Source organism: Quercus robur, chromosome 3 (genome assembly GCF_932294415.1).
Source record: "Quercus robur chromosome 3, dhQueRobu3.1, whole genome shotgun sequence".
In the NCBI taxonomy this organism is placed as follows: Eukaryota; Viridiplantae; Streptophyta; class Magnoliopsida; order Fagales; family Fagaceae; genus Quercus; species Quercus robur.
In genome coordinates this window covers 62378001-62433131 of record NC_065536.1, presented here as the reverse complement: position 1 = coordinate 62433131, position 55131 = coordinate 62378001, and the positions used below count along the sequence as shown (strand labels likewise).

At 36.3% G+C, this 55131-nt stretch overlaps 2 protein-coding genes and 2 pseudogenes across 2 annotated transcripts; all 4 read right to left on the bottom strand.

The window, feature by feature from the left end:
- Positions 1 to 1700: 1700 nt before the first annotated feature.
- Positions 1701 to 3982, bottom strand: LOC126719910 (protein FEZ-like; annotated as a pseudogene).
- Positions 3983 to 11558: 7576 nt separating this feature from the next.
- Positions 11559 to 14035, bottom strand: LOC126718778 (protein FEZ-like). Its single transcript, XM_050421127.1, has 3 exons — positions 13344 to 14035; positions 12765 to 13069; positions 11559 to 12453 (listed from the first exon to the last, which is right to left on the bottom strand). The coding sequence occupies exons 1-3, from the start codon at positions 13525 to 13527 to the stop codon at positions 11728 to 11730; spliced, it is 1215 nt and encodes a 404-aa protein (XP_050277084.1). The 5' UTR covers positions 13528 to 14035; the 3' UTR covers positions 11559 to 11727.
- Positions 14036 to 21371: 7336 nt separating this feature from the next.
- LOC126718777 (uncharacterized) lies at positions 21372 to 36704 on the bottom strand (annotated as a pseudogene).
- A 1986-nt stretch (positions 36705 to 38690) lies between these two features.
- LOC126718776 (uncharacterized) lies at positions 38691 to 44510 on the bottom strand. The gene is made up of 10 exons (XM_050421126.1): positions 44210 to 44510; positions 43253 to 43344; positions 42578 to 42685; positions 41937 to 42019; positions 41491 to 41621; positions 41029 to 41078; positions 40826 to 40918; positions 39515 to 39606; positions 39219 to 39325; positions 38691 to 38990 (listed from the first exon to the last, which is right to left on the bottom strand). Exons 1-10 carry the CDS (start codon positions 44411 to 44413, stop codon positions 38949 to 38951), a joined length of 1002 nt encoding a protein of 333 aa, XP_050277083.1. The 5' UTR covers positions 44414 to 44510; the 3' UTR covers positions 38691 to 38948.
- Between the last annotated feature and the right edge of the window lie 10621 nt (positions 44511 to 55131).

The window sequence follows — 55131 nt, the reverse complement described above, 5'->3', positions numbered from 1 at the left end:
AATTTTTGACCATCAAAATTATTAATATTTGTCCAACCTTAACTTTAATGTTAATGGAATTATAACTCACCTTTAAATTGATCCTAAATATTACCAATTAGAATTAATTGTTCATAATCATGTGTGATTAGCCTCTATAATGTGGTGCACCTCTACCTTTGAAATTAGATTCTTCGATATCTTTCAATTTGATTGTATGATTGTGGCCTATGATCTATTGTTTCGATCATTGTTGCTTTAGGATTTATTTTACATTATGTAATTTGAAATCAAATGGTCCAAATCACAGTCTCACTCACGATGTGTGGAATGACTATTTTGCTTCTAGTTAAGATTAAATGTAGGTTGCAAAATGAGGTGTGTGCAAGACATTATATCACCTAGATAATTATTAAACAACCATACAATATCATGAATGTATTTTTTTTTCCCTCTATTATGCACATTTGGTGTGATGGTCACTCCACAAGTACAAATTCTTGTGGGGTGGAGGGGTTAAGGATCAGAGATCAAGTCTCTAGGAGATAGTTTCACACATATATACTTTTAAATTCTACAAGAGTAGCCAAGAGCCTTGCAGATGAATTAGCACATCCTCATGCACAAAGTGCTTAGAGGTTAGCAACTTATTGTAATTATCTGTTAAAAAAATTTGACAAAAATAAGATTTTTATCTTAGATAATAAAAAAATGTATGTATGTTGTAATTATCTCCACACAAAAAATATTAGATAAAAAAAAATGTATGTATGTTGTAATTATCTCCCAAAAAAATCAATTGGATAAGAGTAGGATTTTATGTAAGATAAAAAAAATGTATGTATGTTTTTATAATGCATTTTCATATATAGGTGTTTTAGTTATACTAGTAGGCTTAAATACTGAATGGTCATTGCTTAGCAATATTGGTCAAACACGTTAATTCAAGTGGGTTTTCCGTCAAACCCTAAGTTTCTATCGTTAAATAAGAAATTTTGAATCGAATCTTGTCTAGACATGAAGAAAAAAAAAAAAAAAAAAAAAAAAAAAACCACACTTGACAATAAGTAACCATTTTAAATTCGAATTCAATTGGATCTATAAATAAATAAATAAAGTATAGATGTTTCTAGTCCCCCAACAAAGAGGGAAAAAGAAATTAAAATAGGTTTATAATGTTATATATACGGATATACGAGAAAAAGGGTTTCCTGGTTGTCTTGTTACACGGTTCGCCGGCCATCATTGTATGTTTTTGTTCTCTAATTTGGACTTTACATATGGCTGTCAAATTTTCAATTCCATAATTAATCAACGTGGTATTACATTCTATTCATTCGTTAAACATTACAAAAGCCTACAAAAAGATTCTACAAAATGAACTTCAACTAGCTGAATTAGTCTAAAAGCTAGAAAACAATGCCTTTGACTGTTAATCTCTACTTTTTGATTAAATATAGCTCTGTTAAATTACAGATTGTCTCAAAAGCTTAAACTTTTAGGAAATGATGAGTTTTAATCACTTAACTATAATTCTAACACTCCCCCTCACTTGTGGGCCTAAACTTCCCCTTAATAAGTGGGGGTCCAACAAGTGAGAATTTAACATTTTAAATGGGAGGTAGAGTGAAGATAGGGATTGAACTTAGGATCTCCTGCTTTGATACCATGTTAAATTACCGATTGTCCCAAAAGTTTAAACTTTTAGAAAATGGTGAGTTTTAATCACTTAACCATAATTCTAACAAGCTCTTGGTTGTAGAAAAATTTGTGGACATTTCACTTGGACATGGTGAAGAATCCCACACTAAGTTTGTCTTCCAAGCATCATTATTCGAAGGCAAACTGAATGGAAATCCAATGGATCGGACAGTCTCCCAATGATCATCAGCATGTGTCAGATTAGGATTCTTCATCAAGGCATTGGCTTGCTCACCTCCACTACCAATGTTCCCTTGCATGTCTTGAAGTAAACTGAATGAGAAGCCATTGCAAAGTTCTTGTGGCCCACTATAGTCTATACTCTCGCTGACCTTAGTACCAAAATCTCCAAGCATTGAAGAGTGCATGTTTAACAGCATGGAAGAAATATCAACTGTGCATGTTGTTGATGTTGAAATTTCTAGAGGAGAAAACAAGATGCTAGAGGGAAGGTCTCCAGTCAGTTGAGAAGGTTTATCTGCTAATTGATTTAAGGATTCGTAGCACACAAAATCTAAGGGAGAAAACGTAGTGGAAGATAATTGTTGTATGTCATTGTTAATAGAGAAATGAGTGGCTGCTGAACAGTTGGTTTTTGACGTCAATGACATGTTCTCCTGAGAAAACTGAGTGCAGTGTGGACCTTTGACTAGCATATCAAGTGTGTTAGTTTCAGTTGGTGATGGAGAAACCCAAGAGTGACAGAGAGCTATTTTGGGTTGTGGAATTAGTTTTCTTGAATATCCTGCATATATTAGTGGCGGCTCTAGGAATTTTGTTTAGGAGGGTCATTAAGAAACTTAAATTAAATTTTCTTATTAATTAGAGAACTTGAATATATCAAGTTATCAACCAAAAAAAAAAAATGAAGTTTTACAATTTCCTTCTACAAGTTTTCAAATTTTGAATTGTTACATGATAATTCATTATGAGTATTTATTGCCAATGTGAATAGTTATGACCATTTAATTTTGTTAAGTTTGTCTAACATTTTTATTTTTATGCAGTTGTTATTATCTATTAATCTGTCATTGTTTTTATAAAAAATATTTTAAACTAAATGAATAAACTTAACTCATTGGCTTTGTATTAATTATTGATGCACACAACCACATTCATTCAAATATAAAATAATACACTACGTGTCTACTTAACCAATTAAATGCTTGAATAATCATTAACTTTACAATTTTTTTCTTGAATTTTTCTGACTTTATAACAAAAAATTATTATAACATGATAACAATACATACACATGTAATAAACCCTCTCAATTTCCTAATTATTAAATTATATAAAGTTATATTATATTTAAACTATACACACAAATATCCACAAGCATCATAATTCACACAAATAACATTATAACAAAAAGTAATGCACACAATTAATATTAAACATATTCGCACACATATAATTTAACTTTATAATAAAGAGTGAAACCTACAGTTTACAAACACTTACTTGTATTCTTAAAGTTGGAAATACTTATAGTAAGAATGTATAAGATTTAAGTTATGGTGTGCAATAATATTTTTAAGAATAAATTAAAGTATTAAACTAACAAAAAAAAATATTTTATATATATATATATATATTGTGAAGTCAGGGGGTTCATTTGAACCCCCTGAACAAAGGGTAGAGCCGCCCCTGATATTGCCCACGAGTCCCGCAAGTTTTTTTTTTTTTTTAATCTTAGTACAAGAATACCAGTGAAACGGCAATAAATTTATGGACACAACTTTTAAATCAATAAGTTAGAAACAATAAATAATAAAGTAATGATAATAGAGTCAATAACTTTTAGATCAACTGACACTTTTTGGTATTTTTAAAGTATATGTCAAGTATTCAAATTATATTAATGATGGGTTTATATGAAAATTAAAAACTTCTTGTCACCTTTTCGATTGGTAAAAAAAATAAAATGTCGTCTATAATATTATCATTAAAATATAGGCAAAGATCTAAATGAATAGTACAGTTTTTTGAGGCACTTTAATTGGCAGGAATGCTTTTGTCCACAAATCTCTTTGGTGGTGCTACTGGGTCAGAAAGTGAAGGTAACCTAAACTCATGCATCATTCAGTCAGTTTTGACACCTTTGGCAGCTCTACCTTCGTAGAAAAGATTTCTTCGGGCCAATTCACTTGGAACCTTCAGAGGAGAAAATAGGCCTGTCAGTTCTTGTAGCTTTCCAAAACCCAGCTCCAGTTACCCGGTTAGGATGTGCATTATTTCTGTATTTCCTGTCCCTACGGCAGTAGAAAAACCACTCTCTTTTACCAGTTGTGGCAAACATATATATAGGATTGGAAAAGTGCCATAGCAAGCTTGGCCTTATTGGGTGACAAGAAATTAAGAAAAAGCAATAGCACTATTTTACGCATTGTTTATTTTACACAGTACACCGTTTTTGTAAACAGAAAACGTGATTTTGAGTCACATTTTCATTTTTAAAAACATAAGTGCATGTAACACATTACATATAAAAAATTATAAAAATAAAAATAAAAATAAAAAATTACCCAACTATTTTACATGCATAAAGATTTACATGTTTAGTAACAAACATTTATGGGCCTGCATCCTTAGAGGATTGATCAAAAATGGTTTTTAGGTCTACATAGCCCATGAGATCTTAGTTTTTGGTCTATTATTTAATGGAAAAAACTTGACTCTAGTATCTAATTACACTAAACCAGTTAAGAGGATACATGTTCATTTTAAGCCTAATGTTATCATCCCAACAAATACAATACACTTGATGGGCTGGACTTAAGCCAAGTACTTATTTAAGAACTCGCCCATGATATCTCCCTATAATTACTAATTTGTATAGGACGAGAATCAAGGGGGTTACACTTGCTCAATAAAATCCAAAAAGAACTACAGGGCCTGCACTTTAACCGGGCTAGCAATTTGGACATTATGCATGATTAACTCAAACTGCAGTGTCTCGGAGTGGGCTTGACTAAAATAAAGGCCCCCAGTACTTTTGATAATATACATGGGCTTCCTTGAACCCTTACACTGTTCCACGTCTCATCTTTCAACTAGTTAACTTTCCTTATTAAAAGTATCACCTACCATGATGGTCACGTAGGATGTTTTATTCCAGTTAAACTTTCCAGTAGTTAACTTTCCTTATTTGATATCACCTACCATAATGGTTGAGTAGGTTTTCTCTTCCAGTTAAACATACATTAAGGTATGTGGATTTAGAAGCAACCACAAACTTTGAGTGTAAAACGCATGGTTGGGTATTTCAAGGGAGGCAAAGGCCATAAACAAGGGAAGCCACTTCCCCGTCTCTTTTTCTCATTGTCCTGGAGGTGTTCACTAGAAGAAGAACAACGAAAATAGGAGGTTCAGGAGCCTAGCCAATTCAAGTTTTACCCTTATTGCAAGGATTTGAAGATAACTTACCTAAGCTTTTAATTAAATTAGTGATAGGAAGCCTTGAAGAGTTCAAGTACGTGTCTGGTTTGTCTATAAATTCCAACAAAAGTGAAGTTTCTTCTCTTTTGTGCTGTGCCTCTAGTAATTAGAAGCAAATCCTAGAAGCTTTGTAATTTAAAGAAGGGTCTTTGCCTTTTAGATATTGATGTTGCGAAAGTTTAAAAAAAGTACACAAGATACTATTTTTGATAGTAGAGAAACTAAGCTTTTAATTTCTAATAATAAACCTCGAATCTATGATGGATTCCTTAAATCCACAATGTAATAGGTTTGAAATCCACCAGAGAAAGCAATAGAAAAAAATTTGAATTTTTATTAATAATAATCTTTGAAAAATGTTAACAGACTTAAAGGCTTATTTAAAGGCTCTATAAAACTTGACAGAAAAGAAAATATATTCTAAAAAAATCCTAATTGATACCTAACCATAAAATGAACTAAATTTGGCCTAAGAAATATTAAAAGCACCTAAAAACAAGGAAATAAATAACCTAAAGCTTAAATAATAAAAATTACACAAAATATCTAAATTAAATAGTAGATTTTGTCCTACATCTTACACCTTCACTTGAAACAAACTCGTCCTCGAGTTGATGGTTGAAATCTTAAATCTTTCGTGCCAAAAGAAGAAATACTTTGAATACTTCATCTTCTTTGCCTTCCTGCCTAACTTGAAAGTCATCAATTGGGCAATTTGAACTTCTTGTCCCTCGATCTTCATGTTATTAACAATTTTTACCAAATAAGAGTCAATGGTTAAATCAAATCTTTCGACCCCAATAAAATCAATAAACTTTGTTTCAATGTTTCCCATCAAAATAATAAGAGCTTAAACATTGTAATCATCTAACTTGACTTCATCAAGATCGTTGACAACTTCCTCTATAATTTCTTCTTTAATGGTCTCTACCATCTCAACTTGAAGATCTTTATGTATACTAGGTGTAGACACCAAAATTTTATGATGCATCCATAGACATCCAATTGATCATGATCGAGTATTTTTTATCAAATTAATTTATAATTGATGATGTGGATAGTCAACAAATGAAATCAAGCCACGTGGCACAATCAAATGAAGAAGGCCATGTGGCAACTTCAAAAAAAAAGACTCATATGAAAGGTTCTTATTAAATGGAGGACTAAATTAAATTCGTAATTGAGCATTAACTCTCAATAAATGCTGAGAGAAAATTCCAAATCAAAGACCATTGAGTTGCCTGTAAATAAAAGCTTCTCATATAAAAAAGGGACACAGAGACACTTAAAGAGAAAACTCTACTAACACTCTGTCAAAATATAGAATCATCTCGAAGTTCAAGAGAATTTCATTGTTCATCAAGACTTATTCCTACTTCTTCAAATCAAATTAGGGATTCTCCTTTAATCCAGTTCGAGATTAAGCCAACGACCCTCGCATCAAATCAAGTACATTCAACCACTCATTCAACTTGGAGACATTAAGGCACGATTCAAGATCAAGCTTCACAGCCCTACGAATCGTAAAGTTTCTTGGAAATCGAATCAGAGATGTTTATTGTATTATTTTATTGTAAAGAGTCATATAGAGGATTGTACTCATATATATATAAATCAATATAAATTGATAATTTGTTACACTATTTCGTGATCGTGTGATTTATCACTACGGTAGCGCCTCCAATAGAACGATTAGTGCTTAAATACATAAGAAGAAGAGCTGAACACCACAACTTGCTTTGGGCCTTAGCGCCGACTCATGAAGGTAGTTAGAGATGAAGCGAAGCGAGACAATGAAGGTAGTACCAAGAAATGACAATCGATGAATGGGCCTACACCGTCGAAACTTCTGTGTCTTGCACAGAAAATACAAAGAGAAGCACACAAAGAAGAGGTGTTGCCGAGAAACCCTTGCATCCTAAAGGCTGCGGCTGCAACATTGTAAGAAAAAGAAATGCGTGCAAGGGAAGACAGCTTCAACACCGACTCTACTAAGAAGACTAACGTGGGCTTGTGGTCCAAAACAATGTCTTTTGTGCAATCAAGCTGACAATGTGTCTAGTGTCTAAAAAAATCAAATGATAAGTGGGCCGTATGCCTAGCTAAAACCATGGAACAATACTCTCCAGCCCAATGCTAAAACTGTAATGTATAGCATTGAGATTGAGGAAGCTAAAATCTTCTTTCACGTGGATAAAGGTCTTGCTTTCCCGTGAACTAAGTCCGAAATTGAAATTAATAAAATATATGTGAGTATAGCCCTTTGTGTGACTCTTTACAATGAAAGAATACAATAAACTTCTCTAATTAGATCTCCAAGAAACTTTACGATCCAAAAGGTTGTGAAGCTTGATCTTGAATCGTGCCTTAATGTCTCCAAGTTGAATGAGCAATTGAACGTATTTGATTTGATGCAAGGGTCGTTGGCTTAATCTCGAACTGGATTGAAGGAGAATCCCTACTTTGATTTGAAGTAGGAATAAGTCTTGATGAACAATGGAATTCTCTTGGACTTAGAGATGAATCTTTATTTTGGCAAATTGTCAGTAAAGTTTTCTCTCGAAGTGTCTTTGTTCCTTTTTTCATACGAGAAGCCCCTATTTATACACAACTCAATGGTCTTTAATTTGGAATTTTCTCTCAGCATTTATTGAGATTTAATTATCAATTATAAAGTTAATTTAGTCTTCCATTTAATAAGAACTTTCCATACGAGACTTTTCTTCTAAAGTTGCCACATGGCCTTCTTCATTTGATGTTGCCATGTGGCTTGATTTCATTTGCTAATTGTTCACATCATCAATTGGAAATTAATTTGATCAAAAATACTTGATCATGATCAATTAGACAGTTGCAGATACATCATAAAAATTTTGATGTCTACACTAGGATCTTTATTAATCTCCTCCACATTAATCTTGATTTTAGAATCTTCTTCTATCATAAGGTCTTCATGAAATTCCTCATAAATCTCTATATTTTCTTCTTTGACTTTTACATATTCTTTAACATGCAATTCCTCCTTTAATGGTGGAATATATGGTTCTTCAAAATAATTTAAGTATGAATTTCTTGGCCAATAATAATCTTGAATTCTATATGGCAAAAATTCATCACAATCCGAAGGATAATATTTGTTAGCAAGTATTATTTTCATCCTTGGCCATGAACAAATTTTGTCTTTACCTTGTCGAATTCTATCAAATTGTACTTGTTCCCACCAACGTAAGGCATACTCTCTAAGTTTATACAGAGAAAGTATAACTTTTCTCTCATCATTAATATTCTCAAAGTCAAATAAATCATCTTGATCAAGTAACCAATCAAGAATATCTTCTTTATAAAAATAACCATTAAAACAACATGCAATTCTTTTATAAGACCTATATGAAATTTGCTTACCAATAGGTTGCTCATGAGTTACGTCTCCGTTGTAGTTATCCCATTGTTTCCATGCTTTAACAATGCCATCCTAACAAAGATATTTGTGAGTGTTTGTTGTACGTCACATAATACTTGCTAAGTTATTCGTTGTTGTCGTTGTGGTGGTTATGATCTTGCCGGATAGCCTTCAGCCCAGGGTAAGTCAAAACTCTGATACCAACTAATCGCAAAAACTTGAGGAAAGTACACATGATACGCTCTTTGATGGAAGAAACTGTTAGTTTCTAGTAATAAACCTCGAGTCCACGATGGGTTCCTAGAATCCACAATGTGATAGGTTTGGAATCTACCAAAGAAAATAATAGACAAAATTCTGAATTTTTATTAATAATAATCTCTTATAAACATTTACAGACTTAGCGGCTTATTTAAAGGCTCTGTAAAACTTGACAAATAAGAAAATATATTCTAAAAAAGATTCAAATTAGTACCTAACTATAATAGGAACCAAATTTGACCTAAAAGCATTAAAAGCACTGAAAAACAAGCAAATAAAAAACCTAAACCCAAAATAACGAAAATTGCATAAAAATACCAAAAAATAAATAGTAGATTCCGTCTTACATCTAATATTTGGGACTTCCTCTTATATTTGCCAAATCAATATTTAAGAACTACCAACCATTGTTGGTCAAAGTCCAAGGTAGAATCAACTCGTTTATTGTTGTTAGGTCTCATGTTTGAGTTATTCCACTTTGTGTTCTCTCCTATTTTTGGTATAGGGGTTTTGAGTTGTCTCTGTTTCTAGATCTTTCACTTGTGAGCCTTTGAAACTGTGTAAAGAATTTATTCTCTAATAAATCTATCTGATTTACCCCCACACAAAATTAAAATTAAAAAAAATAATTAAAAAAAAAAAAAAAAAAAAAGAGAGAGAGAGAGAGTATATCATGGTGAACTCATTGGGCAATGGCATGGCCACAATACCAATCATACCTTGGGTTAAATGCTCTCAATTTACGTACAAGGGATAGTCATATCATTGACATCCAAGAGTTTGGACTCGATGATTAGAGTTATTATTCACCATTTTTTTTAGAAAGAACTTCTTAATTTTTATTCACGAATATTGCTTTCTCTCTCCTCTTGCAAAAACTTGTACCCCCTTCATCAAGTAATCAAAGCTTAGTGGCATTTGTTTGACCGTTGTAGCTGCAAAATGTAGGAAGGTGGCATCAATTTTTCCAAACAACCAGCACCTAGAAAGTAAATCAATCAAACAACTGATCTTAGCTTCCCTTTGACGGTGTAAGACTGGGAAGTGACATGTGGATGAGATATCAAAGGGAGCCAACAATTTAATAATACGCGGATTAATAATAGGTCTGCCTCTTAGAATGCTCCTCCAAGCATAGAATTCTTTTGAGGCGAAAACTATATTTTCATCCCTACATTTTTACGTGATTCTCACTTTGGTCCCTATTTTTTATTTTCATCGATTTTAGTCCCTATTTAGCAAAACGCCTTTCATTTTAGTCATTTCCGTTAGTGCCCTAATGGCAAAGTCCTACATGGCAGACGAACTATTAAAATAATAATAATAATAAATTTATTTTGACATTAAAAATGCCACATCAGCATCTAAATTAAAAAAATTAATTTATTAATTTTAACTAAATAAAAAAATTAAAAACAGAAATAAAAACAAAAAATCACTTTAATTGAGTCTAAGTGTGTCTTAAACAAGAACAACATGAATATAAACCCAGATCTAATAACACAAAATTAAAATCCAAAAATCACAAACCCAAAAAACAAGAATAGAAAATTAAACTATAGATCCACATAAGAACACATGCCCAGATTTTCTAGCATTTTCTTGCCCGTTCTTGTCAACCAAACACAAAAACACAAACACAAACTGATTTCTAGCAAGAACAAAAACACAAACCCAGCAACAGATCTTACTTATCAACCCGCTTTGATGTATGTTTGCTTTTTGTACCACTATGCACATTTGGTGTGATGGTTACTCTATAAGTACAGGTTCTTATGAGATAGAGGAGATAAGGGTCTAGGTTCAAATATTTAGGAAACAATTTTACACATATATACACTTAGATTTGATAAGAGTAGCCAAAAGCCTTGTACTTGAATTGGCACATCTTCACGCACAAAGTGTTTAGGAGTTAGCAGCTTATTGTAATTATTTCCAAATATATATATATTGATAAGAGTAGGATTTCTATCTCAAAAAAAAATGTTTGTATATTGTAATTATCTCCCAAAAAAAAAATATATATATATATATATATATATTAGATAAAAAACATGCATGTATGTTGTAATTATCACACAAAATAAAAAGATTTGATAAAAGTAGAATTTCTATCTCAAATTAAATATATATATATATATATATGTATGTATGTATGTATGTATGTCTTTTTAACGTATTTACATGGGTGTTTTAGTTATATATACTAATAGGATTAAATATTGAATGGTCATTTCTTAGCAATATTGGTCAAACACGTTAATTTAATTAGGTTTTCAGTCAAACCTTAAGTTTCTACTGTTAAATAAGAAATTTTAGATCAAATCTTGTTTAGACATAAAATAAAAAACCACACTTGACAATAAATAACCATTTTAGATTCAAATTCAATTCGATCTATAAATAAATGAAAAGTATATATGTTTCTATTCCATCAACAAAAAGGGAAAAAGAAATTAAAATAGGTTTATAATGTTTTTTTTTAAGAGATAGTTTTAACCTATGGCGTCCGCTCCTGATGATAATTCTTTATCATCAGACCAAGACACTAATCAATTTTTTGATATAGGCGAGAATTGAACCCCAGATCTCTTATTCAACTATCAGAAACTTTACCAGTTAAACTAACTGGAACCCACAAATAAGTTTATAATGTTATATGTACAGATATACGAGAAAAAGGGTTTCCTAGTTTTCTTGTTACACGGCTCGCCGGCCATTGTTTGGCGTCTGTGTTTGTCTGGATGTTTTTGTTCTTTAATTTGGACTTTACATATGGCTGTCAAATTTTCAATTCCATAATTAATCAACGTCGTATTACATTCTATTCATTCGTTAAACATTACAAAAGCCTACAAAAAGATTCTACAAAATGAACTTCAACTAGCTGAATTAGTCTAAAAGCTAGAAAACAATGCCTTTGACTATTAATCTCTACTTTTTCATTAAGTATAGCTCTTGGTTGTAGAAAAACTTGTGGACATTTCACTTGGACATGGTGAAGAATCCCACGCTAAGTTTGTCTTCCAAGCATCATTATTCGAAGGCAAACTGAATGGAAATCCAATGGATCGGACGGTCTCCCAATGATCATCAGCATGTGTCATATTAGGATTCTTCATCAAGGCATTGGCTTGCTCACCTCCACTAGCAATGTTCCCTTGCATGTCTTGAAGTAAACTGAATGAGAAGCCATTGCAATGTTCTTGTGGCCCACTATAGTCTATACTCTCACTGACCTTAGTACCAAAATCTCCAAGCATTGAAGAGGGCATGTTTAACAGCATGGAAGAAATATCAACTGTGCATTTTGTTGGTGTTGAAGTTTCTAGAGGTGAAAACAAGAAGCTAGAGGGAAGGTCTCCAGTGAGTTGAGAAGGTTTATCTGCTAATTGATTTAAGGATTTGTAGCACACAAAATCTAAGGGAGAAAACGTAGTGGAAGATAATTGTTGTATGTCATTGTTAATAGAGAAATGAGTGGCTGCTGAACAGTTGGTTTTTGATGTCAATGACATGTTCTCCTGAGAAAACTGAGTGCAGTGCTGACCTTTGACTAGCATATCAAGTGTGTTAGTTTCAGTTGGTGATGGAGAAACCCAAGAGTGAGAGAGAGCTCTTTGGGTTGTGGAATTAGTTTTCTTGAATATCCTGCATATTGCCCATGAGTCCTGCAAGTTATAAAAAAGAGAGAATATCTTAGTACAAGAATACCAATGAAATGTCAATAAGTTTATGGACATAACTTTTTTCACAACCTTTAATGATAATGGAACCAATAATTTTTAAGTCAACTAATACTTTTTGATATTTTTAACATAGATATTTAGGACTCAAATTATGTTTATAGTTGATTTATATAAAAATCCGTAATAACTTGTCACTTTAGCAAACTGGAAAAGAAAAAATTATGTCTATAATATTATCATTAAAACATAGGCAAAGATCTAAATGAATAGTATAGTTTTATGAGACACTTTACATTGGCAGGAATGCTTTTGTCCACAAATCTCTTTGGTGGTGCTGTTGGGTCAGTAAGTGAAGGTAACCTAAACTCATGCATCATCCAGTCAGTTTTGATACCTTTGGCAGCTCTACCTTTGTAGAAAACAAGGGATTTCTTCAAGCCAATGCACTTGGAACCTTCAGAGGAGTAAATAGGCCTGTCAGTTCCTGTGGCTTTCCAAAACCCAGCTCCAGTTACCCGATTAGGCCTTGCACTGTTTCTGTATTTCCTATCCCTAGGGCAGTAGAAATACCACTCTTTTTCTCCAGTTGTGGCAAACTCTACATGAACAAAGTTTGCAGCAAAAACTGTTAGCCCCACTACTAAAAAGTCATACTTTTAACTGTTTGGATTTGCTTATTTTCATCATAAACAGGAATATACAGTTTAAAAAAAAAATCAAACCTTTCATGGTACAGTTATACTTTTACACAATAATAAAAAGAAACTTGTGAAAATAAGCTCATCCAAATGAAATCACTTATGAAATCTAGTTAAATAAATTCCTGCAAAGTGACCTAATTAAGCTAAAAAGTAAAGACTAGTTTATCTTACTTGGAAGATCCCATGGATCATATTTATAGATATCAAGCTGCTTGATGAGCTCGATAGAGAGAGGCCGCTGCTGAATTTTTCTCTTCAGATAAAACCCTACAAGCTCCTCATCAGTTGGATGAAATCGAAACCCTGGTAGCATCACTTCATCTAGTTTATCACCATCAATAATTCTCTCATCCATACCTTCCCTGTTATCTTATTTCTTAACCCTAGTTTTCCTTTCTACAAACTAAACAAGCAGTATATATGGAATAAGATCTATTTTCTTTTTTTAAAGTAAAACTTTCCCCTTTGAAATAGACAACTAGCTTGTTGTCTTTGCAGATCTTAAACCAGAACAACTTCTCAATGAGAAAGAGAGAAAAGTACTTTCTTGCTGCAAAGCAAACCCTAAAATATATGAACTTAAAAAGGGAGAAGAACACAAAGACACCAACTTGGACAAACCTCACTTAATTTGAAGCCATTATATGCTACCTGTGAAGGGGTCTGCCTCCGAAGGATCAGCCGCCTTTTCTGGTGACTTTAAAGGAGTGTGTGTTTTGCGAGGATCGCGTTGAAGGCTCACAAAGAAAACTAAAGACAAAGCTCTTAAAAAAGAAACAAGTACCAAGAAAACCCCAAGTAAAGAAAATGGATTTTGATATGTAAGAGAGACCTAGTATTATTTCTTACTTGTACCTTAATGAAAAACCCCATTAGGGGTTTTTTTAATCCAAGTTGAGGAATCTCAAGAAACACCAAATCTGCAGTTTATGGGGATTATGGATCAATGTTTAGCTTCCCAATTATCATATTAATTTCATGAAAGTTCTGCTAAATACACTCCAAATGAAGACAAAGCAAGCTTCCAAGAAAGTAATTTTATATTGTGTGGTTTGTGTTTGAACCATTATTTGGAAACGTAGACTTGAACCAACTTCCAACACAAAGCTCATAAATTTATATATTCAAACTATAAAATTCCTATGACACCACTTAGGATTATAGTATTGTATCAAGTTTCTCAGAATCCGAAAATCCCGTTTCTATTCCATTCCCCAGAGCTTCTATTCCACTGACTTTGTCAGATTGAAACAATTGTATATTTCTGTATCAAATGTGTAGATAACACCAAACGAACGTGTGATGAGGAAGTACTCTAAAGTCTAAAGGTTAAAAGGGACCACATACCCTTATTAGAACATAGAGAAAGAAAAGTTCTTGTTTGACCAATTTGGAAGGATCTTAGCTAACCTATCTTTCAGAGTAGTTGAAACATATCCAAGTAAAATAATTGACTTTATGGGTAATCTTTAGCCCTCTTGGCTATTGGGAAAAGGATTTCTTTTGCTTTTGACAATTTTGCTCTTGACAATGTGAGTTGAGTTCGGCAACTTTTAGGGGTTTTTTTTTTTTTTTTCGGTAAAGAAAATTTCTTGGACAGACAGGAGTAAGTTCAATGTTTTTTTTTCGGTACTATGATTTCAGAAAACATGGGTTACAAACTTATAAGATATCTCTTATTCTATAAACTTAAGTTATCAACATAGATCAGGCTCAAACTAAAACCACACAAGTTTTAATACCATAATAAACTACTATTTATCCCCAAGATTTTTTTTTTTTTTTGATAATTTGATTGTTGTGAGTGAGGTATTTGAATCCTGAATATCTTCTTTAAAAACACCAAAAATTTACTAACTAAATTAGTTACAAGGCTCCTGTCTGGAAATTAAATTGTTAGGGTATTTTTTTTATTTAATCATTTAACTATCTATTCTACCACAAACAATAAAATCCAAAAATCTTAAACAATCGAAACTCAACAAAAAAAAAAAATCATAACTTGTTTTGAATATTATATATCTCATGATTGAATTTAAACCTTATTAATTTCAGCTTGTTTTAATTTGCTGTGGATTAATTCATAATCATCTATGTATTCATACGTTGTAGCCTATATTATGTGTCACTATCTTTCTTGTACTTTTATATATTTTTCCATCTCATATATTATTGATCAATACATGCATGTTTGAGATGGAAGGGAACTTAAATTTAAAGAAAATAAGCAATTGCCACGAGCAACGTAACAGTACAAGAAAGGGTTATCGTATACTTTTAAAAAAAGCAATATTTATTAAGTACGATTCCAGCTAACATGCATGAAAGAAAATAAAGACACAAACTTTCATAGAAATCCACTAACTCCACTTCTAGATGAACAGAATGGCTGGCACCGACGTTCTTGAGGTTTGAAGACAGCAATGTTCACACAATATCTTTGTGGTCTAAACTCTAAAGTCTAAGACTTTGATTTTGTTTTAGTCATGTCCATATGTCACATATATAATCATTTCTGGTACAAGGTTATTGAAGTCGTCTATTTTAGGCTTATGTTGAATAAAAAAATCCACCAAAAAAAAAAACACAATATAAGAAATAACAGAAAGAAGTATTAAAATATAATTTGTATGTAGATAAGATATGTATATATGTAACACAAATTAGAAGTGAAAAAAAAAAAAAAAAAAAAAAAAAAAAAAAAAAAAAAAACCCTTTAGAATCGTCTCTATCTCCACTTTGCAGTCTTAATCACTACAATCATTCATAATCCATATAATCAATATGCACTTTCAAGAAAATGAATATAGTTTAATGGGTTTGGGGAATTATTTTACATTACTATGTTAACGTGGAATATATAAATGCTTTAGTAAAGAACATATATGGCAAGTGTTAAAATTTGTAAAAGTGGTTATGTTAATATTTGTATCCAAAAAGAATGAATTTAAGTTAAATTATGGCGATATTGTATGAACATTGCCATCTCAAACACTTATCATAACCATTTAAATCACATGTTGTGATTGATGTATAATAAAAAATTGTTAGTGATGTTCACATTTAAAAGTGATCGTTAATAATAATTTAAGAAAACTTAATGAATGTTCTAAGGATATTAATTTAGAAAATATTTTTTATTAAAAAAAGTTAAAAAATAATAATAATAACTAACTTTTTTTTTTTTTACAACTTTTTTATATTTCACATAAAAGTTATATTTCTTAATAAGTTCCACCTAAACAAGTTATAAATTCTTTGTGTCCCTAGCATAGTAGCATTGTTGGTATTATTTTCTCTATCTACACGTCCCAAAGTGTTGAAAGGAACACATGGGTTTTTGGACATTTTAAAAGGCCAAAGTCAAATAGCTCTAATTTTGTGGACTTTGGAAAAGCTAAACTATGGAATTCCTCAATTTCTTGCTTTAGTAAACCAAATTATTACAAAATTAATTTTGAATTGTCTTTCAAAACCCACCCTCATTAAACTTAACAAGGTCCAATTTTTCATACTAGACTTTGCTAACAATGTCTACTGGTTGGATAGCAATTAGGGAGTGAAGTACTGTGTAGTTAATGACTCAAGCTCTCACTGAGTCAAATGCCAAACTTGGGACTCAAAAATCAGTGAAACTCCCAAAATCTAGCCCTCGGTTGGAACCATTTCTGTCTGTTTCTTGACCTAGGGTTTGCTTCCCAAACGTGTAACCAAAGTTTTTAAAAATGAGTCAAACTCTTCAAGCTCAAGCATCTATACCTCTGTCCACGTGAACATGAACCAGTAAATAAACACCTAGGTGGCAAGTGCACTCAATATGGTAAATAAAACCGAGCTGGTACCCAATTTGAATCAAATTCAGTGACGTGGGTGCCTCATTATCGTTTTAAGTCATGTCATGTCATGGCTTCACATTATTAATCCCAACTTGTCTTCAAAGATGCTAGGGTGGTGGTGGTGGTGGGTCCTGGAATTAATAGACCCTACGCTATTTGTGACCTTTCATTTTGCACCTTTTTTTTGCAGCTAAAATGAAACTATATATTCTAAGAGTATTTAAATTTTACATCCTGAAATTTTAAAATTTTGGTTTTACTTCTTGATATTATATTTGATTTGCACCAGCAAATTTTTGTCTATATTTTATAGTGAGTAATGATTATGGCCCCAAAACTAATTGAATAGTGAGTAATTTTATATTCGTTAAGTGTCGCATTAACTTGTCAAGCTTGTTCAATTTTTCTAATAATATCATATCACATCATTTTTGTACTCTAAAAAAAATTTAAATAATTAGAATAAATTTTTTTTGAAAAAAAAACATATACACACACCATAAACTCAAAACAAAACAGAAAAAATAATGTAACATAATAAAAATGACGTAACATTATTTTATTGAATTAACTAAACATGCATAACAAACTTATGTAGCACTTAACAAAAAATATAAATAAAAAGGTTACTAATGCAAACGAAATATAACTTTAAAGAATAAAATCCAAATTATAAAATTTTAGGGTGTAAAATTAAAAAAAAAAAAAAAAAAAAAAAAAAAAAAAAAAACCACAAACTCTATAGGTTAATTTGGATTTTAGCTATTTGTTTTTTTAATCAACGTCTAACGTACCTAGTATCATGCACTGCACTTCAGACTTTCTTCTTTATAAGGGAACAAATATTATTGGATTAAGAGGAAAAATATTATTCTAAGGCCCGGCCATAAATAAATCACATTTAAGCTTAACAACATTACGCTATGACCAATTAAAAAATACAAACAAACATCATTTTTTAATGTCTTTAGTGGAAACATTTAAGATTCAAATCCTCCTCCCTCCACTTAAAATATATCATAAAAACAATACACTATAAGTTAATCTAAATCTGAACTAACAATGTCGTAAAAATAATTTTATGAAATCACAACCAATAAGAGGAAGCCACTACATACAACAACTCCGTAAGATATTATCTTCACAATGCCAAAGGATCAAACTAATAATCCAAATGACCCATTGGCATTTGATTTTTGTTGGTGGTGTTATTCTAAGATTAGGTTCTCTCCAGTGATGTTGTTATAAGATTAGGTTCTCTCTCACTAAAAATGGTTGGGTATTGACTCAATAAATATAACTATTTTTGTTAATTCACTATTTCTATTAAAAACTAGAATAGAGTATTCTAAAAAGCCTTTATTAAAGATTGAAATTTCCAGTTTTAACTTAAAAGCTATTTTCAAAGTTTAAGATGGAGAAAAAACTCGTTAACGAAAATGTAAAAGAGATGGCAAATTTTGCTAAAGAGCTTAAGTCCATTATTAGAGATCGTTTTTCACTCCTAAAGTCCTAATGCAAATCCAAACCCCAAGGAAAACTAAAAAACAAAACAAACCTTTTCAAGCAAAAGAATTTTGTTAACACTTATATTTAGTTAAAGTTTACAAAGATATATAGATGAGAATGACCCCAAACTTTTCATATTTCTTATATGATTTTCTTAAATTGGTCAAATTTTTATATTTGTTATTACTTTGACCCTCTTATTCTTGAAATTCCATTAAACTTTGGTTAATCTAAAACTTAATATTAAATTTGATATCTTTTTAGCATTAATGGCCCATTAAAAGGCCTTTAATCTTTTTTATTTAGTGACCAAAGACTAAAGCACCACTTCCTAATTCTATATAATATCTAAAAGATGAAGCTTATTATTTATTATTGTCATGCTTGGTCCACTTTGGTTCATTCGGTCCAATTCAGTCCATTTAGTCTATTTCGGTTCAATTTGGTCCATTTCGGTCTACTTCGACCCATTCAGTCAATTTCTGTCCAATTTGGACTATTTCAGTCCACTTTGGTCTATTCTGTCCATTTTAGTGCACTTCAGTCAATTTTGGTTCACTTCGGTCCATTCAGTCCAAGTAGATCCATTTAGTCCACTTTGATCTATTTCAGTCCACTACGGTCCATTCAGTCCACTTCGGTCTATCATCCAATTTAGTCTATTTTGACCCATTTGGTCCACTTCAGTCCATTTCTATCAACTTTAGTCTATTTGGGTGCACTTCAGTCTATTTCGGTCCTTATTATTCCACTCTGTTGATGCTTTAGGAGAAGAGGTTTGTGTAGAAACTAGAAAGTGGAGTTACTTTATTGACAATCATGTCGCCTTCTTAGAGTAATGTTGGTAGGTTCTTGATAAAATTACATTTTTCTTACATCTTACTAAAGTCCTATATTTTTTTTTTTTTTAATATAAGTTATGGATTTACTTAAATTGGCTTCTTCTTTAGGAAATTCAAAACTTATAAATATAAAGGATAAAATGTTTGTAAGGAGCATTAAAAACAAATTCCAATCACATATTACATTATTTACAAAAATGTCTTCTTGCCTTATATAATAATTGAATGTATAATGTATTATGTTTCCTTAAAAATAATACTAAATTTAAAACACTTTCAAATAACAAATATAGATAGCTTAATTTAGAAAATCCAATATATTGTATCAACTATACTTTATTAGAAAATAATCACATCATTTTAAGTAGATTTTAGGACTAACACTTTATATGTGTCGTCTACTATTTTTATTTTTCACCTAACAAAAAACAAATCTTCAAAAAAATTTCCACACGTTGCGCGGGATTGTGACTAGTAAAAAATAAAAATGATGAACTTAACATGATTAAATAAAGATTATTACATCCATGGTTGTCAAAATCGCGAAATGGATCGTAGAATCGCATGATTTTACGATCCCACCTCACCAAATGTTTAGAAGCGCACAAAAATTATAAAAATTGTAGGATCGTGTAGAATCATATAGGATTGTAGGATCATATGGGTTCTACCAAAATGTAAAAATCAGTTTTTTTTTTTTTTTTTTTTTTTAGTTCATCTTTATAAGTTGTAATTAATAATCTCAAGACTAAGACATGGTACTTCATAAATGTATCAACTAAGTGGTGGGACTCATATGGAGATGACTTTCTTGAATTGAAAATTTTTGCCATAAGAATATTGAGCTTAACATATAGCTCTTCAAGTTGTGAAAGTAATTGGAGTACGTTTGGAAAAGTAAGACCAAATGACTTTGGTACATTATCCCCCAATTGAGAATTCTCTATTAAAATTGGTACAACTTTAAGTACACTCAAAAAGAAGAAAATTGTTTAAACCCAAAAAAATAAAAAGAATGAGTTGGTATTTGTTATGTAAAACTTGAAGATAAAAGATAAAATACCTAAACTATCAAGTGCAAAGAAGAAATTGGTTTGAAGAACTTATCTTTAGATGATGAGTGGTTAGCAAAGGGTGTCAACCAGAAGATGATGATACAAATTTTGATGAAGATAATGAAGTAACAATTCTAATGCCTTCCAATTTTTATGTGAAAACAGTGAACAGTTTTACTTAATGTAGAAATTAAATTCATATTTTGAAATTAAAATCTCTATATTTTACAATGCTTCTATTTAAATAAATAAAAACATAAAAAAACTACTTATTTTTATGTTTATGTTTATTTGTCTATAATCCCAAAAAAAAAAAAAAAAAAGTTACAAGGTACTCGAGCTTATTGTGCTCAAGTATTGTAGAAATAAAATAAACAGCATTTTATGTTTATGTTTATTTGTCGATAATCCCCAAAAAAAAAAAAAAGTTACAAGGTACTCGAGTTTGGTGAGCTCGAGTATTGTAGAAATAAAATAAACATCATTTTATTTATAAAATGTACTCGAGCCTGGTATACTTGAGTATTGTGTTGCATGGTACTCGAGTATACCAAGCTCGAGTACCACATTATTTTTTTTAATCGCCCGATTTCCACCTCAATAGTGCCATGGTGGCAAAACTTCTAGGAACTAGAGTTTCTTAAACTCAAGTTCCAAATGGTACTCGATTTTTCCAAACTCGAGTACTATAAAAGTGGTATTTCCCTAATAAGTTCTGAAACAATGCTTTTTTGCTACAAATTTCTGAAAATGATGGTATTTGGCCATTTTCACCTACTTACGTAGCTAGCCCTGTTTTAAAGCTTTCAAGTGCTTCAGGAAAGAACTTCATCAATGTTTTCAGTTTGCAACATTTAGCTGCTTGAGAAGTTTCCTTTTCTTTTTTTCCAATTTTGTTGAATAAAACTTCTAGAGATCATCAAATTGAGAAATAAATAAACATGTGCCCATTATGAATGATAGATCATGAAAGAAGTCAATTAAAAATCAACTTCCAACATTTTTCCTAAATGATTAGCTTCCATCAATTGTTCTCCTAGTTTTGATAGCTTTATACAACAAAGAACAAATAAAAGAAAAGAAAAGGTGTTTTTTTTTTTTTTTTGGGGGGGGGGGGGGGGGGGTGTGGAGTGGAGAAACTAAAAGGCAGCCTGTACAAGCTCCAGAATCAATGAAAATCCCTACGTAGATTTGCATAGTCCCGGGAATCCTGTGATATCATAACCTCTAAGCTGCAAACAACCACAGTTAGTATTAACACTTGATAAATAAATTAAACATGTAAAGTTACTCAGTAATGAAATACATTTATGCTTGGTTGTCCTTGAGATCCAGTATAATAACAGTAGAAAAGGTAGTGATCAAGGACAAATAAAGCAGACTTACACACCCACATAAGAAAACAAATACCTTATAATAGGTGAAAAGCAAAAGTACTCCCAAGCTCCAAATGGCATGAATTGTGATTGGCGTTAGAAGATTATGGGTTTTGGCATATAATAATCCCAAAGCAATCCCTGCAGGGTGCACAATGTACTGTTGGTTTCCACATAGTTGATTGACGAGTTTGATATCTACTGAGAGAAATAAATTTGACATTCTAAACAAAGTTATATGCTTAAACAATGTGATCAAGGGAACTTAAAATATAGTCATGTGGAACACATTTCTACATCTATTGCATATATTTAAAGGGAAGCATGCTACCAAAAACAAACTGAATCAGAAATTTTGCAGGCCTGCGATGTGCAAGCACAAATACAGCTGCACTGATAATGACAGCTACTGGTGTAGGAACCCTGCAAAAAGAGTGGAAGAAGCATGAAAACAAACAGGAGCATTTAAAAGTTGACAGGTGATAAATGTACTTAATTTTCCTTAACAATCAAGTTCAAGTGTTGATCAGCCAACCCTCATGGAGGCTTATGGACGCAAGGCTTTGTGGATGAGATATTAATGGAACAATAATAGATGTTGATGGAGAATTCTTTTGTATGGAAAAATCTGGGAGAATGTGTAGAAAACACATGAGAACAGATGGCCCAAATTAAACCCCTAGTAATGCTTATTTGCAATAATTTCGGATTTATCATGAACATTTTATTTCATTTTACATTTGAAGGGGCCATGCCTGCAGGTTGTTTGCGGCATGTCCTTTCTCAGTCTCAGTTGTTGGCAACTGGGACAACATCACATTAAACTACATCACCCATTAGTCCTCATTAGTAAGAACACAACCATCTCAAACCTTTTATTTTATCTAGTTCTCAAATACTACAGTTTCTTTCAAATGCAATCACATCTAGTTTTATCTGTCTTGTATAGCCAGTTATCCATCTCATCCATGTTCCATAATTCTCATATTATGAGCATGTTCTTCCTTTATAGTCAAATGTTTTGTAAGAAATATAGCATACTTGGCCCTGTAATCTCAAAACACTTTCTTTACCAAAAAAAATCTCAGAACACTCTCTCCATCACTCCATGATCAAAATTCAACTTATAATCTCTAAGAAGTGCCTATCCTTTCTTTCTTCCTTTACTTTTTTTTTTTTTTTTTTTTTTTTTTTTTTGCCCTTTAAAATGTATTTTACACGTGCACCCAGTGGGTCACTATCCTTCCACCCTGTTCTTATGGAGAAAGGAGCTCCCCTTTAGGCTAAGCCTTAGAAGCATGAAGTCTCATATATCCACAACTTCTATTATATTAATTACCACTAGATTATTCAGAAAAAATAAATAAATAAATAACCAATAGATTATGGTAAACAATGAAGCCTAGACCAAGGCTTCGCTAAATCAATTTAAACCTACAAACCATATGTCATAAGAAATTATCGACATTAGAAAGCACGAAAAAATTCTAAATTATTTTACCCGAGAGTTTGTTACTAAATATCATGTGTGATTCTTGTGCAAAGAAATTATCAATAGTGCTAGGCATAAATTAACCGTAAGCTTTCAAACATTAAGTTTTTCTGCAACATTAAAATGAAAACTTAATATTTAGATGTAGAGGGAGAAATAAAAAATAAAAAGGAAGGAATTTTACCACTTAGTTAGGGACACCATTAAAAACCCTCAAAACAAGGTCTCCTCAAGAAGTGGAGCAAAGACACTAGTGATGCCCACCAAGTAAGCAGTGCTGCAAAGTCATGCAATGAATAAAAGTGGTCAATCCCTAACACCAAATTATGGCAAGTCTTTTAACAATTTGACATGGATGCAGCCAGAACATGCACAACTAAGGACAGCATGAGATACCTGATACTTGAAGATCCAACTAGTGGAAGCAAGCGACCTAGAACATCAGTCTGAAACCAAGTTAAATAATTATAAAGCGATCCTTATAAGCTTAAATAGCCATCTATGTTTAACAAAAATTACCTAAGCAACTTCCTAATTTTTTCCCATTAAAAAAAATCCTATAATAAAATAAACACAGTAGCCGTAATGAATAAAAATCTAATCAGCCAAAAAATGAATAATACCATTCAAAGAAATGAAAAAAGTATCGCAAGCAATATTCCTTGAAGTTTTATTGCAATTGAATGGCTCATAGAAAAGCCCATATTAGTAGTTATAAATAACTTATAATACAAGAATGGAGGAGATATTACTCCTCGATATCTGGTCCTACTACTTTAGAACAAGTAATTTAATAAACAAACAAAAACAATCAAGGAGTTTATGTCCTCTGCACCCAAAAATAAAAGGAAGAAACCATAACAAAATTCCAGACTAATTGCTAACCCCTCCTTGTAGGCTCCCACCACTGAGAAAGGACATAGAAGCTCCTGTTAAGTAAACAGCTGTTACAGTACCAAGAAAGCCAATCCCTGCCCACAATAGCCATCCTTTCTGTTGACTAAAGGGTTCCCTCCAATCTGAAACAATTGATCAATATCATTTCAACAGATCAAGTATATAAATGCAAAACCTACAGCCTAACTAATAACAAATCAAATGTAGCTGCCAAGGATGAATTTTACCATCTACATTCACTGCCTCATTAAGACAGATTGAGGATGGTATAAGAACCACTATAGTCTATCATGCCAATTTTGATTTAGTTCATGATTTTGCAGCCTATTCGAATGAGTAAATATTTAAGGGGACATATTGTCAATAAAAATGGGTCGTATCCAATGCACAAATCTCCCAATTCTGCAGGGTCTGGAGAGGGTGATTGGCAGGCAGCCATACCCTTATGTTTTGGGAGAGGTTGATTCTCAAACTCAAACCCACGACATGTTGCTTTGGTGGAAGGCACTTGCCATCGCACCATTTCCAATCAACATAAAATAATAATATAAAAATAAAAATAAAAAAACCATTTGTGCATGAGACCAAAAAGACCGATACCGTAGCAAAAAATGTCTTCAGGAATTGGTCGAAACTCATTGACAATGCCATACACAACTCCAAGTGCAACTGCAGTGGAAAGGCTACAAAACAAAAGGTTTGCTTAAAAACTAAGGTGACTATGACTACACTGATAGACAATTTGGTAATAAGTTGATGTAAGAACCAAGTACAAGAATTCTGGGCCTTAGATCCCTTGGGCTCACAATTTATTTGTAGTGGGTTAAAGGATTTCCTACAATGGGTCGTTCTTGGCAGAGAGACTCAAAGCGACACTCTATTGAAATGCTCTCTCCTTCACTATTTTCTCTCCATTTTTCTGAACCCCTTCTTCTCCCAACTTTCCTCTATTTATAGCCAAGGTTAGTGGGGAGACCATGATTATATTCATCATTAGTGCTATTGAAGGTCCAGTATTATCTGATTAAAGTGGTTGTTTAGGTGAAAGGGCGGTGCAGCATTTATGATCTTGGAACTTGGCTCCATTTTCACCGATTGTGTTCGGCAACTCACGTTCCCGTGCATATCATGACCTTCCCGGGTATTGACTCATGCATTCTACCGGGAAATATTAACCGGTCAACCCCGGGAACTTAATAACCAAAACTTGTTTTTGGCCCTAAGGCAGTTTTAAGAAGGGCATAGGGTAACTGGAACTTTCTGCTGGGCCTGCGCCCAAGGCTGGTATGGGCTTGGGCCCGGGGCCTAGATGGGTATGGGCCCAAGGCCGGTATGGGCTTTGGGAGCTCGGTGCCGTACAATAGCCCCCCTTGATTCATACTCGGTCGCCGAGGAGAATCAAGGAGCTGCCTGGGCCCCTTGACCTCGGGAATCTTTTAGTCTGGGACTTCTGGCTGTCACTTCTCATTAATAGTCATCTCAAAAGACGCGCCGTTTCGCGGCGCCAGGCGCAGTCGTCATTATTGCCTGACGGTTAGTGAACCGAAGCGGCGCGCAAATCGGTTACGCTTGGCATTTGCTGGGTCGCTCGTTCGCTGTGCCCATTTATTGCTTGATCAAGCGTTTCTTCTTTCCCCATTTCTTCTGGCTCTATAAATAGTTCTTCTCCAAACGTCACTCCATTTTTCCTTCGCCTCTGATCTTTAGTGCCTACTCTCTGCCGACCACATTTTTGTGTGCTTGCTTGCTCAGCGTTCTTTTCCTCCTTAGAACCCAAAGTAAGTCTCTCTTCCTGTTCCTTCAGCGTTGTTTTTTTGATTTTATTCTTGTAGTTTTAGGCTTTATAGATGGGTTATTCTTACCTTCTAGATACCCCGGCTGCTTTGGCCACCTTTAGGAGTAAATTTAGTATCCCCAGTGACGTGGACGTGGCTTACTGCCATGAGAGTGATATGGAACTCCACCGAGGGCAGGGTACAGCCTTCTTTCCTTTGATGTCCATCTTAGAAGGTGGGGTTAGGTTCCCGGTAGATCCCCTCCTGATAAGCACACTCACCTACTATGGGCTGTGCCCCGACCAGCTTCCCCCCAATTTTTACCGGGTAGTTAGTTGTGTCGGCCAGTTGAACCATACCTTTAACTTACAACTAGACCACCATGATATTAACCAAATGTACAGCCTCTGTGGGAGCAAATCCACAAATTACTACTTAAAGACAAGGGATGCTCGGGTACGGCTGATATCGTGCCTACCCGATTCGAACAGGAACTCCGCCGGGGAGTTTGTCAGGGTGCGCGGCAATTGGTTTGTCGGGGAGATCCCTTGCCCCCTCACACGGCGTGAAGTGGGTTCGTACCTTCCCCTTCCTATAGTTGTTTGAGTAAAAGAAAATCTTTTATTGTTAAAAGCTAACGCGTTATCTGTTCTTTTGCAGACGGCAAAGTGTTTGCTCAGGACCTCAGAGCCGTCCACGTCAGGGACCTAAACTTCATCCTTCGTTCCGAGATCTACGTGCATTGGGACGGGCAACTCCGGGCCTCACACCTGATCCTCGGCGTGGAACCGGTTTACTCTACTTGGCAACCTTTCAAGCAGGCATTGATAGTTGACAGCCCCCTGCTCTCGTACATAGACGTCCGGTACGTGAATTTCTTGCCGCCGAAGCTTACAACCGGGGAAACGAGGGAATTTGGTAGGCGGTTCACTACCGCAGACGAACTAGTTCCCCTTCGAGACGATTCCGCGGAGCAGGTATCCCGGCGCCTTAGAGAGAGAGCTCACGAAGCTATACAACAAGGGGACCAAGCCCAAGAGCAGCCCCATCCCGAGGATCCACCCGCCGAGCATCAGCAGCAAGTGACAGACGCGGCTAACCTGCTAGCTGAAGCGATCCAGCCCGGTGCAAGAATGGTGGCAAGGAGAGTAATGACCCTTGACAGGTTCGTGCCTGGTGCCCGGCCGACCAACCAGCCCCCGCCTACCCAGGGTCGGGGTCCAGTTTCTCAACCTCCTCCCGCCTCGCAGTCCGGACGTGCCCGGAAAAAACAGAAAGTAACCGAGCAACATTCCACGGCCCCGGGGGAAGCCGCCGTCCGGACTCCTCCCCGACCAACAGGGGGGATTGTCATCCGCGAGTCGCCGACCGAAGCCGGCACGGGGGGCGCATCCTCCTCCCAAGTGGCTCCAGCGTAGGAGCCAAAGTTCCTTCTGGACGGCAAGCCATTGCCATCAACGGCCTCTGTTCGGATGTGGGATAAGGGCGAGGGCGGCCGCATTGCCCAAACCTTGGCCGGAGCTCTCCAACTTCCCGAGGACGTGCACGCCTTTGAGGATGGGTCCGAGGAGTCCGTGGGGCGCCGGTTAGAGTGGCACGCCATTGCGGTAATTCTTTTGTCTATTTGCTCCATGTAGATTTCCTTTTGTCACTTTGCTAACTTTCGCGCTTGCTAGGCCGCTCAACTGGCTCACATCGTGGCTGCCCGGGCACGGGAGCTTGATGAGGAAAATGAGCGCGAGAAGGGGGCGCGGGAGGCAGCAGTAAAAACGGCTAAGGAAAAGGCCAAGATTGCTGAGTCTACCGAGAAGAAGGCTGCTGCCGCGGAGAAGTTCCGAGCATCGGCCGAACAGAGGTGTACTGACCTCCTGGCCAGGCAAAATGAGACGGAACTTAAACTGGCCGAAGCCCTCAGCCTCATCACTTCTCATGCCGAGGAGATAGCTGATCTCAGGGCAGGCTTGGCGGCCGCGGAGCAGAAGTGGTACGACGTAGGCTTCGCCGACGCCGAGAACTCCGCAGAGCCGGTGGTGGCTCGGGCTCGTCATATGGGCTTCGAGGCCAGGTGGTTTGCTGCTCTTCAAGCAATGGGAGTTCCTGAAGACTCGCCACTGAGAGACCCCGGCCAGATTCCGTTTCCGAGCCCTGTACCTGCCGTCCAGAACGCCCCGGCTGCTCTAGACGAGGAGGAGACGGCTAGTATGAGGGAGTTGGTTGAGCAAATCGACTCTCATGCCGAGCCCGAGGAACTGGAGGCTACGAGCACACCTACCGTGCAGGAACTCCTTGACGAGGTCCAGCCTTTCTCCCTGATCGTCCAACAGGAAGTGCCACCACCGACTCAACCCCCTAGTTGATTTTATTTTAGCTTATTTTTATTTCGTTTTTATTTGCCTATGTCACCGGGATGTGGTGATTGAACCGTTGCTTTAATTTATTGGTTTTATTTGCCCATGTCACCGGGATGTGGTGATTGAACAATTGCTTTTACTCGTTTAATTGGAAATCCGTTTTCTTTTCCTGTTTCCACTTGTTGAATGAAATTATATCCGTTTGTGCTTTGCTCGAATTATACCAGTGCTATGGCCGCTTAATAGAATGTACCCCCGAGAACCTGTTGTGCGGAGCTGTGAGTAGTTTTGAGAGCGCTATTTGGACTTAGTTTTTGTATTAGGTTTTGGGTTAACCGAGAATTGAGTTTTCGTCCTTCGAGCGTTTGTTTGCAAAGTTTCCGTTTGCCCGGATATTTGATTTTAACCGAGAATCAAGTTTTTGTCCTCATAGATTTAATTGCAAGGTTCACACATGCTCGGTGATTTTGACCGAGCCGAGGGTCAGGTTCCTGCCCTTAAGATTTATTCGTCAGGCTTTCACCTGCTCGGTGATATTGATCGAGCCGAGAGTCAGGTTTCTGCCCTTAGGGTTTTGTTTGTAAGGTTTTCACCTGTTCGGCGATATTGATCGAGCCGAGAGTCAGGTTTCTGTCCTTAGGATTTTGTTTGTAAGGTTTCCACCTGCTCGGCGATATTGATCGAGCCGAGAGTCAGGTTTCTGTCCTTAGGATTTTGTTTGTAAGGTTTTCACCTGCTCGGCGATATTGATCGAGCCGAGAGTCAGGTTTCTGTCCTTAGGATTTTGTTTGTAAGGTTTTCACCTGCTCGGCGATATTGATCGAGCCGAGAGTCAGGTTTCTGTCCTTAGGATTTTGTTTGTAAGGTTTTCACCTGCTCGGCGATATTGATCGAGCCGAGAGTCAGGTTTCTGTCCTTAGGATTTTGTTTGTAAGGTTTTCACCTGCTCGGAGATATTGATCGAGCCGAGAGTCAGGTTTCTGTCCTTAGGTTCTGCTAGCGATTCTCTTGGTGTGCGGCTACAGGGTAAAAAACAGCAAAGACAAAAAAAAGTTCATCATACTCTTAATCTTCATAGAATACAAGTTTCAGCTTACATCAATGGTTACGCGTAGAATTTCTTCAGGTTGTTGGCGTTCCATGGTCGGGGGAGCGGCCTTTCGTCCAGGTCCTCCAAGTAGTAAGCCCCTGCCCCTGCGACGGCTGTGACTCTGTATGGTCCCTCCCAACTCTGAGCGAGCTTCCCTGCAGCCACGTCCCGCATGTTCCCCACTACCCTTCTTAACACCAATTCCCCGGCACTGAATTCCCTGGTCCTTACATTTCGGTTGTACCTTTGCGCCAGCTTCTGTTGATACTCGGCAAGACGTACGGTCGCGGCTTCCCTGCATTCTTCTAGCCAATCCAACTGCTCCATCATAAGGTCGGCGTTCTGCACGGGATCAAACCCGACGACCCGCGCACTGCATAAGCTCACCTCGGTTGGTATCACTGCTTCTGCTCCGTATGCCAGAGAAAATGGGGTTTCCCCCGTGGATCTCCTGGGGGTCGTGCGGTAGGCCCACAAGACACTGGGTAGTTCTTCTGCCCACCTTCCTTTCGCTCCATCCAACCTTCTCTTGAGCCCGTTCAAAATAGTCTTGTTTACTGCTTCAGCTTGGCCGTTGCTCTGGGGGTATGCCGGGGTCGAATACTTGTTCTTGATGCCGAGCTCGCTGCAAAAGGTCCGAAAAGCGTTGCTGTCGAACTGTAGCCCGTTGTCTGTCACTAGTGAATTCGGCACCCCAAACCTTGTAACTATGTTTTTCCACACAAACTTTTTCACGTCGGTATCCCGGATATTGGCCAAGGCTTCAGCTTCAGCCCACTTTGTGAAGTAATCCACGGCCACCAGTACAAAACGGCGGTTCCCCGTTGCTCGGGGGAATGGCCCGAGGATGTCGAGCCCCCATTGTGCAAATGGCCACGGGCTGCTGACAGGGTTTAGATGTCCGGCCGGCTGATGGATCATTGGGGCGTGCCTTTGACATCGTTCGCAACTTCGAACGTATTCGGCGGCGTCCTTCTGCATCTGTGGCCACCAAAACCCCTGCGTCATTACTCTGTGTGCTAAAGATCGTCCCCCGGCATGTCCGCCGCATACTCCTTCATGCAGCTCGGTGAGAAGCTCCTTGACTTTTTCAGGATGCAGGCACAAGAGGTAAGGGCCAGCGAAGGACCTTCTGTACAACTTTCGGTCCGAAGACAACCAGTACCTGGGAGCCATTCGTCGAATCTTATTGGCCTCGGCCTCGTCCTCTGGAACTTTATCTTCGGAAAGAAAGTCTATGATCGGGTTCATCCAGCATGGTCCGGCCACCGCCACCTGCGCAACCTCTACTCCAGCCCGGTCGAGGGCAGTCTTCACACAGATGCTTGGTTCCCTTACAAGTTCAATCGTGATAAGCCTTGGTGTATCCTCGGTAGCCGATGAGGCTAACGTGGCAAGAGAGTCAGCATGCTTGTTTTGCGACCGGGCTACCTGGGATATTTTTACCGTTCCAAACTGACCGATAATCTGCTTTGCCGTACTCAGATAAGCTTTCATTCGGGGATCCCGAGCCTCGAAGTCCCCGGTGATCTGATAAACAACCAGCCGAGAGTCTGAGTAGATTTCCACGTCCCTGGCGCCCAAATGCAATACTGCCCTTAGTCCGGCCAACAGTGCCTCATATTCGGCTTCGTTGTTCGAGGCTTTGAACCCCAATCTGAAGGAATGTTCCAGTCGCATACCCTCAGGGGTGATTATGACAATACCAGCCCCGGCCCCCATAGCGTTTGATGCGCCGTCCACAAACAACCTCCACGGGCGAATCTCCGCACTACAGATTACCTGGCCTTCATTCTTAGGCGTAAATTCCGCGATGAAATCAGCGAGAATCTGCCCTTTCACCGAGCTTCTAGGTCGGTATCTTATGTCGAACGATCCCAACCGAGTCCCCCACTTAGCAATCCGTCCTGTGAAATCGGATCTCTTCAACAGTGATTGTAATGGATACTCGGTGAGGACGAACACTGTGTGTGCCTGGAAGTAGTGTGGTAACTTCCTCGTGGCGTGCACCAAGGCCAAAACCAACTCTTCAAGAGGCAGGTACCTTGTCTCGGCATCGACCAAGGTCTTGCTTACGTAATACACCGGTATTTGCACTCCCCGGTCCCTTAGTAATACAGCACTTACGGCATGATTGGTGACTGCAAGGTACATAAACAGATCCTCCCCGGGCTCCGGGGCCGTCAACCTCGGCGCCTTTGCCAAATACTCCTTTAGTTCTCGAAAAGCTTCATCGCAGCTCTCGTCCCACTGAAACCCCTTCCACTTCTTCAGAAGTTGATAGAATGGCCGGCAGCGATCGGCAAACTTGGAGATGAACCGGTTCAGGGCGGCCAACATCCCAGTGAGCACTTGCACCTCCTTAGGGTTGCTCGGGGGTTTTAGGCGATTGATTGCCTCTATTTGGTCGGGGTTAGCCTCTATTCCCCGAGTGGAGATCAGATAACCCAGGAACTTGCCAGCCCCCACTCTGAAAGTGCACTTTTCGGCATTGAGGCGCAGCCTGTGTCGTCGTAGTATCTCGAATACTCCCCGAAGGTCTTCAGTATGCAGCGACTCTTTTCTGCTCTTTACTACCATGTCGTCGATATAAACCTCAACCGTGCAACCAATTTTTTCCCGGAACATCCTTGTCATCATACGCTGGTAGGTGGCCCCGACATTCTTCAATCCAAACGGCATGACCTCGTAGTGATAGTTCGCGTTCGGGGATATAAATGCTGTCTTCTCTCGGTCCTCGGGTGCTAAGGCAATCTGGTGGTAGCCTTGGAAGGCGTCCAGGAAACTCATTCTCGGGTGCCCGTACGTGGCATCCACCAACTGATCAATCTTGGGCATCGGGAACGGATCCTTGGGACACGCTCTGTTTAAATCGGTGAAGTCCACGCAAACTCTCCATTTACCGCTCTTCTTCTTCACTACGACAGTGTTTGCTAGCCATCTCGGGAAGAATATTTCTTTTATGACCCCGGCTTCCTTCAGTCGCTGGACCTCCAGGTTTACTGCATCGACGTGCTCCTTTGATGCTCTTCTCGGCTTCTGCTTTTTCGGAGGAAATGATGGGTCCACATTGAGTTTGTGAACAATGAACTCGGGGTCTACGCCGGGCACTTCATACGGGTTCCACGCGAAGACATCTATGTTCTGCAACAGGAACAACAACATCTCTATCCTTTCCCGGTCATCCATGCTTGTACCTATCTGGAAGTATTTGTCACTATCTGGGAGAATTCTTACCTTCAGTACCTCCTCGGCAACGTCCGCCCCCTTTTCCTAGGGTATCTGTAATTGCTATGCAGTCTCTTTCTCGGCGTGCTCAGCTTGGCCAAGCTGTTCCTTTTCCCACTGGACCGCGGCTACGAGGCATTGCTTCGCCACCTGCTGACTCCCCCTTACCTCTGCAACCCCGTACTCAGTAGGAAATTTTACTTTCACGTGAAGGGTGGACGGAACAGCCCCCATGGCGTGAATCCACGGCCTCCCCAGGATTGCGATGTAGGGTGCGAACGATCGGACTACTATGAACGTAACTACAACTTCCTTGCCCTCCATGTCCACTGGGAGTGAGATTTGCCCCACGGGAATCACAATTCTCCCGTCAAACGAGACCAATGGCGTGTTATACTTCGCCAAATCCTGGGTTTTTAACCCGAGCCCTTCGAAGAGGTCCGGGTACATGACGTCAGCCCCGCTACCCTGATCAATCATCACCCTCTTCACCAGGAATCCGCCTATCCGGGCTGTCACCACCAAAGCGTCGTCGTGAGGTTGGATGGTTCCTTCGAAATCATCTTCTCCGAACGAGATGTCCAGCCGTCCAACTCTCTTTTGCTTCTTGGATGATTCTCCCTCTGCGCAAGCCACTGTCATCACCATCTTTGTCGCTGCTGCCCCTCTCGGTGCGGCATGAATGACGTTGATTACTCCCCGGGGTGGTGGAAGGGGATTCCTTCTCTGTGGGGCGCCCTGCTCGGTCTCCCGGTCAGTGGAATCTGCTACAAACTCTTTCAGGTGCCCTGCCTTCACTAACTGCCCGAGATGATCTTTCAATACCCTACACTGCTCGGTGGTGTGCCCCTTGTCTCTGTGATAAGTGCAGTATAGGCTTTGGTTCCTCCGAGATGGGTCGCCCCCCATTTTGTTCGGCCATCTGAAGAATGGCTCGTTCCTTATCCGTTCCAGTATCTTGTGCACGGGCTCTTTAAACAACACATTAACCCCTTCGATCTGCACCTCTGGTTCCTGCATTCTGAAGTCCCTTTTCGGCTTTGGCGGCAAGATGCTTTGCCGAGCTCTCCCCGTAAAAGGGGCTTTCCCCCTGCTTTGCAGCCGGTCATCCTCCAGGCGTTTGTACTCTTCTATGCGTCTCATCAGTTGCCTCATGTCCTCCGGGGGTCTTCTTGTCAGCGACTCCCGTAGTTCAGAATCCTCGGGGAGCCCCATCCTGAAGGTGCTAGCCACAATTTTCTCGTTTCCCCCACCAATCTCATTGTAGAATTCCCAGTATCGGCTGGCATAACTCCGAAGGGTTTCCCCGACCCTCATTTTCATGGAAAGCAACGCGTCGACCGGCTGTTGCACTCGGCTGCATGTTACGAACCTGCTGCCGAACTCCTGAATCAGCTCGGCGAAACTGTGTATAGAACCTTTCCGCAACCCGTTGAACCATCTCAGTGCGGTAGAGCCGAGACTAGAGGGGAATACTTTACACATCAATGCATCGTTGTGCGCATGCAACGACATCATGTGGATGTAATGACTGACATGCTCCACGGGGTCTGTCCTCCCCTCATAGGAATTGAATGGTGGACGCGTGAATCTGCTCGGCATGGGTGCCCGTTCAATCTCATCCGAGAATGGAGACCGGGCCGCCATCCGCAAGGCCCTGCTCATGGCATCCATCGCGGCGTTGTGGTGCTGCCACTCCTCTGGCGACTCTGACCCCTGGTTATCATATCCATGTGACCGGGAACGGTCCCGTCTACGACGAATATCCCGGGAGTGACGACGTGACTCTTGAGAATGGGATCGGTCTCGGTGTTGTTGCGTAACAGATCGGCTGGAACCTTCCTCGCCACGGTTCCTTCTGGGTTGGGGGTTGTGGTTCCTTTCGTGGCGCCGACCCCTTGCCTCCAGCTCCAAGTCCATTACCAATCTGCGCAACCGCTCCAGCTCCCGGTCTCTATCATCATGTTGCCGATGTGCTGAGACGTTTGAAATCGTCCGGTGCGTTTGGTCCGATCCTTCTCCCAATCCGGACCCTTCCTCTCCTCTTGAATGCTCCCTATCCTCCAGCCGCTTCTGCCTTCTCTCCCTCCACGTCGATCCCCGGGAAGATCCTGCGGAATTGCTCGGAACGTGCCCTCTTGAACGCTCCTCAGACATCTTCTTTGCTTGAGTCTCACTCGAACCACAGCTTCGTAGGATGGCCCCACGGTGGGCGCCAATTGTAAGAACCAAGTACAAGAATTCTGGGCCTTAGATCCCTTGGGCTCACAATTTATTTGTAGTGGGTTAAAGGATTTCCTACAATGGGTCGTTCTCGGCAGAGAGACTCAAAGCGACACTCTATTGAAATGCTCTCTCCTTCACTATTTTCTCTCCATTTTTCTGAACCCCTTCTTCTCCCAACTTTCCTCTATTTATAGCCAAGGTTAGTGGGGAGACCATGATTATATTCATCGTTAGTGCTATTGAAGGTCCAGTATTATCTGGTTAAAGTGGTTGTTTAGGTGAAAGGGCGGTGCAGCATTTATGATCTTGGAACTTGGCTCCATTTTCACCGATTGTGTTCGGCAACTCACGTTCCCGTGCATATCATGACCTTCCCGGGTATTGACTCATGCATTCTACCGGGAAATATTAACCGGTCAACCCCGGGAACTTAATAACCAAAACTTGTTTTTGGCCCTAAGGCAGTTTTAAGAAGGGCATAGGGTAACTGGAACTTTCTGCTGGGCCTGCGCCCAAGGCTGGTATGGGCTTGGGCCCGGGGCCTAGATGGGTCTGGGCCCAAGGCCGGTATGGGCTTTGGGAGCTCGGTGCCGTACAGTTGACATACAAACAATTTACATGTAAAAGTATTGCAAGTTTTATGAATCCCATGTGGCATCCCAGATAGGATATCTATGAAGCCAACAAAAAACAGACCAACAGTTAAGAGCACAGCCATTAAATCCATAGCATCGACCTGATTTCTAGAGGGTAAATAAGCTTCCAAAAAAAGAACAAAAACCAACGACCACCTTAAGCAACCCACTGCTTGTACAATGTCTTACAATCTCCAGCAAATACATACAAATTCCAATACAATTTAGGTGTTTCAGGAAACATGTTAGATTCCAAACATGAATGTCAAAGTTATGTGTAAATGCAATGATGGATCAAATATAAAGATTGGGTCCAAAAATTGGCTGGCATAGTTTTCCAATTAGCAAAAGATAAGCAAACAATTGAAACTAAACTAAAGGGACAGCCATTAATACCCCTGAGACAAGAACATTATCTCCGCCTGCGTGTCCAAACTCAGTTCCTCAAGGCAAATTCCTAGCTTATGAAGAGCCACTGACAGTGTATGCCCTGCCAAAATATAACTGTCTACGAAAAAATTGATTAATTTCATTCCAAACCATCAACCTAGAAACAATTGGCATGTATGCATATTTTAGCTTATAAAACATACTTAACCAATACCCATAAGACCATCTGCTTCATAAATTAGTATTATACAATTATTTGACACTGGATTGCTAAGAGTTTCTTTGGATGTGCTTATTTTCATTGACTTATTTTCTTTAGATAAACAAGGCGAAAATATACTTTTGGTCCTAAAACCAGAAATTTTCATTGTTAACCCTCGAAAAAATGTAAATGCAGGAGCACTGGACTCGTTGAGACGTCAAAACTTGGCAAATATTTGACACGTCTCAACATCTCAACGAGTCCAATGCTCCCGTGCACTAGACCCAAGCCTGTACTTCCAAGTTAAAGTGCTAAACCTTCTTTAACCCTGCAATTATAATATAGTACCACGTGTCTATATCGAATTTTGCCACACAAACAAATAAAATTATAATGACAATTTTAGGAAAGGACTAATTTGGATAATAAGTTTACAATTTTTAGTACTAGAGTAATGAACTTTTAAGTTTCAGAGACTAAATATAACAAACAAACAAACAACCTTAAGCCTGATGAAAGTAGAATCAAGCAAACCGTTTGCCAACCCCAGGGCACATCCCATCACTTCAACATTGGCCAGTCCAATCCAGTTTCATGAAAATAAAATTACCAAGTTATTTTTATTAAAAAAAAAAAAATACTATGCATTTTTTTATACAAATAATAGAAATTAAAAGTATAAAGAGAATATTTAGTGGGGTCAAAATATTTCCTTATTATAAACACAATGATAACATGCAATGATAACGTCTAAATTTGTTTGTCTATCTTAGTCCTTAGTGTTGTCTTAATAAATTGCCATGTCAAATAAGGGATGTGGGGTTCAAATTCCGCTTATATCAAAAACCGATTCAACTTAATGTTGAATTCAATACATTGGGTTCAAAACTCGCCTACACCAAAAAAGCCAATCGGTGTTGAATATCAGCTTGGGTTGAATATCACCAAAAGACCCATGTGAGAAACGTCACCTTGGGTTGAATATCAGCTTTTGATTTATTATTATCTTTGGAAAAGCAAACTGAGCTAAGCCTTAGAGCTTTCTTGGAAATGGGTGTGCTAGAATGGAGGGAAAGAGCAATGTGGTGGGTTTGTTTCGCTGAGTCTATGGACAAGAAACAACGTTTGGGTTGGAAAACATGGTGATGATAGTGGGAAGAAGATTGAGCAGCTAGCGAGGAAGAGAGTGCCATTGACGCCATTTCTTTTGCTCTTTGAGAATTTCAGATGCTGTGAGCGTTTTATGGTTTAGAGTCTTTAGACTACTAGATTGAGAGCACAAGAGTGGAGTGGCCTGCACGGTAGGACAACTGGACAAGTCCCTACATTTTGGGGCTAGCTGTAAATTTGATTTTACTACAAGTCCCTACATTTTGGGTCAATTTCATTTTGATCCTTACTTGTTGGTAACAGTCAATTTAATCAATGTTATTTTCAACTTGTAGTCGATTTAGTTTCTGTAGAGACCAAAATGGTATATTAGCTTAATAAATAAGAATGACTTTTAGAGAAAAAAAAAAGTAAGTTAAATTCATTTTGTCAATGAGTTCCTCTGATAATAAGAAATAATAAGAAGGGAAATGTTAAAGAATGCCCTAAGGGCATTGGTTTAGAATCTATTTTTTTTATGAAAAAATGATGACGCAATTAATTTTGTTGATATCTTTTTAGATTTTTCATAAAAATGATGTCAAAACTTTCATTATATAGTTTGTTATCAGTCCTAAAAGCACCCGTTAACATGACCCTAATAAGAGTAAAGTCTAAGATAAGGTTGTGAATTCAATAATCATTACATAACTTATGAGCATGTAAATCAACAAGAATTAAATTCATTATGGGCATGAAATATTCTCATGTGTTCAGATAATGTCAGATTGGAGACTAGGAGGCTTCTTGTTGTTATTCTTAATTACATCATGTGATTGAAAATGGATAATGATCCTCTTCATTCCAAATGGATTCATTTTATGATTCATATTAAATATTACAAATTTTTAAAAGTGAATTAGTATTATGCCCGTGCATTGCTTGTGAAAATGAAAGTCTACCACTCACAATTAACCACTTTAAAGTTCTAATAAAAGTTGTAGCACAAAAGTTATAATTCTAGAAAACCCGATAAAATTAACATTTGCCAACAAAGCTCAGTCTGCTTTTCTGATCTCGGCTGGTCGAGGAACAAGCATGACTGGTTGTTAGTAACTCATCCAATTAATACAAAACAGACATATTTTGGCATCCAAAATCAAATAGCCCCCCTTGGAAGGATGCTGTGGTAAATACAAAAACCAAAAGTTGTGTGTCAGTTCCTAAGCATGTGTTGTAGGTCAAGTCAAGGCCATTCAATTTTCTTAGGAATGACAACCGGCCCAGAGGGCCTCTATATCAGAAATTTGGCCATAGGATATATCGGATTTATGTAGCTAGCTCTGTTTTAAAGCTTTCAAGTACAGAAATTTGGGTCAGTGTTTCTGGTTTGCAGTATTTAGCTGCTTGTGATTTGAACTGCTGGAGCAATTTCCACGAAATTTTTTCAATTGTGATTAATGAACTTCTTAATTCATTGAGAAAGAGATCATCAGCTTAACAATTAAGTAAACATATACACCCATTATGAAGTAATCATGAAAGAAGTAGTATATCAACTTCCAAAAAATTTCCTAAATGATTGGCTTCCATCAATTGTTCTCCTAGTTTTAATCACTTTATACAACAAAGAACAAAGAAAAGAAAAGGATTTTTTTTTTCTTTCCTTTATTTATTTATTTTTGGTTGTGAGAAAGAGAGCCTGGAAGGCAGCCTGTATGATTACATGGTTAATAAACCTAGACGGTAGCCTGTACAAGCTCCAGAATCAATAAATTCCCTATCAGGTTGCTTGTAGCAATTCCTTGATATCATAACCTTGAAGCTGCAAACAACCACAGTTAGTTTTATCACTCGATACATAAATTATACATGTAAAGTTACTCAGTAATGACATACATCTATGCATGGTTGTCCTTGAGATCCAGTACAAAATAATAACAGTAGAAAAGGTCGTGATCAAGGGCAAATCAAGCAGACTTATGCACCCACATGATAAAACATATACCTGTTTAGCAAAAAAAAAAAAAAAAAGAAAGAAAGAAACTTATACCTGAAGAAAGGTGAGAAGCAATATTACTCCGGAGTTCCAAAAGGCATGTATTGTGATTGGTGTTAAAAGATTACGGGTTTGGGCATATGAAAATCCCAAAGCAGTGCCTGCAGGGATCAAAATGTACAGTTGGTTTCTTCATGGTTGATGGATAAGTTTGATATCCACTAGAGAGCAATAAACTCGACATTCTAAATGAAGTTTTTTACTTAAATAATGTCATCAGGGAAACTTAAAACAGTCATGTAAAACACTTTTATAGATCTTTTGCATCTATTTAAAGGGAAGCATGCTACCTAGAACAAACAACTGTGGAAACTCTCCAGGAGTGAGATGCGCAAGTGCGAATACAGCAGCACTGATAAAGACAGCTACTGGCGTAGGTACCCTGCAAAAAGAGTAGAAGAAGCATAAAAAATAAAATAAAAAAGAAGAGAATTTAAAATTTGACAGGTAATAAGTGTAATTATGTTCCCAACAAAAATCAAATTCAATCAAGTTCATGTTCAACTTACCTATCAAAAAAAAAAGTTCATGTTCAACTCACCCTCACAACGGGAATATGGCAGCAAGGCTTTGGGGATGAGATATTAGAAAAGATGGAAAGGAATTTTATATGGAACAAGAAGATGGAAGAATGTGCAGAAAACACATGAAAACAGATATACAACCCAAATCAAATTCCAGTAACACTTATTTGAAATGATTTGGAATTCATGTCATAAACATTTTATTTCATTTTACTCTATAAGGGCCATGCCTGCAGTTGTCTGCAATATGTCCTTTCTCAGCCTCAGTTTGTCTGCAACTGGGACAACATCACATCAAACTACTTCAACCATTAGTCTTCATTAAACAGAACACAACCATCTCAACCTTTTTTTTTATCTAATTCTTAATGGGTACAGTTTCTTTCAAAAGCAATCATATCTAGTTTTATTTGTATTGTATTGCCAGCTCTCCATCCATCCATGTTCCACCATTCTCATATTACGAGCATGGTCTTCCTTTAAAGTAAAATGTTCTGGAAGAAATACTTGGCCCTATAATCTCAGAACATTTTTACTTGACAAACAAATCTTAGAACACTTTCTCCATCACTCTTTAATCAAATTTCAGCTTATTCATAATTTCTAAGAAGTGCCTATCCTTTCTTTTTTTTCCCTTTAAACAGAAATTTTCACGTGCACCCAGTGGGTTGTGACCTGCAATCCTTCCACCTTGTTCCTATGGGGGAAGGAGCTTCCCTTTAAGCCAAGGCTTAGTAGCACAAACTGTCTCATATATCTGCAACTTCTATTACATTATTAACTGCTGGATTATAGTACACAATAAAGCCTAAAACAAGGGTTTGCCAATTCAATTTAAAGCTGCAAACCATGGGCCATAAGAAATTATTGGGATTAAAAAGCAAGAAAATGTTCTAAATTATTTGACCTGAGAGTTTGTTACTAAATATCATGCATGATTTTAGGAGTGGTGTGTGCAAAGAAACGATCAATAATGCTAGGCATAGAATAAACGGTCAGCTTTCAAACACTAAGCTTTTGTGCAACATTAAAATGACAACTTAATATTTAGATGGAGAAACAAAGAGGGAACCATACCACTTTGTTAGGGACACCATAAAAAACCCTCGAAACACGTTCTCCTCAAGAAGTGGAGCAAAGACACCAGTGATGCCCACCAAGCAAGCAGTGCTACAAATTAATGCAATTAATTAAAGCGGTCAATCCTAAACACCAAATGATAGCAATCGTTCACATGGATGCTGCCAGAACATGCACAACTATGGAAGGACTTGAGATACCTGATACTTGAAGATCCAATTAGTGGAAGCAAGCGAACTAATGCATCAGTCTGAAACCAAGTTAAAGAATTATAAAGGAGTCTCTATAAGCTTAAATATCCGTCTATGTCTAACTGAATATCACCAAGTAACTTCCTAGTATTTTAATAAACATAGCAGCTGTATTGAATGAAATTTAATCCACCTAAAAATGAATAATTCTCTTTAAAGAAACGAAAAAAGTATCTCATTCAGACAGCACACAATTTTGTAGATGCAAGCAATATTCCTTAGTTTTATTGCAATTGAATCATAGAAAGAACCCATATTAGTAGGTATGATACAGGAACGGAGGAGACATGTTCCTACTAATTTAGTACAAGTAGCAATCTAAATAGACACAGAAAAGTCAATGAGTTTATGTCCTCTGCACCAAAAAATGAAAGGAAGATATTATAAAAATGTTCCAGACTAATTCCTAACCTCTCTTTGTGGGCTCTCACCACCGAAGGACAGAGCAGCTCCTGTTAATGCAACGGCCATTACAGCAGCACCAAGGCCAATCCCTGCCCACAAGAGCCATCCTTTCTGCAGACTAAAGGGCTCCCTCAAATCTGAAACAATTGATCAATACCATTTCAAAAGATCAAGCATATGGATCCAAAACCTACAGCCTAACTAATTACAAATCATATGTAGTTGCTAAGGATGAATTTTACCATCTGAATCTATTATCTCTTTGAGACACATAATTGAGATTGTATAAAAGCATTATATCATGCCAATTTTTTTTTTTAGTTCATGATTTTGCAGCCTAGTTCAATGAGGAAACATTTTGGGGGCACATTGACAATCAATGTGACGAAAGTAAAAAAGAAAGATGTTTGTGCATGAGGTTGGAGAAATAACAAGACCGAAAAGATTGATACCATAGTGATAAACATCTTCAGGAAGTGGTTGAAACTTGTTGGCAATTGTATACAGAACTCCAAGTACAACTGCAGTAGTAATGCTGCCAAAACAATAAGTCGGCGTAAAACAAAGGTCACCATCTACTACACTGATTGATAGGCAATTTGGTAATAAGTTGGCATACAAACAATGTACAGGTTAAACTATTGCAAGTTTTATAAATCCTATGTGATATCCTTATCCCAGAGAGGATATCCAGGAACTCAAAAAGAGACCAACAGTAAGGGCACAGCCATTGAATCCATAGCATTGACATGATTTCTAGAAAGTAAATAAATTTCAAGAAAAACAACTAAATCCAACTATCCTAAATATTAATTACATATACATATTATGGCATCTGCCACAAGCGCACAATGCTTGTGCAATGTCTTACATTCTGCAGCATAATACACACAAGTTCCAGTACAATTTAGGTGTATCGGGAAACATGTTAGTTTCCAAACACAAATGTCAAAGTTACATGTATAGGCAATGATGGACCCAAATTCAAAGATTGGGTCCAAAAAGTGGCTCGCATAGTTTACAACCTTCAAAAATAAAATAAAATAAAATAACCAAACAATTGACAATAGACTAAAAGGACTGCTGTTAATACCCCTGATCCAAGAATAGTATCTCCGCCTTCTCATCCAAATTTAGGTCCTCAAGGCGAATTCCAAGATATGGTATAGCCACTGCCTCTGTTAACCCTGTCAAAATAAAACTGCCTGGGACAAAATTAATTAATTTCATTCCATACCAAAAACCTACAAACAATTTCCCTATATGCATAATTGAGCTAATAGTAATAATACATACTTAACCAATAACTATAAGGCAGTTTGTTTCATAAATTCCATGCATAATTTAGATACAATTATTTGATATTCAATAACTAAGAGTATGTTTGAACGAGCTTATTTTCTATTTAAAAATAATTGAATAATATTTTGAAAACATACAATTTGGATCATGTTTTACGTTAGCATCTGAAATTTGAAAAGTTCATTTTTAGTCCTGAAAAAATTGTAAATGTAACAAATTAGACCTTCTGTAACCTTGCCGTTATAACAAGGCGTCACATGGCTTTGTTGAATTTTTCCACATGAGGCAATGCTTAGGTACATTTACAATTTTTTGAGAACTAAAATGAACTTTTTAAATTTCACAGACTAAAATCAAAATGTATAGTTCTGCCTAAAAATAAGCTAGGTAAAGGTATTGTCATACTTGGAAATATAAAATTAGGGGAGAGAGAGAGAGAGAGAGAGAGAGAGAGAGAGAGAGAAACCTTAATCCACAAGCAAGCGAAGTCAAGGAAACAGTTTGCCATTCCCAGGGCACATCCCATCGCTTCAAAATTGGCCAGTCCAATCCAATTTCCTAAAATAAAATGACCACAAGGAAATATTTCCATTAGTAGGGAAAATTCAAGCAATGCTGAGAAAATTAACAGGGAAAATTACATAAAAATGACCAACATTTACACAATGTCTTAGATTAGGTAAAGGGTTTTAATTTTGTTGATCAAAACCCAAATTCATGAAATCGTTCCAATTTAAGACCTCACTCTATCTCCATTATTCATTTCTGCTATTCTAGGCAGTAACAAGCCAGATAAAAGCTGGAAAATATTGATTAAACTCTGCGTTTCAGCTTCTATTTGTTCATAAATAAATTTGACAGGCATTGAATAGAGAGTGCAGAGAGATAAAGTTTCGCTTGTGTGAGAACTTTTTCTCTGTTACATTATGTCAGGTCATACCCAGTACACAAAACTCCCACTTTTTGTGATAGGTACTTGCCATCGCACCAAAGTCCAAACTTTTACATTAAGTCCAGAATAATATAGAAAATTAGAAATCAATACCGGAGAAAAATCTGGACTTCAAATTGAAAGGGTTTCATATTAAGAGTTTAAGACTTTGATACAGGTGTAAACTCTAGGCCTTTTCTAATGTAACTTCTCCAAATGATAGAGGAAATTTTTTTACTTATACACACACTGAGTCAACGATATAATAGTAATCAAAATTATCAAATGTTAATTCAAACATATAATTCTCTGTGATGAGCCAAGACACCAAATAAGTAAACGGGGTTTGAACCCAGGTCTTTTGTTCAAAGAGTTGAACTAACTGAAATCCAGTTGTGTATTTTAGTACTTAACTATGTGCTCCTCAAACCAAAAAAAAGCTAAAAGTAGAGATTCATTGTAGTGAGTTGCAGCTGAGTTGAGATGGGTTACCTTGTCCTGAATAATATCGGGTTTTGACTTTTCATCTCCAGCTTTGAGAAAGCAGACCGAGCGTAACGCTCTCTTGGAAATGGGTCTACTAGATTGGAAGGAAAAACCAGTGTAAGTTTGTTTGGGTGAAGAATCTGGGAATAGATGGTAATGGTAGAGCGAAGAAGAGTGAGTAGCTAGCGAGGAAAGTACCATCGACACCATTTCTCTTCTTGAGAATTTCAGGTGTTAAGAGTGTTTAGACTAGAGCAAGAGCACAGGAGTGCAGTGGCCTCTTGCTTGGTAGGATAAGGTTTTTTTTCTTTTTTTTTTCTTTTTTCTTTTTTTTCCTTAAACTAAATCTAGAGAAACCTAGGTTGTTCTTACTTATTTTACTAATATCTTTCTAATAAATTTTAAAAACAAGTTTAATCCACCAATTTAATAAATAAATAAATAGTATTTGTGCTTATACATATTAATATATAATTAATGTAATTGATCATTTACGCAGTTTATAAAATAAAAAATACATGAAACTACGTAGGATTATATTAAAAGGATACCCTATTGAGAGAAAGAACATTTTTCAATCCAAATTAGGTGGATTCTTTTTTCTCATATTTTTGCTAGCAATGTTCCTTTTTTTTAATGCATCTTTAAAAATAAATAAATAAACAATTCCTTTTATGCACATTAAATGGAGTGGATTGCTCTAACATATGAGACTGAGTTTAAAATTTAAATCTTAATGCCTCCATTTTATTACGAAGAAATTTCAAGTGGTAGGGAGATTCAAAGATCTTGGCAGTTGGTCGAATCTCAATTACATTTTCAATTTGTACTTTCCTGCTAGGGGAGCTTGGTTGTATTGAGCTTTTATGCTTTGGTACAACTGCTTGTCAAAAATGGCTGTGCATCCCCAACAGTATGTGCAAAATTTTTTCCTTTTGCACATCTAAAACCTACTTTTTTCTATTTTACACTCTCATTTTTACAAAACACCCACGTTAGTTTGTCTATTCAAATAAAATATTCATTTCTTTAACACTTTCATCTCTCTCATAGACCCAACACAACCTGTACAGTCACCATCTCTCTCAAGATTGACACCTCCGGCCTCCGATCACACCGGAATCCTACTAAAAACCAGTAAAAAGAGAGAGAGAGAGAGAGAGAAACCCAGGAAAAAAAAAAAAAAAAAAAAAAAAAAACCCCAAAGATTGATGAGATGAGAGAAAGAGAGAGCTGCTCCTCAACATCTAAGTCTTCGTCTTTGTCAACGTGGTGGTCTAATTTCTACTCCTCGGCACTCATAACAAAGCCTTAGGTTTCTCCGTCGGAGAACTCCATTCGTGTTGTAGGTGACAAACTCAGCTTGCTCCTTGGCGATCGGTAAAAGCTAGAGCAGGCCAGATTGATGAGATGAGAGAAAGAGAGAGCTGTGCACCTAAGTCTCTGATGAAATGAGAAAGAGAGGGAGGTGAGAGTCAGTATAGAGAGGAGAGAAAAAAAATTATTAAGATATTATATGCACATGCTATAATAACTGTGCATATTTGCACGATTACTGTAGCAATTGTGCATTTTTACACAAGTTTACACCCACTGATGTGGGTATTTTTTTGCTCAAAATGAGTAAAATTAGACACTTTTTCCATTTTACACATTTATGCACAAACTGATGGGGATGCTCTTAGCCTTTCATTAGTTTTTGCCAAGATGTCACACAGCAATCTTTCTCCAAACATATAGAGACGCCTATAGCCTTGGATCTAGCTTTGCCCCTTATCTACTATAAGTGAATTTGTTCGATCCAGAATTTCATTATGAACTATTAACAATAGTTGAGCTAATATCTCTCAAATTCCAATTAAAATTATATATATATAGAGAGAGAGAGAGAGAGAGAGAGAAATTATTTTAATGAAATCACGACCTCAATATTGATAAGTTTTATATACCTTCAACTTAAATTAATTAGACATTTATAAAGTTATAGTAAATAACATATAGAATTATGGATATAGTCAAAATCTCATACATTGTGAGAGAGATCTTATGAGTCATAAGAGAGTCTCATAAGAATTAAGATACACCTAAACCTAATTGGTGATACAAGGAACATATCACATATCAGTCTTTTTCCTTCTTAATCTTCTTTTGGATAAGGGTGGAAATAAGAGTTCATATGTGATGTGAATGGAAGGCCCACCATGGTGGGCCTTATCTGAGAATGTCAATTACTGCTACCGACGCCGCCTTGCCAAACTTTTGGATCCAAAGTTTATGTCAATTATTTCCAGAGTGGGCCCGTTTCTGCATGTTGAGATTGGGCCAACACCAAGAAAGAAGGAAAGAAATCAAACTCACGTTTGTAAACGAAAATGTCATCATTCTATTTCAATTGGAAGGGATTGCTTTTAATTTTTTTTTAAGGAAAATCGATAGTAAACTTTATTTGTTCATAATCATGTTACACAATTGAGAAGGAAAAAAAAAAAAAAAAGTAAAATTGTGTTTGGTGGTGAAGAAAATGAAAAATCATAGGTTTGTTTGGTTTGCATTTTTTAAAAAGTGTTTTTAAAAGACTGAAAAAATAATATGTTTTTAAAATAAGAAATGTGTTTGGAATAGTATAATTCTCTCTCTATATGTGTGCACGGGTGCTTTTTTAATCAACTCTTTCACAAGCTACATACAATCAACGTTAGCATACCCAATCACTAATAAATCACCATAAATTAGCCAACATTAGCAACCAACAACCACAATGTGAAGGGCCTTCACCCGAAGGGCCACAACCGTGAAGGACCTTCACGGTTTCACCTCTAGGTGATAATCAACCTTCAACAACCAAAAACCACCCATGGTCCTTGAAGGCCTTCACTAACAATCAGTCATAGTCTCATAGACCCTGCAAGCTCAATCACAATTTCCCCCTATTTTCTTATCTACCAAATAACCCCATAATGTTTATTAAAAAAACATGCATGTGGACATCTGTAGCAAGTATTATAAAAATAGCTATTCCATTGCATTGTTCATTCCTACATGCCAATGTGACCAAGATTTTTATTATTGTAGCTTAGCAAATGGCAAGAACTAAGAAGTCGGTTTTGTGGTGGGAACTGGGAAGAACCAAACCCTTTAAACCTATAAATATTTAGTCTATTTTACATACAAAACTCTCATTTAACGGTACGAAATTTTAAAAGTTACACTCAAACTCATACATTTTATATTTAAAAAGAAAAGAAAAAAAAAAAAGCTAAAATCATATTAATCATGCTCATTTATTTTATCATGACCTGGGTCAAAATGAGTCGAGTCAAGTCGAATTAACCTAAAATTGAACATCTCAAATATTATTTAACAAAATTGAAGTATTAATAAACACTTTTATACTAAAGTAAGTAAATATTTCATTCCTATTAACAAAAATAAATATTTCGTGAGATAAAGAGAGGCATATATACTTTTGTTATAGAAACCTAGTCTTTTATGTAAAGAAAATTAAAATTAGAGGTATTTTAAGAATTAAATTAATAATCAGGTTGAGTTCAAGTACCTAAATTATAAAATTAATGGGTTAAAACATGTGAACTCATACCCATCATGAATCAATTTAAAAAACCCTAAGCCCTTACTATTAGGTCGAGAAACCCACAAAAGTGACAAAACCCAATCTATTCTATTGTTGGCCTTAGTATTTTTTTTTAACATATTATTTAACTATTACAAGAAGTAGAGGGGCAAGGAGGAGGATTTTAGTCCTAACTCTTTTTATAAAAGGGACAGACCAACATCACTAAGTTACAAGACTCTTGATCATTGTTAGCCTCATTTTAATTGCATTGGACTCACAAAAGTCAAGCACAACAATTAACTAGCCTATTGATGCTCCCATGATCGAATTTATTTATTTTTAGATCCATGATGGTTCATTGGGCATGCTTATGAGGCACTTTGTAATTTGTATACCATTTTTTTTATTCTTGGATAGGATATATACATTTATTTATATTTCATAAATAAGGTATTTGATCTTGACAAATTGTTTAGAAAGTCAGAAAAATGGTTCGCAAGGAAGAGCATTATTTGTACATGCAGAGAAAATATATTTGCATTAAGGTCAGAGTATGGACCTCCATCTCGTTGGCTCAATTATACAGTCCATCTTCCTCATCATGTTGAGCTCTTCCTGCAAGTTTTTTTGTAGTTTATTTTAGAAAATGATGGAAAGCTGACTTTCCCATCTTTTTTAGTCACTTAAACTAGCACACTTTTGCCTCATACTTTAATAATAATAAAAAGAATTAATGTTGAGCAGCTTGATCGGATCTAAATCCGGAAAACTCAACCAGATTTTTAAAATCCATAGGACACACCAAAAAAGAAAAAATAAATCACACTAACTTACATTAATAATTGTGAAAAAATTTCAGTGTCTCTATAGTTATTGTTTATATATTAGTCCTACCTTTTATTCAGGTATAAAGTTTGTTAAAAAAATAAAGACGAAAAGCACATTTTAGTCCCTACATTTTTAGGCGATTCTCATTTTAGTCCCTACATTTTATTTTTACTGCTTTTAGTCCCTATCCTGAAAAACGCTTCCCGTTTTGGTCCCTGCCGTTACTTATTTAACAGAAATATCCTACTTGGCAAACAGTCCAACAATAAATGCTGACGTGTCTATTAAAATAATATTTAAAAAGCCACATCATATAAAAATAATATTAAAAAATGCCACGTCGGCAATTTAATTTTTTTAAAAAGCCACATCAAATAAAAATGATATAAAAATTTCTAACCTAATTATTTTTTAAAAAAAGAAAAAAAATTAGTTAAATTAATTTTTTTTCCTTTTTTTTGGAAGAACATGAAGAACGTTCCAGGAGATGTTTCCCATTCCTCTTTCTCTATTCACAGTTCTTCATCTCTCCCTCTATATCTCTCTTCTACGTTTCCCATTCCTCTTTCTCTATTCACAGCATGTTTTGCTCATCTATCTCTTCTCATCTGACTAAGTTTTGGTTGGATCGAATCGGTGGTTGCTGGGTTTTAGTGGTGGCGTTTCAGTGGTGGGTTTCGGTTGTGGAGTTGAATCGGTGGCCGACTTTGGTGGTGGGTTTTTTTCGGTGCTTGCTGGTTTTAGTGGTGGCGTTTTAGTGGTGGGTTTCGGTTGTGGAGTTAAATCGGTGGCCGGCTTTGGTGGTGGGTTTTTTTCAGTGGTTGCTAGGTTTTAGTGGTGGCGTTTCGGTGGTAGGTTTCGGTTGTGGAGTTGAATCGGTGGCCGGCTTTGGTGGTGGGTTTTTTTTGGTGTTTGCTGGGTTTTAGTGGTGGCGTTTCGGTTGTGGAGTTGAATCAATGGCCGACTTTGGTGGTGGGTTTTTTTTGGTGGTTGTTGGGTTTTAGTGGTGACGTTTCGGTGGTGGGTTTCGGTTGTGGAGTTGAATCGGTGGCCGGCTTTGGTGGTGGGTTTTTTTCGGTGTTTGCTGGGTTTTAGTGGTGGCGTTTCAGTGGTGGGTTTCGGTTGTGGAGTTGAATTGGTGGCCGGCTTTGGTGGTGGGTTTTTTTTGGTGGTTGCTGGGTTTTAGTGGTGGCGTTTCGGTGGTGGGTTTCGATTGTGGAGTTAAATCGGTGGCCGGCTTTGGTGGTGGGTTTTTTTGGGTGTTTGCTGGGTTTTAGTGGTGGCGTTTCGGTGGTGGGTTTCGGTTGTGTAGTTGAATCGGTGGCCGGCTTTGGTGGTTGGTTTTTTTCTGTGTTTGTTGGATCCATTTGGTGGTGGGTTTCGGTGCTTGCTAAGTCTGTTTGGTGGCTGGGTTTCGTGATGGTCTTTTTGGTAGTTGGGTTTTGTTGGTAGCTGGGTTTTGGTGGTGGCTGGGTTCTGTTTGATGTGGTGGTGGTCATGCCGGGTTTCATTACGCTTTCTCTAAGATCTTATTCAGACTTCGCTGGGTTTGGTTGTGCATGGAGGCCGAAAATCTGGGTTTGAGTTTTGTGTTTTTTATGTTTGGTTTCAAATCATAAGAAAATCTTGTTGAATGTTTGTGTTTTGTAATTTTTTATGGGCATATCTTTTTATTTTGTAAATCTGAGTGATTTTATGGTTTTGGTTGCTAAGAAAATGCAAGAAAAGAAAAGAAAATTTTTAATTTTTAATTTTTAATTTTCTAGGCAAGCTTAGTTGGGGAAGATAAATGAAGAACACGTTCTTCATGTTCTTCCAAAAAAAGGAAAAAAATTTAATTTAACTAATTTCTTTTCTTTTTTAAAAAAATAATTAGGTTAGAAATTTTTGTATTATTTTTATCTGATGTGGCTTTTTTAAAGAATTAAATTGCTGACGTGGCATTTTTTAATATTATTTTTATTTGACATGGCTTTTTTAATATTATTTTAATAGACACGTCAGCATTTACTGTTGGACCGTTTGCCGCGTAGGATATTTCTGTTAAATGAGTAACGACAGGGACCAAAATGGAAAGTGTTTTTCAGGATAGGGACTAAAAGCGGTTAAAATAAAATGTATGGACTAAAATGAGAATCGCCTGAAAATGTAGGGACTAAAATGTGCTTTTCGCCAAAAATAAATGTTGATAAGAGGTGCCTGATGAGTTGCATTCATGTTTGAAACAACGTAAAAAAATTCAACATAATGGGTGACGGTCATACGTACCTTCCAAAGTTGCCTGCCCCATATATAATAAGGATCAAAATATTCAAAACTATTGCACATTTCTTGTTATACACTCACTTTTTTTTTACTGAAATCGTGTGTTAAAGTCAAATGTCTTGTAACTGAATTGACACCTCCCCATGTACAAAGTATTTGGGGGTCTAGGAGAGAAAGGGTTCGTGCTGCAGGATTAGCAGCATGTTATAATTATTTCTCAAAAAAAAAAGAAATCGTGTGTTAAAAACATGATTAATTATAGCAGTGTTTGCAATTCACGATTTCAGTTAAAAAAAATGACGGTGTGTAATAGACACTATAAAAGTTAATCGCGCGTGTTTTCAACTCACAATTTCAGATTAAAAATAAGTGTGTAACAAACACTTAAATCAACGCTGAATATTGAATAGATATATATATATATATATATATAAATATATATATATTCTTTCTCGTTTATGCACCATGATCTTGCTGCTTTGTCGGCATGGTAGGGCTTGTTCAAGGATTATTTTATTTATCAAAAAGAAATTTGCAATCTGGACCGTCCATTGTCCAACACTTCAACTCCAATTCCTTCCTTGTTAAGAAACTAGAGGTCACATAAATATCTCATTGGAGCTCCTTTTTTTGGGCCATAAATTATCTCCTTCGGTGTTGGACAAATAACAAATTAAGAGCTCTCTTAATCAGATTATCAAAAAATGAGGAGAAAATGGGCTTTTGTCCTTTTTTTTTTTTTTTTTTTTTTTTTTTTAAATCCAGTATTTTGTCATTTTTTCCAAACTAATTAGGAAAATGTTCCTATTTTGAAACTCGATTTTCTAAAATCGAATTTCAATTTAAAACTCAATTTTTGGACAATTGAGTTATAACAAACTGAAAATAAAAAATAAAAAAATTATGGAGTCCTATAGTGGCGTTTTAAGGACCTTATAGTGGCATTTTGAAACTCGAGCTCCATGAACTCGATTTTTTTTTTTTTTTTAAGTTTGATCGCCCCATACTTATAGTGGCATTTTAAGGAGCTCTATAGTGACATTGAAACTCGATTTTGAGAAAATCGAGTTTCAAAACAAGGACATTTTCCTAATTAATTGAAAAATGGGGCAAAATGCTGGATTTTTTGCGCAAAATGGGCAAATGCCAATTTTCTCCCAAAAAATTAATAATAATAATAATATATATAATTTTTTTTTTTTTTTTAAAAAAAAAAGCTCTCCTAATTGCACAATGGTGTATATGGTGTGCGCCCACCGCATCAACGAAATTGTATTCAAAATACAATGTCAAGTAAATTGTAAAATTGCATTTTTAAGACATGATTTCACTTTTTCAAAATTATAACTAAAATTGTGTTTTAAAATTGTAAAATTGCATTTTCAAGACATAATTTTACTTTTTCAAAACTATAACTAAAATTGTGTATTATAAATATTATTATTTATAATAATATTATTATTATTTATCAAATGAAATTTGCAATTTGGGCTGTCCAACACTCCAACTCCTTCCTCGTTAAGAAACTAGAGGTCACATAATAAATATCTTATTGGAGCTCCTTTTGGCCATAAATTATCTTCTTGGGTGATGGACAAATAAAATAACATGGAACTCTCTTAATCACATATATTAGTTTGTACAATGTCGATGAAGAGATGTAGGTGTACTATTATGCGGTGGAGATTGTAACTTTTCATGAATTTTCCATTTTTCACCGTCTTTATGGGCGCAACGCCGCATTACTACAATTTTAGTTAAAATGTAAAATCACATTTTCAAGTCACGATTTTATTTTTTTTAAGTTATAAATAAAATCATACACAATTTTCATAATTATGTGTCCATATGTACATATGTGTAACAAATATTAACCAATAACAAAATCAAAATAGCCAAGAATAAATTATAAATAACTAGCGTTAGTTGTTTCTAATTTGTTAGCTTTCTTTTTCAAAAAACTCATTTCGAGTGGGAGACTGGGAGTGCATATATTTCCCTATAGAAATTAGTTTTTACTTTTTTTTTTTGCAAATATATTTTCTCCAAAATCAAATTTTTAAATATTATTATTTTTACATACGTCTTTTAAAAAAAAAATATTTCCAACCTGTAACGTCTACTCATAATAATTATTTTTTATCATCAAACCAAGATATCAATCTTATTTGACAGCAAGAGACTTTACTAATTGAGTTAACTGGAACTCATTACGTACATCTCCCCACTTGAACTAGTTTTAAATTTGGTATTTACTCGTTTTTACCATATTTTAGACAAACTTATTCATTTTGTATTGGCATTTAATCACTTCAATGGTTTACCAAGCACATTCAAGTTTGATACAATTCTGTAGATCAGCTGTGCATGATGCGTATATGCCTATATGGTCTAGCTTGTCTTGTGAATAACAACATTGATTTGCAATGTCTATCCCAAGTCCTAACTCACCAAATTTAGTGGCAACATTAACAATATAATAGACTGATTTGGTGGCTGGAAGTATTATTAATTATAATCTCTGTGACAATGAACCCACAGATTTAGGAAATGGGTTGGATGTTGTTGCAATTTGCAAATCATTCTTAATAAAATAATAATTAGATGTTGTGAAAATTTCTTGAATTAGTGTGTTGGTCGCCAAGGAAATAATATATATTTGTGATGGATATTACAGATAATCCAATAATTTAGGATAGATAATTACAATTAATCATACTAAATAAATCATAATTATGATTTATGGGCACCAAGATCTCTAGAACATGTTCCTTTAAGGCTTGACAAGTCCAAGTTTTGACTCTTTTTTTTTTTTTGATAATGTCCAAGTTTTGACTCTATGCAAGAGGCAAATGTCAGTTGCATTGTGATTATGTAATCCCATATTCTTTAGTATTCGAATATATTTATTTATTTATATTCCCATTTGTAAAAGTTGGTCTAGTATATTTCATCTCCCAAAAAAACAAAAGTTGGTCTAGTTTTTTTTTTTTTTTTTTTTTGGTGACTAGTACAGAGTCTGTTTGTCTAATTAATTAATTAATGTCTTAAAAGTCAAAACTTTAATTATCTCATATAAATTACTAAAACTAAAAGATAGGTAGTTTATTCCAATTTCGAGATGACTAATAGTATTTAAATACATATTAGAGTGAAATGACATAAAATAATTTAATCATCTAACCTTATCTATAAGAGTCCTATCATAAGATAGTATTTTGTCCTAATCCACAACTCAAATTCGAATAACTAAATTAAGAAATTCCCTTCTCAAAAAAAAAAAAAAATTAGGAAATTCAAATAACACCTAGCTAATACTTGAGGCATTATCACTATTTCAACATCACTATTTGCTATAACTGCATCTTTTGGTTCCACACCACATGTACATGAGACATGATAGACCTTATCTTTATCTCTTCTCTTCCTTCTAGACTTCTTTCTTCGAAGTTAGAGATGAGCTATGCCCCCATTCTTCTTTTGATAAGTCATTATTATTATTCAAAAAATAATAATAAATAGACCTTGTACCAAATAGAAGTAGTATTAACATTGAATTTTGACCATAGGTTTATAGGATGCTAGGACACTCATAATAGAGGGGAAAAACATGACAATACCATACAACAAACAAGAACAATTTATGCTACTAGAACCTCCACTGGAAATCACATGACTAACCTATCATTGATAGCGACATTCAAACAGACAACGGTAACAATGACGAGGACCATCATGTATGCTTGGGTTTGAAGTTTGAACTACCTTGAGTAAAGACTAAAGAGTGTAGCTATAAAAACTCTTAACCGGTATTTTGCAATCATTTTTAACTGATTTCTATCTACATTGTTTAATGTGTATGGTCATGTGTATGAGAAGCTTTAATATTTACTTTTTTTTAAAAAAAAGTTCGAAAGAATTATATATAAAAATAAAAATAAATAAAATAAAAACAAAACAAAAAAACTCACTCTTGAGGTTTGACTTTTGAGTTAATATCAAGTACTGTCAAGAATTTATATATTTGACTCTTCAAACACAATTACACAAGTGACACATAACACTGTTTGAAAATTTCATATTAATCTAAGTTATTTGCTTTCTTCCAACAAGTAGGGTTATCCCATGTCCACGGGTCGAGTTTGTGCTCAACTCATACTCGACTTGAACTTCGAGCAGGGAAAAATGGAACTCATTGCTGTGAAGGGACATCAGTTCAAATAGCTTAGATCAAGTCTGGGTTGTGGTCAAAGTTGGCTAA

What these genes read in the sequence shown, in the direction of transcription:
- LOC126718778 (XM_050421127.1), bottom strand. Translation starts at nt 13,527, where the DNA reads ATGGATGAGAGAATTATTGATGGTGATAAACTAGATGAAGTGATGCTA. An exon ending in TGATCCATGGGATCTTCCAA is followed by an intron (nt 13,070 to 13,343) that starts GTAAGATAAACT and finishes TTGTTCATGTAG; the next exon opens with AGTTTGCCACAACTGGAGAA. An exon ending in ACAAAAGCATTCCTGCCAAT is followed by an intron (nt 12,454 to 12,764) that starts GTAAAGTGTCTC and finishes TATAACTTGCAG; the next exon opens with GACTCATGGGCAATATGCAG.
- LOC126718776 (XM_050421126.1), bottom strand. Translation starts at nt 44,413, where the DNA reads ATGGTGTCGATGGTACTTTCCTCGCTAGCTACTCACTCTTCTTCGCTC. An exon ending in ATACTATTCTTGGATCAGGG is followed by an intron (nt 42,020 to 42,577) that starts GTATTAACAGCA and finishes TTGTTTTGGCAG; the next exon opens with CATTACTACTGCAGTTGTAC. An exon ending in TCCACAGTTGTTTGTTCTAG is followed by an intron (nt 39,326 to 39,514) that starts GTAGCATGCTTC and finishes TGATCCCTGCAG; the next exon opens with GCACTGCTTTGGGATTTTCA.